This window comes from Henckelia pumila, chromosome 4 (genome assembly GCF_033568475.1).
Source record: "Henckelia pumila isolate YLH828 chromosome 4, ASM3356847v2, whole genome shotgun sequence".
NCBI lineage: Eukaryota > Viridiplantae > Streptophyta > Magnoliopsida > Lamiales > Gesneriaceae > Henckelia > Henckelia pumila.
Genome location: NC_133123.1, coordinates 214626384 through 214698472, shown reverse-complemented (window position 1 = coordinate 214698472; position 72089 = coordinate 214626384). Strand labels below are relative to the sequence as shown.

General features: G+C 37.6%; 2 protein-coding genes and 1 non-coding gene across 8 annotated transcripts; 1 reads left to right on the top strand and 2 right to left on the bottom strand.

Annotated features, from left to right (window-relative positions):
- Positions 1-43723: 43723 nt before the first annotated feature.
- Positions 43724-49061, bottom strand: LOC140863087 (uncharacterized). Of its 6 annotated transcripts, XM_073266238.1 has the most exons (6): positions 48929-49061; positions 47922-48150; positions 44404-44449; positions 44093-44313; positions 43933-44013; positions 43724-43861 (listed from the first exon to the last, which is right to left on the bottom strand). In XM_073266238.1, exons 2-6 carry the CDS (start codon positions 47979-47981, stop codon positions 43748-43750), a joined length of 522 nt encoding a protein of 173 aa, XP_073122339.1. In that variant the 5' UTR covers positions 47982-48150; positions 48929-49061; the 3' UTR covers positions 43724-43747. The 6 variants fall into 6 exon arrangements, 2 of the variants coding, with proteins under 2 accessions (XP_073122339.1, XP_073122338.1); XM_073266237.1 differs by having other exon boundaries at positions 44093-44449; XR_012143832.1 differs by lacking the exon at positions 43724-43861 and having other exon boundaries at positions 44093-44449; positions 46628-48150.
- On the bottom strand, positions 48635-48781 carry LOC140870252 (small nucleolar RNA snoR134). The gene has a single exon (XR_012147222.1). It is a non-coding gene; the product is annotated as a small nucleolar RNA snoR134 (small nucleolar RNA).
- Positions 49062-49419: 358 nt separating the features above from the next.
- On the top strand, positions 49420-51273 carry LOC140865019 (membrane steroid-binding protein 1-like). The gene is made up of 2 exons (XM_073269501.1): positions 49420-49808; positions 50611-51273. The coding sequence occupies exons 1-2, from the start codon at positions 49504-49506 to the stop codon at positions 50960-50962; spliced, it is 657 nt and encodes a 218-aa protein (XP_073125602.1). The 5' UTR covers positions 49420-49503; the 3' UTR covers positions 50963-51273.
- Positions 51274-72089: the final 20816 nt, after the last annotated feature.

Sequence of the window (72089 nt, the reverse complement as noted above, 5' to 3'; positions counted from 1 at the left end):
ATGATCTAGAACATGCAACCATTGTTTTTGCTATGAAGATATGACATCATTACTTGTACGGTGAGATGTTTGAGATCTTCACTGACCACAAGATCTTGAAGTATCTGTTCACTCAGGCTGAGTTGAACATGATACAACATCGATGGATAGATTTGTTGAAGGACTACGATTGTGAGATCAAGTAAAATCCAAGCTCTTCCAATCCAGTTGCGGATGCTCTTAGCCTCAAGGTGTATGTGAGTTCCCTTCGTACCAGCTCAGTTGCGCGAGTGGTAGAGGAGTGTTGTTCCTTGGGCTATACTTTCTTTCATAAGAAGGAACAACAGGGAGTGTGCATTTCATCTGTACTTTCCAAATCAGCCTTGTATACTCGTATACGTGAGTCGCGGGTCATTGATCCGAAGACGTAGAAGTTAGCCCGATTAGCTCAAGATGGAAGTACTTCTGGTTTTCATTCTCAGAATGACGGTCTGTTATGTCTTTTCGAACGTGTGGTGGTTCCTGATGATTCGACATTGAGAGAGAAGATTCTGAAACATGCTCACTAATAGATTCTCTGTTCATCCAGGAAGCATGAAAATGTACAAGGATCTACGTACTAGGTTTTGGTGGAAAGAAATGAAGCGTAATGTTTATCAACTCGTATCTCGATGTCTTGTATGTCAGCAGGTCAAGGAAGAATTCTGACGACCCGTTGGATTGCTCCTGAGTTTAGAGATTCCTGAGTAGAAGTGGGAGCATGTGTGGGGACCTCGGGTGCTAATCTCATAATCACAATAATTCAGTCTAACAATAAATATTCATCTGATTTATCAAAACGAAAATAATCCAAGACATTTGGCGACGCAAAAACATACTTTTGGCGACGCAATATCATGTCGCAGAAAGACTCAATTTTTTTAAAATAAAGGTGCATGCGCGGGCGCGCCTCTTGGGCGGCGCGGGCGCGCATGCCCCGCTGCCCTTGTTCACTAAGCGGCGCGGCCGCGCATTCCCTGCGGGTCTACTGTCCAAAAACTCCATTCTTGCTGTTCTAAACATATCTGGTCAGTTTACAACATTTAAACATCTTAAATCAAGTCTATAAAGATCTAAGTACAAGATTTAAGGTAAAACATGAAGTTTAGAACATAAGAATCTCATACATGTTTTTAAGGTGCAATACAATAAACTCAATTCTAAGTTTTCAAAACTCAAACTAAACCAATACCTTCTAACATGCATTTGACAGCAATCTATTCTTATCCCGAAGTCACCACATGCTAATCTTTCCCAATCTCGAGCTATCCAAGCCACATCTAACTCGCTCTTGCCCAAACCTGATGCAATGCACATATACAAACAAAGAAACAGCCGGATAACTCCGGTGATAATACATCTCAGTATGAACGACATGCATATACATCAATTAAGAATAATAAATCTATATGCTATAATAATATTAATTCATAACATGTAAGAACATGTAAATCATAAAAGCATACTCAATTCTTAATTCTTAAAGATTAACTGTTTATCTACAGCAATTTCATATCAAACATATAAACACATTCACATCTTGAATGACATCTAATAACATGCTAGCATTTATAAATGCATATTCTAAACCATAAAAATCTCTAGGTTAATGCATAAATGCAATGCATGTAGCAATGAATAGGCTATCAAATCTGATAACAATAAATCTTGGTTCTTGGGTTCCGGGGAAATAAAATCTTTAATTGACCACCAATTTATCCAATTGAGGTGGCGTTAAATATCTTATTTTCCATGACTTTGGTGCAATTATAGTGAGTCATCTAGCTCTGGAAGCAAATCTACAATCCATGCCACTAAACTATAGTTCTCCAAACGTCATTTCGCAATCTAGGCCAATCTGCCCTCTATGCTTTTCAAGGTAGGATTCAAGATGAATGCAACATAATCTTGATGCATTAACTTATCCAAATACTGATAAACATCTTGAACATTCAATAATCATTCATAGTAACAATAGCAAGTAAATCACATAAGAGCACTTAAACAGATAAGTATGTGATTTAAGGAAACTCGATAATCAAAACGATCTCGAGTTTTTCTTCCCATAATATCTAATGTCTAATCATACCTTTCATTGTGATTCAAATATCTTGAATCTGGAAAAATTCTTACAAATGCTGATCAACTATAAGCTGTCCACATTCTGCTCTTCTCACTCTTGATACAAACTCTTTGTTGCTCTAGTTTCTGATTCAATATTCTAACGGCTCGAACTCGACGACTCGACTTCGATCACTTCCATTCTTAACTGAAATGAATTGTACAATATGCATAACATCAATATCAAATCTGATATTCGTTGCTAAGTTCATTCTATATATGAAATCGGGTGAAAATGCAAACCGACGGCGTAACGGTTCGAAGTCGATAATTCCAAATGGTTAAACATCAATATGCTCATCATTTAAACAATATAACATCACCAATTTCAGCAGCATAACACGTAAATATCAGCCCCTAATTTTCAGATTTCTGATAAATCTTTAAAAAATCATAAACATGTTCAAATGACGATCCTTTATCGATCCATCTTAAATATGCTATCTTCATATATACTATAACATGTTTATACAATCAAATCTTAATTATAAAATCTTAAAATTAAAACATGGTAGAACTTCATAAAAATTACATCAAAACGTAGCACTCGAAGCTGTGATCGCAAATATACGATCTATTTAAAATTCTACCGGGCGGATGAAGTTTAATCGGGACTTGAAGTGCAAGAAATGGTTGCAACCTCATTTTCTCTCCACTCTCGACTTCTTTGCTGGGATTCTGATGAATTCATCCACTTTCCACTAATTATACACATCACACGTGTAATTTCCCACTTGCAAGGGAAATTGCACTTTGGCCCCTAAACTTTTGCATAATTGCAAATCAGACCCCGGACAAGTGATTTAATTTAATTTCAATTCTAAATAATTTAAAAATAGTAGAATTTAATTCTAAACTCTAAATATTCTCAAAATAAATATTCTCGGATTAAAATTAAATAATTTCGGCCCTTATCGCATTTTAGTCCTTGAACTGCTCAATATTTGCAAATTGGTCCTTGCTCGGATTTCATCCTCAAATTAAATCCTTGATATTTCTAATCTTGGAATTCACATCTTAAATTTCATAAATATCAATTCCAATATTTTTATATTTTAATTTAAGAATTCAGGATATTAAAATCCGAAAATCTTCAAAGTAAATATTTTCGACCCGAAATATAAATCTCTAATTCTGACATTTCTCAAATTCATATTTTCTCATATACGGAATTTAAATATTAAATCCCGTAAATAATAACTTAATATTTTCGGGCCTTACAACATGTGACGATGGATTTTGTCACCTACTTGCCTATATCTTCCAGGAATTGCGATGCAATATGTGTTGTTGTAGATCAATTGTCAAATTCTGCACATTTTCTGTCGTATAATCGGGACATTACTTTTGATCGGATGGCACGTCTGTATGTGCAAGAGGTTTTTCTTCTGCATGCGATTCCACCGAGCATCTTCAGTGACCGAGATCCGAGGTTTACATCTAGGATTTGAGATAGCTTCCAGCTAGCTCTTGGTACTACACTGAGTCTGAGTACATCTTATCATCATGAGACTAACGTACAGACCGAGCGTACTATTCGTACCCTTGAGGATATGCTTCAAGCTACAGTGATGGATTTTGGTCTGGCACGGCATGATCATTTGGCGTTGGTGGAGTTTGCGTATAATAACAGCTACCATCGCAGCATTGGCATGGCACCATTTGAGGCCTTATATGGATATCATTGTCGTACGCCTTTGTTTTGGGATAAAGTTGGCGAGCGTCAAGTTGAAGGTTCGCATTTGATTCAGCAGATGACCGATGTAGTGGAATTGATCCGACAGAGGATTAAGGCTGCTCAAGATAGACAGGCGAGCTACTCTAACACTCACCACAGACCGTTGCACTTTGAGGTAGGAGAGCATGTGTTCTTGGGAGTGTCACCTTTCCGAAAGCTAATGAGATTTGGTCTCAAGGGCAAGTTGTCTCCGAGATTCATAGGTCCGTTCGAGATTCTTGAGAAGATTGGGGACGCGGTTATCGTTTAGATTTGCCACCCTATATTTTCGTCATTCATGACGTGTTTCACGTATTCTTGTTGAGACCGTACATGGCGGACGAGTCACACATCTTTTATCCGACTGAGGTGCAATTGGACTAGGATCTGTCCTATGTGGAAAGACCTCTCAGGATTCTTGACAAAAATGACAAGATACTTCGCAACAAATGCATACAATTGGTAATGGTGCAGTGTAAGCATAGGGGAGCAGAGGAATCAACTTGGAAGCTGGAGAGCCGGATGCGAGCTGAGTATCCAGAGTTGTTTTGAATTTTGTACTTGTAAAGATTTGTACTTAGAAATGTTAAGTTGTAATAAAGAACATTTGTTTGATTTTCCGTGTTTTCCTCTTACTTAAATTTTGAGGACGAAATTTCTTAAGTGGGGGAGAATGTAGTGACCCGTATCCAAAATAAGGGGATTAAGGAATTAATCACAATTATGAGGCTTTTAGCAAATCAGAAGCTTTGACTGGAAGATCGGAAGTTCCGGTGGGATCAAAAGCTCTGATTGAGGTTCGAAGGCTCCGATCGGAATCCAAGATAATATGTCATGCGTGAGGTCATCTTGGATGATGTCATAGGATCGGAAGCTCCAAATAGCTTATCGGAGGCTCCGATAGGTTGTCGGTATCCCATAGATGAATGACACGTGGTTGGCTATGGACGATCGGAGGCAAGGGTTCAAAGGCTCCGATCATGCGATCAGAGGTTCCGATCGTCGTCTATAAATAGAGGGTCCGAGGCTCATTTGGAGTGCACCTCATCCAATCCTCTCCTCTTGATTCTTAGTCCTTTTAGGATATTTCTAGTCTTTCTAGACGTTCTATTGGCGATCCAAAAGTGGCTAGAAGCTACGAGGCTAGTAGCAGAGTTGTGCCTAAGTTTTGAGGCAATCATCAGCAGAGGGCTAACGACGGACGCATATATAGTTTTGACTTCCTAAAAATATTTAGGAGTATGTAATAACTTAGTTAAGGCTTTTAGATCTTAAGTAGTGATGCATGGGTATTTTCATTATAGACATAGTAGTGTGGACTTGTAGACGTGGGATCTAAACCGGCGTGCTAGGATTTGGCCTGCAGTGTTATAGGTATGTAAATACTGACCGAGATAGCCGGCATGATATATATGCTTATATGTTGCATGAGTATGTGCTATGTGTTTTACCATGTTTTACCACTTTAGCACATGCGTGTTTTTACACTGAACTGCATCTGATATGATGTGAGTCATGACAGTTTCCATCGGTGACGAGTTACTCCTTATGGATTCGTGTCTGGGGAGGCTCAGCCCTTGGTTTTGCTATCACTAGGAGCGACCACGACGGTGGAGTAGACGCTATAATTGATAGGGTTAATATACGAGTACCCTCGCGGAGTCTCTCTCTGGCAAGGTGCTGTATATTCGGTGGCGCCCTGAGCAGACTATTTTACCATGGATTTTAAAGTCATTTATATGTTGCATTTTTTTTATATATCATTGCTTTCGTATTGAGTGTAGTCGCTCACACCCCTATGTTTTGGTGTTCTTGGGGTACCTTGTGGCGGGGCAGGTTTGAGGCTAGACGGTCCCGGCGGTTCTCAACAGGGTTGATACTGGTACTTGAGAGGAGGTAGTTGTTAGGGACATTGTTACCCTAAAGACTTTCGATATGGTTGTATATGAGTATTATACACTTTTTACCGTCATCGGTTGTATTCTGCCGATTAGATTTGTTTTATTTAAATTATATCCTCTTTACGCTATAATTATTTACTGCATCCGCTAATTACTCTTATTAGGTAGTGGATCTGGATAGGGTCGCTACAGATGTGACCCATTCCGAAGTCACCTACTAATCATACTTAAGCATGCAATAAATTTTTAAAGCATAATAAATCAAGTAATAACCAACGAAAACTTAAACGATCCAACAATTCAACCGGAGAAATATAACCGATACATAAATCAAATAAAATAACTATTATACATCCCCATCGAAATACAATAATGAAATCCACAAACGGAAACCTGATACGGATACAACCCATGGAACTACTGCAACCCAACGATCGCTACCTCCCAGTCCATCCAACCTAAGCCCTGCCCCATTGAATGAGATGTCCAGAACCAAAAACTGAGGACATGAGCTAACAATGCGCGGTAAAAAAATTATGATTATACACATGATATGAATTCCAATTCAAATGAACGAGTATTGGAAAACTATAACGGTATAAACACTGCTCAGTCTGGTGGCACCTATGGTATGTATCATACTGGGTCGTCGCATTAGGAGGTGGCTCACACACAAGTGAAAACTATGGATATAGGTGACCTGATCCAATACTATCGAGCCCAACCATCCAATCAAGAAGTATGGGGATGAGCAACCCCACTACGGGTATATCAAGGTACAGGCTAAACATTATAATGTATGCATCATAATAATAGGGACATAATATATGCACATAACCACAGGTCATATAAACCATGCAAACGTAGAACATACATACTCAACCAAGATATCTCGGATAGTATGTCCGTACCTCAACACAAGCAACCTAGCAACACTAGCTCTCTAGTCCAAGCTTATGAGCAGATAATCACCATATCACTTATTGCTTACTAAAAGCCTTATCTAGACTAATAGATACTCACAAAAGCTAATCGGAGTCTAGGTTTATACCTGCATCCGTCGTTAGCCCTTTGATGACAATGACCTCAAACTCTAGGCACAACTCCGCTACGATCCCGGTAGCGCCTCTCTATCGGATTACCCTCAAGACGATGCCCAAAAACTCTTAAAACCAACAATAATAGGAGAGGGAAGTGAGTTGGTGCGGTTTGCAAATGAAGCTATCGGCCCCTATTTATAGACCAAGATCGGAACCACCGATCCTAGGTTTGGAGCTTTCGATCTCCCCATCGTAGCTTCTGATCTCTAGCCACCAAATATGTGTCCCTGATTGGACAACACAGTGTTGTCGACGGAGTTCGGACCTTTTGAACTGAGGTTCGGAGCCTCCGATCTCTCTCAAGTAAAATCACCAATCAAAAAGCCCATAATTTCTTATCCAATGGCGATCGGACCTTCCGATCATGAGTTAAGAACTTCCAAACTCACCCTCAGCCTTCGAAGTACATTACTTTTTCCAAAGGTTTCGGAACCACCGATCGTAGCTTGGTTCAAGTTCGGACCTTCCGAACTACCCGAACACTTAAAACCTTTCAGACCATTTTTGATCGTTCTGAATCTGATTTTTAACTTCTTAAATCCATTTTGAAATCTCGTAATCATGTTTTGACCTATTAAACATGTTTAGATATTTGATTAACTTAATCAGGAAATCGGGATACTACATTCTCCCCAACTTAAGAGATTTCGTCCATGAAATCCGGACTAGGATAAAAGAACAAAACATCACTCAAAACATTTTTATTACAACACTGTTGTTTACAATTACAACTAAACTGCTAAAAGGAAAATACAATCAAAACAACTCTGGATGCTTGGAACACATATGACTCTCTAACTCCTATGTCGCCTCTTCAGTTCCTTGACACTACCACTGAACCATGACTAGAAGAATGCGCTTATTTCGAAGAAATTTGTCTTTTATGTCAATAATCCTGAGCGACCTATACATGTATGACAAAATGGGATCTAACCGAACTTCCGTAGGATGCAGAATGTGCGACTCATCTTCAATATACCAACGAAGCAAGGATATGTGGAACACATTGTGAATTATAGAGACATACAGTGGTAATGCCAAGTGGTAAACCACATCTCCGACTTTCTCTAGTATCTTAAACGGACCAACAAACCTCGGTGCTAACTTGCCCTTCAGACCAAACCTCATTACCTTTCGAAAAGGATACTCGCAAGAAACATGCTCCCCTGCCTCAAAATGCAACGGTCTGCGCATGGTGTTGGCATAGTTGTCATGTCTATCTTGTGTAGCCCTGATTATAGTTGTACGGAAGAAAATGTGAAGATTTGGACAACCTGTCCACAACAACCCAAATGGCATCATACTACTTGGAAGACATCGACAAGTGGGTGAAAAAATTCATCGTCACATGCTCCCAATTCCATTCTTGGATCTCCAAAATCTGCATCAGACCACCCGGTCTATGATGCTCATCCTTCACCTATTGAAAAACAATACACCTGGACACATACTAATAAACAATATGCTTCAAACCTTTCCACCAAAACCTCATGCGTAGATCCTTGTACATCTTTGCATTTCCTGCGTGCACGATGAATATACTAAGATGAGCCTAAGGCAAAAAAATTTCACGCAAATAAGAATCGTGAGGCACAACCACCCTACCAGAGAAACACAACAATCCATCCATCTGGAAATGGAAACAAGAGGTGTTGTCTACTTGAGAAATCATGGCTAAATTCTACTTCTTCAGATCTAAACACTGAACTTGTCGGATACGGGAAAAAAACGCTGGCTCAACTAACACTGAAGAGATTCAGATCCCTTGTTGTTCTTTCTTGTGGAAAAAAGTGAGCCCAAATAACACCACTCTTGAACTGCACTGGTGCAAAGAGAACTAACATATACCTTACAGATGAGAGTATCTGTCGCTGGATTCATGGAACTTGGATGGTACTTGATCTCACAATCATAATCTTTGAAAAGATCCATCCACCGACACTGCCTCATGTTCAAATCTGCCTGAGTAAACAAATACTTCAAACTCTTATGGCCATAGCAGATCTCAAAGAGCTCACCGTACAAGTAATGACGCCAAATCTTGAATGCAAAAACAATCACTGCAAGCTCTAGATCATGAATAGGATAATTCCCTTAATGGGTTTTCAACTATCGGGAAGCATAGACAATCAAATGCCCTTTTTGTTTCAGCATACACCCCAAATCCTGAAGAGATGCATCTGTGTACACCACGTAGCCTCCGGAACCAGATGATAAAGCAAGTACAGGTGTGATAGTCATCAAACCTCTGCTCACACTCGGCCGACCAAACAAAAGGAGCATCATTCCTCATCAACTGCATCAGTGGTCTAGCAGTCTGTGAAAAATTCTCGATGAACCGTTGATAGTACCATGCTAAACCCAAGAGGCTACAAATCTCTGAAGCTGTCCTAGGATGCGACCAGTTCAATATAGCTTCCGTCTTTCTCGAATCCACTGAAACACCATCCTGAGAAATGACATGACCAAGGAACACTATTCGGTCAATCCATAACTCGCACTTACTAAATATGGCATACAACTGCTTTTTCGGAGAATCTGTAGTACAATCCTCAAGTGCTGCAATGCTCATCAACATTGCGCGAGTATATTAGAATTTCATCAACAAACACCACGATGAAATTATCAAAACAACTTCGAAAGACCTTGTTCAGATCCATGAACACTGCAGGTGCGCTCGTAAACCGGAAAGGCATCACTAAAAACTCATAGTGACCATACCTCATATGAAACACTGTCTTCAAAATGTCCTCATCTCGGACTCGCAACTGATGATATCCTGACCTCAACTCAATCTTGGAATACACTGAAGTACCTTGAAGCTGGTCGAACAAATCATCAATGTGCGGTAAAGGATAGTTGTTCTTAATCGTCAATTGGTTCAACTGCATGTAGTCGATACAAAGATGCATAAAACCATCTTTCTTCTTGAGGAACAACACTGGAACTCCCCAAGGGAAAACGCTCTGGCGAATGTATACCTTTTTCAAAAAATTGTCAGCTCTATTTTCTTGACATCTATCTTGACTTAGCAGTAGCCAAGAATGGTCTTCCCAAGACCAATGGAATATTTTATCTTCCTCCATATCTAGCACCACAAAATCCGTAGGAAAAATAAATTTATCTATTTTTACCAGAACATCCTCGATGATTCCACGTGGATATGTGAGAAATCTATCTGCTAGATGCAATGCGATTGTAGTGGGCTTCACCTTGCCAAGTCCTAAGCTTATGAAAACATACAAAGGCATTAAATTTATGCTAGATTCTAAATCACAAAGTTTTTTTTATTAAAATTAGAAAAACCAATAGTGCAAGGAATCGTAAAACTCCCTGGATCTTTTAATTTTTGTGGTATCTTCTTTTGAAGTAAAGCGCTGCACTCCTCAGTAAGATTCGCTGTTTCAAATTCTTCCAACTTCCTCTTTTTAGACATCACATCCTTCAAGAATTTAGCATAATTTGGCTTTTTCTTCAAAACATCGGCGAATGGAATATTAATTTGAAGTTTCTTGAAGATCTCGAGAAATCTTCGAGAAACTTGACAAATTGTTCATCCAACGCTTTTCTCTTGAATCTATGCGGGTAAGGAATCTTTGGCTTAAACATAGATTTCTGTTCAGATCCATCCTTCGACTCCATAGGTTGGTTTTCTCTCACCACCTTCAGCCTCCTCAACTTTAGCTTCAGGTTCTTTGATTCCATCTTCTTTTCCGCTTCTCAATGCTATGGCTTTACAGTGTTCTAATGGATTCACGCCAATATTACTCGGGGAACTGACCTCTTTTTTGTTCTTTTAGTTCATTCTCTAGTTGCCCAATCTGTGTTTCCAAAGATTTCATTGTGGCCCCCATATTGTTATTTGAATCTCCAAGCTATCAAGACGAGACTTAGTCATTTCCATTTTTTTTCCATAATCCACAACAAAAGTACCAACCACGTCTTCCAAAGATGGCTTCCCTTCTCCCTTATTTATTAAATCCCGGAGGGAGATTCAATACATTATTGTTATTTGCATAACAAACATTTTCATGGTTACGCAAATGAGGATGATAAAAGTTTTGAAAATGGTCACCTCAATATCTTCCATAGACTCAGGTGTTAATGTATTGGGCCTCGTCAGGATTGTATGACTCTTCAATAGTTATAGCCTTACCTATAGAATTTCTAGTACTCATAGCAGCTATCTGTGTAGTCAATGCAGATACTTGAGCAGATAAAGAAGTGAGAGGATCCACTACATACACTCCGACTAATTTCTGGATGCCAGCTCGTTCAGTCGGCCACTGAAAGCTGTTGATAATCATTTGTTCCAGCATCTCATATGCTTGAGTAGGATCATTTTCAAATATAGTACCTCCGGAATTAGAATCCACAAACATCCTCGTTGGAGAATTCAGTCCATTATAGAATAATTCAATATGCTCCCAATCTTCAAATTTATTATTCGGGCATCGCCTGAGAAAGTTCTTGTAACGCTCCCAAGCCTCATACAGCTGTTCAGAGTCGTGCTACCTGAATGTGCTGATCTTGATCTTCATTTGGGTGGACTTAGCAGGTGAAAAATATTTTGCAAGAAATTTCACTGTCATGTCCTCCCAAGTAGTAATGCTCCCAAGTGTTAATGATTGCAACCAACATCGTACCTGATCCCTGAGAGAAAACAAAAACAAACGCAGTCTAATAATATCCTTAGAAACACCATTAATTTTTATCGTGTCAGTGATCTTCAGGAATGTCCTCAAATGCAGATGAGTATCAGCAGTGTCGCTTCCATTAAATTGATTCTGCTGAACCATGTTGATAAGTGCGGGCTTAAGCTCGAAATTGTTGGCATTGATGGTTCTACGAGCTATGCTAGAATAGTGAGCATGGACCACTGGGCGCAAGTGGTCTTGATTGGCACCAAGGGAGCCTATTGTTCATTATTATTCTCAGCCATTTTTTTGAGTTCATCTATTCTTCTCCTCTTTAAAGCTCTTGTAGTTTTTCCAATATCAGGATCAAAATGCAAAGATTCTAGGCTTTGAGATCTTCTCATAAACTGCAAATCAGAAGAACCAAAACAAATCAGTAACTAAAAAAAATAAATAAATAGAAAAATATAAATTAAAATCTAGAATAATTAGTAACAGTACTAATATAAATTCAAATAAAATACTCCCCGGCAATGGCGCCTAAAATTTTTTGTGTATTTTCTTTCTCGCAAGTACACGATGTCAAGTTTTAATATTTAGTAAGTAGAGTATCGTTCCCACGAGGAGTATGTATTGAAAATTATACTAAATCTTGTAATTAAAATATGCTAGACTTTATTTAGAAAATTAAATAAGATATTTTTCAAACTTAAATAAATTAACCAAGAAAACTAATGAGAAAACAACACACTTTGAGAAAATATCAATGAGAGAAAATATTTAGAGGTTTTGATTTGACTTAGTTTTGACAACAACAACTTCTAATTAATTTATGTTCATGAATTCAACTCGTTTAATATCCAAGAGCACTTATTTATTTCTATTCCCTTTTCCCAAGAAAGAAATAAAATGTGTCAATTAAATTTGATTCCAATATCCCAATTAAAAATCTAGACATAATGATATGTGAAAACGATGTTCTTATTCAAGCTTTGTTAAAGTTATACGCCTCCCGAACTATATAAACATTAAAAATGTATTTTCTAATTGTCCTACTCAAAATCGCCTCTCCCGAGTACCAGATTTGAAATAAACATAACAATTCAATTAGTGATCAAGTAATTTAAAGAAAATCAAATCTAGAAAACACTATTATATTAATGGAATTCAATAAAATAAATTAAAAAGTTGTATAATTTGTTTTAACTAAGCTACATCAACATCTAGAAACAAAAGTTTAGTTCATAATGCAAGCAAAGCAAAAACTAAGCATGTTTAGGAGTTTAGACATAAATTTTCAAAATTTAAGAAGAAAATATAAGGAAGAACGAATCCAAAGTAGCGTCTCTGTCCTCAAATTCCATCGTCTTTGTCTTCGTCTTTGATCCTTTCTCTCGGATTTCTTCTTCTCTCGTGCACAATCCTCTCTCTCGATTCTCTATTGTGTGATGTTGTTGTTGTGCGTGTGTCATCCTCCTTTTAGGTCTCCATGTTCCCCTTTTATGTTTCCTCGAAGCCAGTTAAATGAAGCCCAGCAATCGAGTTTTTTAAATTTCTAAGACTCCTATTTTGTCTTTGATTCCCGCATCAGCGCTGAGGCGCTGCCTTCCTAGCGCTGAATTTCTGTTTCTTCGTGTGTCATGCACTGGGGCGCTATGGTGGTAGCGCTGGAGCGCTGCATATTCGTACCCAGGGCGTAGCTGCGCTTCCACACAGCGTAGGAGTGCTGCTCTATTTCTTCATCGGCACTGGAGATATAGCGGAGGGGGCTCGATAGTGCGTGCTCGCTGAGGCTCTGCCTCCATGGCACTGAGGTGCCATTTCTTAATTTTTTTAATTTTATTTTCATGTTCTTTTGACTCCTTTAGCGACATAAAAACTCATACTTGCTTCGTCTCTTACGAACAACAAAACAACAAAATACGTATAATACCATTAAATACATCAAAAAAGCCAAGTCAAATCATATGCAATTAAGTGCATAAATTACACTTATGAATTGACATGACTTCTAAATTTCTGGCTAAGTATTTTTCACATGCCAAGTCTGACCAACTAAAAATTGAGATCACAAAATTTCAGACAGGAAGATTTTGAGCAATTTTATGAAGCTTGCGAGCGCTACAAAGAATTACTACGGAAGTGCCCAAAACATAATTTTGCAAATTGGGAGCAGATAGAATTATTTTACAATGGTTTGAATGGGCCAACTCGGATTTCTGTGGATGCTATTGTTGGAGGATCAATATTTTCTAAATTTCATGTGGATTCATATGAGATACTTGAGCATATGAAGATTAATAGCTACCAGTGGCCAAGTGAGAGAGCTAACGACGGACGAAGATATAGCTTTTGCTTCCTAAAAATATTTAGGAGTATGCTTTAGCTTAGTTAAGGCTTTTAGAGCGCTATAATGATAGTAGTATCATTTCGCAGTGTAGCGCGGATTATAGGCATGGACCTAGTGCTGATAGCACTTGCCTAGTATTTGAGGTATGAAAGTACTGTTCGAGATATCCTTACTGAGTATGCATGTATTATGTGACTGCATGATTTATATGTAATTGATTTATGCTGCATACATTTGCATATTGAGCTATCTCGTTCGAGATGTCTATAGTAGGGTTTTACCCTATCCAGTTAGTGGTTGGACTTTCATCGATTTGGGTCCGGCATATCCACTGGTATTTTGGTATGGGAGCCACCTCCTGAAGCGACGGCACATCGTGCTACATACCAGGGCCCGGTCTGTCTCTGTTATCTGATCCTTGACCTCGAGTTTATAGGGAGTTCACTTTGCATGAATGTATACTCATACTCTCATGCTGAGCGTTTTATGCTCACGTCTCGTACTCTGTGTTTCTAGACACCCTATTCCATGGGGCAGGTTTGCGATTGGACGAGGCGGGTGGATCCAAGAGGGGCTAGGCAGTGGTTGATCCGCTGGAGCTTTGTTTAGGTTTTTATTCTGTTGTTTTGGGTTTATACAGCTATTCGATTTGGTTGTATATTATTTTGGATATTTACAGATTCCTTTTCTTGGGATTGTATTAATGTTATGATTTTCGCAGTTGAATTCTGATTTCTGTTTAATTAAGTTAATTGCATGCCTAAGTTCTGTTTAGTAGGTGATCTGGGTAAGGGTCACTACATTTATGGTATCAGAGCATGCATAGTATTTTTGGGATTTAGATTATGCATAAGGTAACCGTAAGGTACTTTTGTAGATGGCGAACTACGATGACCAGAATAGTCATGGTAGTGGAGGTGGACGCTGGGGAGAAGACGATCATGAGCGTCGTCGGGACCGTCATCATCGTCGTCGTGATGAGGACTGGTTTAGCGTGCGCCAATTCTTGCAGATGGGTTCTAAGCCCTTAGTTGGAGGTGAGTCTCCGGAGGATGCGGAGAACTGGTTAGACCGCATGGAGACGACTTTTCAGACTTTCCACTGCACCGAGGAGCTGAAGATGGAGACCCTTGGCTATCTTCTGGATGGGCGAGCTCATAGGTGGTGGAGGTTTACTTATGCACCCTTTGTTATGGCGAGAGGAGTGGCCACCTGGGCCGAGTTCCGCACAGCTTTTCAGAAGCTATATTTTCCTCCTGCACTCCATCAGTCAAAGGCGGGCGAGCTACTGAGTCTGCGACATGGAGCCATGTCTATTGACGAGTATCAGCAGAATTTCTTTGATCTGCTATCCTATTGCCCCGAGATTGTTGACATCTATGAGATGAAGTATAATTTGTTCCTTCAGGGCCTTAACCCTGAGATCCATGACCGTGTGGCGGTCGGTGATGACATGACCTACGAAGGTTTGGTGAGCCGTTGTCACCAGGCAGAGGACAGCATTCGGCGGAACAGGTCTTTCTCTCAGTCGAGGCCTGCTAGTTTTTGGGTCCCCGTGCCCAATCTTTCAAGAAGTCCGGATCTACTTCTTCCTCTGGTTATGGAGGTGTTGTTCGCTTTGGGAATAAGGACAAGTGCGACCATTGCGGGAAGAACCATCCGTCATACAAGTTCAGCTATTTTCCGATGTGGAGAGGTTGGCCATATCCGGAGGGATTGTCCACTATCTGGGGGAGGCGGTTCAGGTTCAGGATCAGGTTCTCAGGCCACCGTTCAGCAGAGGTCGCAGGGACAGCCTGCTGGGAGTTCTCATTTGAGGCCGCGGGCTTCTGGTCAGGTGTTTTCCTTGAGGCATGATCAGGCTATGGAGGAGAATGAGAAGGACATCGCAGGTACATTTCTATTTTATGATATACCTGCTATTGTACTTATTGACACTGGTGCATCTCATTCCTTCATTTCTACACGTTTTGTTAAGAGGCATAAGTTACCATGCATTGCACTAGACATAGTAGTTTCTGTTTCTACTCCGACGGGTCAATCTGCTTTGCCCAAGTGTTTAGTGATGGGTTGCCCTTTAGAGTTCAAAGGGAACATTCTGGTAGCGAATCTCATGGTTCTTGCGATGGATGACTTTGATTGTATTCTGGGGATAGACATGCTGACTACCTATCGAGCTTCAGTGGACTGCTATCAAAGATTAGTACGCTTTCATCCGGATGGGAGTGAGAGCTGGTTTTTCTATGGTGAGGGAGCACGACCCCCGATGCCTTTGGTATCAGCTTTGAGAGCCTGTCGAGCTCTAGAGTCTGGCGGGGAAGGCTACCTTATCTATGCAGTTGATTTGTCCACTGAGAGTATTGGGATAGAGAGTATTCCTGTTGTGGATGAATTTCCAGATGTATTTTCAGATGAGATTCCGTGTTTTACTCCTGCTAGGGAAGTCGAGTTTGGCATAGAGTTGATGCCGGGTACTTCGCCTATTTCTCAAGCACCGTATCGTCTGGCTCCGTCAGAGATGTGTGAGTTGAAGAATCAGTTACAGGATCTTTTGGACAAGGGATACATTCGTCCTAGTGTATCTCCTTGGGGAGCTCCTGTTCTTTTTGTAAAGAATAAGGATGGGTCTATGCGGTTGTGCATTGACTATCGGCAGCTGAATCGAGTTACTGTGAAGAACAAGTATCCATTGCCTCGCATTGATGACTTGTTTGATCAGCTGCAGGGTACTTCGGTTTACTCCAAGATTGACTTGAGATCTGGGTATCATCAGTTGAGAGTCCGAGATCAGGACGTAGCCAAGACTGCATTCCGTACTCGCTATGGGAATTATGAGTTTCTAGTAATGCCATTTGGATTGACTAATGCGCAGGCTATATTTATGGATCTGATGAACCGTGTTTTCAGGGAGTATTTGGACAAGTTTGTCGTGGTTTTCATTGACGACATTCTGGTGTATTTGCGCAATACGAAAGAGCATGTTTCTCACTTGCGGTTGGTACTGCAGACTCTTCGGGATGAGCAGTTGTACGCCAAACTGAGCAAGTGTGAGTTCTGGATGGATCGAGTGGTCTTCCTTGACCATATCATATCTAGGGAGGGAATTTTTGTTGATCCGAGCAAGATTGAGGCGGTGATTAATTGGTCGCGACCGACGACGGTTGCTGAGATCCGTAGTTTTTTGGGTCTAGCAGGATATTATCGTCGCTTCATTCTGAACTTCTCTCAGCTAGCTCGATCATTGACGCAGCTTACCCGCAAGGGTGTGGATTTCGAGTGGTCCTCCGAGTGTGAGGAGAACTTTTGTGAGCTTCGACGATGGTTGACTTCTGCGTCGGTGTTGGCCATCAGGATCTGGAGGGTATGTGGTTTACACAGATGCTTCTCTTCAGGGGTTAGGTTGTGTCCTGACTCAGAATGGGCATGTTATTGCATACGCTTCTAGACAGTTGAAGTTGCACGAAGACAATTATCCAGTCCATGATTTGGAGTTATCAGCCATTGTGTTTGCTCTGAAGATCTGACGTCATTATCTGTATGGCGAGAAATTTGAGATCTTCACCGACCATAAGAGTCTCAAGTATTTGTTCACTTAGGCGGAGTTGAACATGAGACAGAGACGTCGGATGGACTTGCTTAAGGACTATGATTGCGAGATTAAGTACCATCCGGGAGCTGCTAATCTCACCGCTGATGCTTTGAGTCGCAAGGTGCGACTATCCGCACTGCAGACTTGTTCGATGTCTAGTGCGATCAGTGACTGTTGTTCTTCAGGGTTTACCTTCAAGCATAAGAAAGGTATGCAGAGTATCCAGATGTTTGCGATATTATCTGAGCCAGCTTTGTATTCGAGGATTTGGGATGCTCAGATGTCTGATTCGAAGACCCAGTGTTTAGCTCGCCTAGCTAACGAGGGTAGCTCGTTTGAATTTCACTATCAGTCAGATGGTTTTCTGTGTTTGTCTGGTAGGCTTGTGATTACGCAGGATGAAGAGTTGCGAGAGGAGATCTTGTCTCAGGCACATCGCACTAAGTTGAGTATTCATCCAGGAAGCAACAAGATGTACAAAGATCTACGTACTCGATTTTGGTGGAAGGGAATGAAACGCAGTGTTTATCAGTTTGTTTCGAGATGTTTGGTGTGTCAGCAGGTCAAGGCAGAACACCGACGACCTGGAGGTTTGCTTCACAGTTTGCCTATTCCTGAGTGGAAGTGGGAGTTTATCACAATGGATTTTGTGACCCATTTGCCGATGTCCTCAAGGATCTATCTGGGTTGTGGTGGACCGAATCACCAAGTCAGGACATTTCATTGCCTATAGTCGAGAGTACACTGTAGTTCGTTTGGCTCGTTTGTATATTCAGGAGATCGTTCGACTTCATGGAGTGCCTGTGAGCATTATCAGCGATCGAGACCCCATGTTCACTTCTAGATTCTGGGAGAGTGTTCAGCGTGCGATGGGCACTACTCTCAGTTTGAGTACTGCCTATCATCCGGAGACAGATGGCCAGTCAGAACGAACTATCCTTACTTTGGAGGATATGCTTCGAACTTGCACTATGGACTTTGGTACAGCCTGGCAGGATCATTTGTCGTTGATCGAGTTCGCGTACAACAACAGCTATCATACTAGCATTGGGATGGCACCTTTTGAGGCGTTGTACGGGCGACATTGTCGTACTCCACTCTTCTGGGAAGAAATGGGGGAGAGACAGGCTCAGAGACCGGAGTTTATCCAGCAGGCAGTAGACGTTGTTGATCAGATCAAGAAATGAATTAAGACTGCACAGGATCATCAGGCCAGTTATGCTAATACCAAGCGTAGACCTTTGCAGTTTGATGTTGGGGAGAAAGTGTTTCTGAGAGTGTCACCTTTCCGCAAGATCCTCAGATTTGGCCTTAAGGGCAAGTTGTCTCCCAGGTTTATCGGTCCGTTTGAGATCTTGGAGAGCATTGACGATTTGGCTTATCATCTGGCTTTGCCACCGTATCTGTCCAGTATTCACGACGTGTTCCACGTATCTCTGTTGCGATGGTATGTGGCGGATGAGTCTCATATTCTGCAGCGGTCTGAGGTTCAGGTGGATAAGAATTTGACTTATGTGGAGAAACATATTCGTATCCTGGATCATAAGGATAAGGTCTTGTGAAATAAAGTCATTCCTCTGGTTTTAGTTTAATGGCAGCGTAGAGGCGCTGAGGTGTTGGAAACTGGCGAGTTCCCAGACCAATTACGATTGATACCCGGTGCAGCGGAAGTTTAAAAATTTTCTCATGGAACGATTCCATGGTGTGGGTATCAACCATACAACGATTGAATTATTGTGTGTGTAAAATTTAAATAACAGTTATTAAATTTTACCTTCAATCTCGCAACGAGATTACTGGACACCAACAGATTTTATCTGCTCTTGTTGTCTCTCCCTGGAACCGATGAACTCCTTCAATCAGGTCCACGAACAGAGGTTTAATCCCTCTGATAGATTGCACTAGAAAATCTATCAGAAGTTTTCTGCGAAGAGAATAAACGAATCTGATTCGTTATTCCTTACTGCGATTCAAAATCACAGACCGGAATTTCTCTGTGACAGAGCAAGGGGGCGGCCGAAATATTATTTGAGAGGAACTAGGGTTTTCGATTTTTGCTCTCAAAAATTATGACCTGTTGTGTGTAATTTCTGTACTGCAATAACTTATTTATAATGCAGGCCACTAACACCTTAGGGCCCATTAGTCATAAGTTAGGGCCCGACAAGCAAAGCCCGCACGTTCAGAAATTAATATAAAATTCATCGTGACTCCGATTGATGAACCGATTTCACCAATGTGCACAGAAACCATTTCTGCACATTTTAAAGTCAAGATAAATTTTCCTGAATCCGAATTCAGTGGTTTCCAAAAATGTCCATCCCTATGTCATTTTAGGAAATCCTACTCCCTTACTCTTATTTAAGAAGTCCAACTCCTTAGTTCATTAAATTTAACTCTTTAAATTTAACTATCTCAACGGGGATTAAAACTCCATTACACTGTGTGACCCTCAATGGTTCAGGAATACAGCTAGCCGTGGGCTCACAACTCCTTGTGACTCGGAACAACACTTTCCGACTTGCCCAACGAATCATGGTAAAGCGCCTAGCAACATCGCCCCATGATTCCCTAGGTATCACTGATAGTGCCTACAAGAACCAGTAGATTTTGGTTAGCGTACAGTACGGTCCCTTCATCCATATATCCCGATCGAATCAACAACCATTGGTATATCGAGAGTCGCTCAAGATTCGATAACTATGCAATACATCTTGAAGATCAAATTAGTGACATCGCATGTGCTACTAAGAAACCATTTCTTAAATCACATCAAGTACTCTGGCCAGAGATTTGTCACACTAATATCTCCTCAGATCGCATAGGATATCCACACTCGCAAGTATGTGGTGAATCCTTGACAACAATGCATTGACTCCTATATGTGTCGTAACTGTACCCAATCTCGACACCTGATGACCCCCATAGAGTCGGTAAACGAGTCAAAGCACAGCACTAGCATATAGAGTCTCCATGATGTTTCAAGTCGTAAGGACTAATGGTGTACAACCAAAACCGCGGACTTTATCCACTCGATAAGTGATAACCACTTGGAAAGTCCGGATAGGGTAGTTCGATTATTCATCCTATGAATATCCATTTGCATGCTTCGAACATCTCCATGTTCCCTACCAATGAAACGTGGTACTCCGCATCGCAAATGCTAGTCTCAAACTCGAGCGATCCTTATCCTTATTATCGGACGGCTCAATCGACTAGGAACGGTTTTAGAATATACAGTGACTATAAGATGTATTTCATGATAGACATCTCCATGTTCTACCACATCTTACATACACTATAGTACATTCAAGGTCTTTATCAAAACAACAATAGTATATCACAATATAACAATATGGAGTAATATAAAGTCATTGCCATAAAAGTGTAAATAATATTAAACAAAAGATTGTTTATACAAAGAGTCATCAAAGCCCATAGCCACACAGTTGGCTCACTGGGCACCCACTCTTACAATCTCCCACTTGCCCTATAGCCAACTAGTCATACTACGTAGACCCATTGCTTCGCGATGTTTGTCAAACAATGGTCCTGGCAAAGGCTTAGTAAGCGGATCAGCGATATTGTCTGCAGAGGCCACTCGTTCGACAATGATGTCTCCTCTTTCCACAATCTCCCGGATTATGTGGTATTTCCTCAGTACGTGTTTGGATCTTTGATGAGACCTTGGTTCCTTTGCTTGAGCAACGGCACCCGTGTTGTCGCAGTACACCGGGACTGGACCAACAAATTCAGGAATGACGCCCAACTCTTGGACGAAATTCCTCATCCAAACGGCCTCTTTAGCAGCAGCTGATGCTGCAATGTATTCAGCCTCAGTGGTGGAATCCGCTGTGGTGTCCTGCTTGGAACTCTTCCAAGAGACAGCACCGCCATTGAGCATGAACACAAATCCAGAGGTTGACTTCGAGTCATCCACGTCACTTTGGAAGCTAGAGTCGGTATAGCCTTCCAATTTCAGTTCTCGTCCTCCATAAACCATGAACATATTCTTAGTCCTTCGCAAGTACTTAAGAATGTCCTTCACGGCTTTCCAATGCATTTGACCAGGATTAGACTGATATCTGCTCGTGACACTCAGAGCAAATGCTACATCCGGTCTGGTAGATATCATCCCATACATGATACTACCTATAGCTGACGCATATGGTACATGTGTCATATTCTCTATCTCTGCATCAGTCTTGGGACACATAGACTTGGATAGAGAAACTCCATGACACATGGGTAGATGTCCTCTCTTGGACCCATCCATTGAAAACCGTTTCAATATGGTATCGATGTAGGTTGATTGAGTGAGTCCTATCATTCTCTTAGATCTATCTCTATAGATCTGAATCCCTAGAATGTAGGATGCCTCACCCAAATCCTTCATCGAAAATCTACCTGATAACCATATCTTCGTTGACTGCAACATCCCTACATCATTCCCAATGAGTAGGATGTCATCAACATAAAGTACTAAGAATGTCACCGCATCCTTAACTACTTTCTTGTACACGCAAGGTTCCTCCGGGTTCTTGATGAAACCAAAATCTTTAATTGTTTCATCAAATTTCTGGTTCCAACTTCTTGATGCTTGTTTTAGACCATAAATTGATCTCTGAAGCTTGCATACCTTATGCTCGCTTCCCATGGATGTGAACCCCTCAGGCTGCTTCATATAGATTTCTTCCTTAATGTCTCCATTAAGAAAAGCAGTCTTCACATCCATTTGCCATATCTCATAGTCATACCATGCAGCTATGGCAATAAGGATTCTTATGGACTTGAACATAGCAACTGGTGAAAAGGTTTCATCATAGTCAACTCCTTGCCTTTGAGTATAACCTTTCGCCACCAATCGTGCCTTGTAGGTCAATACCTTACCATCAGGCCCAAGCTTTCTTTTGTAGATCCATTTACACCCTATTGGAACAATTCCATCGGAGGATCTACTAAAGACCAAACTTGGTTTGTATGCATCGAATCCAATTCTGACTGCATAGCTTCAAGCCATAAATTCGAATCCGCATCAGAAATTGCTTCCTTGAAGTTTCTTGGATCACATCCAATGTCGGGTTCATCTTGATCCCCTTCAAGAAGAAGACCATATCGAATAGGAGGTCTAGAAGTCCTCTCGGATCTTCTAGGTTCAGGCGTGTCCAGCAATGGTTCCTGAGGTGTAGGATCGTTATTTTGTATTTCGGGTTCTTCTCGAACCTCTTCGAGTTCCATCATCTCGCCTTTCTTATCCAATAAGAACTCCTTCTCCAAGAAGGTGGCATTCCTAGAAACAAACACCTTTGTTTCAGCAGGATAATAGAAATAATATCCGATTGAATTTTTCGGATACCCCACAAAATAACATAAGCTGGATCGACTATCCAACTTGTCTCCCACTGTCTGCTTCACGTAAGCAGGACATCCCCAAATCCTCAAGTACGAATACTTAGGAGCTTTGCCATTCCATAACTCGTATGGTGTTTTGTCCACTGCTTTAGTGTGGACGTTGTTCAACAACAATACCGCCGTTTCAAGCGCATAGCCCCAAAACGAAGGTGGAAGCTCAGTGAAGCTCATCATAGATCGAACCATGTCCAACAAAGTTCGATTACGACGCTCCGATACACCATTAAGCTGTGGTGTCATAGGAGGAGTCCACTGAGAGAGAATCCCATTCTCTTTCAGATAGTCCAAAAACTCGGTACTCAAGTATTCTCCACCTCGATCCGATCGAAGTGCTTTAATACTTTTACCTAGCTTGTTTTCTACTTTAGCCTTGAATTCTTTGAACTTTTCAAATGCTTCAGACTTATATTTCATTAAATATAAATACCCATACCTTGAATAATCATCAGTAAAGGTAATGAAGTAGGTGTGGCCATGTTGAGTCCCTACTCTAAATGGACCACAAACATCTGTATGGATCAAATCCAACAGATTCTGACTACGCTCAGGTTTCCCCTTAAAAGGAGATTTAGTCATTTTTCCTTTTAGGCAGGATTCACAAGTAGGTAGAGAGTTAATATCAGACATATCAAACATGCCCTCTCCCACTAGCTTGTTCATCCTCCTTGAGGAAATATGACCTAGCCTAGCATGCCAAAGGTTCGCCGGGTTTTGACTATCGATTTTCCTTTTGTTTGTTGTCGCCGGTTTATCAATATAATTTATTGGAACGTCTTTTAGTTTTAAGTTGTATAGATCGTTTTCAAGTTGTCCATTTCCAATCAAACATTCATTCTTGTAAATATTGCAAATCCCATTCACAAAATTTCAAGAATAACTATCTCTATCAAGCATAGAAACAGAAATAATGTTTTTAATCAAATCTGGAACAAATAAAACATCTCTCAAAAAACTTAAAATTGTTCTGCAAAAATGTCTCCTATAGCTTTGGATTTATCTCTGGAACCATTCCCGAGCCTTGACTGGGTCTCACCCATCCTTAGCCTATTACTTCTTGTCATCATTTGCAACTCATTGCAAATATGAGATCTACATCTGGTATCCAATACCCAAGAAAAACATTTTAATGTAAAACATACCCTTTGCAGTTCGCAACTGCTTGAGGTATTCCTTGCAGTTACGTTTCCAATGACCGGGTTTCTTGCAGTGATGGCAAACTTGTTTAGACTTGTCCAATTTTGCATGTAACATTTGGCCTTGAGATCATGGTCCAACCATTTCTCTAGTTCGGCCAACCTTTCGGCAGTTACATCAGCCGGGGCTGTTTTCGGAGAAGCCTTTTCTAACACTTTAGAAAATCTTTTCCGAACTTAGGACAATCTTAACTTATGGAATCATTCTGTATTGTTTGCGTCAATAAGTTTGTTTTGTTGGAGAACAGAAACATGTGGATTACTGAGATAAAACAGACAATTATCGATGATTGTTTAAGCAATTTACTAAGACATAAAATAGGCGAATTTTATTTTATGAATCTCACTCCCACTATTTTAACGATTTCACTACCCTCTAGTGAAAACGGGAAACTTTTTCCTTAGTGAGAACATGGAGTCCAATTGACAAACTTATGGTCCCGAATAATATCAGCCAACCATAATTCTCAAAAGGTAGAGCCCAATTGCTTCCAAAGCAACCCCCATGTATTTACCTCATGTCCAATAAGGGCCCAATAATATGACGCCGTTTATAGTGACATGTCAAGATGACCCATCAATATTAAGTTGTGATGGACGGTCGCCATGTGGATCCCCCAATAATATGAGCCGATCCCATGGGAGTTCCACCCAACTTACAACATTTGTCGATCCAATGTACAGCTTTCCGACGAACGGGCCCCCCCAATAATATGAGCCGGACCGTATCCGCGGGTAGCATCTCATACATTGACCGTTGATGGAAGGTAGGAATATTTAAACAAATTTAAATTTCCTTTATTTATCTTGATATCAATTTTAAATCATATTTAAAATGAGGGATTTTATTTATAAAAATATTTGTCTCATCATATTTAATTTATTGCATGCATTGCCGGATTCACGCAATTTATGTCTAAACATGCATACAATCATAATATCACATATTATATAGGATGATCGATTCCATTTCTAATTGACCCGTGGTTGCCAATCACGGGTCTTAGTCCAATCCTAGGTAATATGCAGTATGCAAATGCAATCCTATTACATATGCTTCCAATTTACATTTCTTCAGTCTTTATTGTCTGCTGGGCCCACCGTCTTCAAATCTTGATCTCCCACTAAATCTAATGTATTTACAATAAATAACAATGACAAGTAGGGATACATTTTTAGGGGTGGGAACGGGCTATAAACCAAGCCCACTTTTATTACATATGACATTCATATCGGGCCATAAACCAGGCCCATTAATAAAACCAACAACAATAAAAACAAAATGTAAATTCCTAACATACACCTACAAAATTGGTCATGGCAATCGATCATCCTTATCCAATAACATTTAATTCAAAATTAATTTATTGGATAACATGCTGTGGCAATTCAAATTTAAACAAGATAAAATCATATTTTATATAAAATCTCATTTCACATATAAAATCATATTTTATCTCTATATCAAATAAAATCATATTTTATCTATAAAATCCAATTTTACAAATAAAATCATATTTTACTCAATATATCATAAGATCATATCTTATCATCAATTGTACCAAAATAATTGATTTCAAAATTCAATTTACGGATAAAATATTAAAATTTTCCAAAAATTCAAATTTATCCAAAATCAATTTTAAAATTTACGGACTCGAACAATTCGATCCGAAATCTCGTGAACCAATCAAAAACAATTTTTGACCGGACCAAAAATAAAATTTTAAATATTAAAATTAATTTTAAAAATAAATTTTTCTTGCGGGCCGCCCGGGACACTCCCGGTTGGCCCGCACCCGGGGCGCGGGCCGGGGCAGCCCGGCTGCCCCCTTAGGGCAGCAACAATTGCTGCCCTGGCGGCGCCTGGCGCCGCCGCTGGGCGGCGCCGAGCGCCGCCCCTGGGCGGCGCTGTGCGCCGCCCCTGGGCAGCGCCGAGCGCTGCCCTGCGCAGCGCCCGGCGCTGCCCTGGGCGGCGCCGTGCACCGCCCTGGGTGGCGACGGTCGCCGCCCTGGGTGGCGACGGTCGCCGCCCTGGGCGGCGACGTGCGCCCCCTTTGGGCGGCGCCGTGCGCCTCCCCCGGGGGCAGCGACCATCGCCGCCCCCTCCGGGCAGCGATCCAATCGCTGCCCGGGTTTTGCCCCGGAAAAAAAAAAATTTTTTATTTAAAAATATTTATTTTGTTTCAAAAACTGAGACTCAAAAATTTTGTACAATTGATTAATTCAATCGTTTGATCTGAGCAACCTGGCTCTGATACCACTGTTGGAAACTGGCGAGTTCCCAGACCAATTACGATTGATACCCGGTGCAGCGGAAGTTTAAAAATTTTCTCATGGAACGATTCCATGGTGTGGGTATCAACCATACAACGATTGAATTATTGTGTGTAAAATTTAAATAACAGTTATTAAATTTTACCTTCAATCTCGCAACGAGATTACTGGACACCAACAGATTTTATCTGCTCTTGTTGTCTCTCCCTGGAACCGATGAACTCCTTCAATCAGGTCCACGAACAGAGGTTTAATCCCTCTGATAGATTGCACTAGAAAATCTATCAGAAGTTTTCTGCGAAGAGAATAAACGAATCTGATTCGTTATTCCTTACTGCGATTCAAAATCACAGACCGGAATTTCTCTGTGACAGAGCAAGGGGGCGGCCGAAATATTATTTGAGAGGAACTAGGGTTTTCGATTTTTGCTCTCAAAAATTATGACCTGTTGTGTGTAATTTCTGTACTGCAATAACTTATTTATAATGCAGGCCACTAACACCTTAGGGCCCATTAGTCATAAGTTAGGGCCCGACAAGCAAAGCCCGCACGTTCAGAAATTAATATAAAATTCATCGTGACTCCGATTGATGAACCGATTTCACCAATGTGCACAGAAACCATTTCTGCACATTTTAAAGTCAAGATAAATTTTCCTGAATCCGAATTCAGTGGTTTCCAAAAATGTCCATCCCTATGTCATTTTAGGAAATCCTACTCCCTTACTCTTATTTAAGAAGTCCAACTCCTTAGTTCATTAAATTTAACTCTTTAAATTTAACTATCTCAACGGGGATTAAAACTCCATTACACTGTGTGACCCTCAATGGTTCAGGAATACAGCTAGCCGTGGGCTCACAACTCCTTGTGACTCGGAACAACACTTTCCGACTTGCCCAACGAATCATGGTAAAGCGCCTAGCAACATCGCCCCATGATTCCCTAGGTATCACTGATAGTGCCTACAAGAACCAGTAGATTTTGGTTAGCGTACAGTACGGTCCCTTCATCCATATATCCCGATCGAATCAACAACCATTGGTATATCGAGAGTCGCTCAAGATTCGATAACTATGCAATACATCTTGAAGATCAAATTAGTGACATCGCATGTGCTACTAAGAAACCATTTCTTAAATCACATCAAGTACTCTGGCCAGAGATTTGTCACACTAATATCTCCTCAGATCGCATAGGATATCCACACTCGCAAGTATGTGGTGAATCCTTGACAACAATGCATTGACTCCTATATGTGTCGTAACTGTACCCAATCTCGACACCTGATGACCCCCATAGAGTCGGTAAACGAGTCAAAGCACAGCACTAGCATATAGAGTCTCCATGATGTTTCAAGTCGTAAGGACTAATGGTGTACAACCAAAACCGCGGACTTTATCCACTCGATAAGTGATAACCACTTGGAAAGTCCGGATAGGGTAGTTCGATTATTCATCCTATGAATATCCATTTGCATGCTTCGAACATCTCCATGTTCCCTACCAATGAAACGTGGTACTCCGCATCGCAAATGCTAGTCTCAAACTCGAGCGATCCTTATCCTTATTATCGGACGGCTCAATCGACTAGGAACGGTTTTAGAATATACAGTGACTATAAGATGTATTTCATGATAGACATCTCCATGTTCTACCACATCTTACATACACTATAGTACATTCAAGGTCTTTATCAAAACAACAATAGTATATCACAATATAACAATATGGAGTAATATAAAGTCATTGCCATAAAAGTGTAAATAATATTAAACAAAAGATTGTTTATACAAAGAGTCATCAAAGCCCATAGCCACACAGTTGGCTCACTGGGCACCCACTCTTACATGAGGAAGCTACTTGGGAGCTCGAAAGCATGATGCGTAAAGAACATCCTGAGTTGTTTTGATTTCATTTTGAGTTGTAATCAGTTATAAACTCTGTAATCGTTTAGTTGAATAAAGAATGTTTCTTCATGCTATTTTACATTCAGTACTTAAGATTTGATTTCGAGGACGAAATATCTTAAGTGGGGGAGAATGTAGTGGCCCGTAACCAAATGAATTGATTAAGGAACTAATCGTATTTATTTAAGTTGAGTTCGGAGGCTCCGTTGTTGAGTTCGAACAGTCCGAAGTCCGAGTTCGGACGCTCTGAAGAGTGGTTCGGACGCTCCGATCGTGCTGCCGACAGTCGTCATGGATGACGTCATTGTGCCGACGTAAGCAATGACGTATTATCGGGTTCGGACGACCTGAAGTCAGGATCGGACGATCCGATCGTGTTCGGACGCTCCGAAGCATAGTTCGGATGGCCCGAACTCCGTTTATAAATAGGAAGGCCGAGATTCAGTTTTGAGCACACCGATAACCTCTTCTCTCTCATTTCTTCAGTCTTCCAGCTTAGATATAGGGCATTCTAGGCGTCCCATCGGGAATCCGGAAGTGGCATAGCGATCCAGGCGTCGTAGCGGAGCTGTGGCCTAGTTTTGAGGCAATCGACAGCAAAGGGCTAACGACGGATGAAGGTATAGCTTTTGCTTCCTAAAAATATTTAGGAGTATGATTTAGCTTAGTTAAGGCTTTTAGAGCGCTATAATGGTAGTAGTATCATTGGCAGTGTAGCGCGGATTATAGGCGTGGACCTAGGGCTGATAGCACTTGCCTAGTATTTGAGATACGAAAGTACTGTTCGAGATATCCTGACTGAGTATGCATGTATTATGTGACTGCATGATTTATATGTCATTGATTTATGCTGCATACATTTGAATATTGAGCTATCTCATTCGAGATGTCTATAGTAGGGTTTTACCCTATCCGGTTAGTGGTTGGACTTCCATCGATTTGGGTCCGGCATATCCACTGGTATTTTGGTATGGGAGCCACCTCCTAAAGCGACGTCACAGCGTGCTACATACCAGGGCCCGGTCTGTCTCTGTTATCTGATCCTTGACCTCGAGTTTATAGGGATTTCACTTTGCATGCATGTATACTCATACTCTCGTGCTGAGCGTTTTATGCTCACATCTCGTACTCTGTGTTTTTGGACACTCTATTCCATGGGGCAGGTTTGTGATTGGACGAGGCGGGTGGATCCAAGAGGGGCTAGGAAGTGTTTGATCAGCTGGAGCTTCGTTTAGGTTTTTATTCTGTTGTTTTGAGTTTATACAGCTATTCGATTTGGTTGTATATTATTTTGCATATTTACAGATTCCTTTTCTTGGGATTGTATTAATGTTATGGTGTCCGCAGTTGAATTCTGATTTCTGTTTATTAAGTTAATTGCATGCCTAAGTTCTGTTTAGTAGGTGATCCGGGTAAGGGTCACTACATGCGGGTGTGCCCCTTGCGTGGGTCTCAAATTTTTTTATGCCGTTTTTTTTAAAAAAAATTTAAGAGAACATATATTAAAAATTCTATCAAATATTTTATTATCTCAATAAAAAGCTATTACATGTATTCAGTAAAAAAAATATATTAAATATCAACTTTTAACAACTTATATTTAAAATTCTATAAAATATTTCATTATCTCAATAAAAATCTATTAAATTTATTCAATAAAAATAATATTATATTTCAACTTTCAATACATTATATTAAAATTTTATTACATTTCATTTTATTCAATCACATTCACTCGCATTTTCTCCCATCGTAGTTCCGGATGTTTCCTCGATTTCTTTTTGGTCTTCTTCATTAGTTTTAATATGTTGTGTTCGGTTAGCGGCTTTTGACCAATCATTGAGCAAACATTGAGCTTTCAAATTTTCCGGTCTTAAGTTAGAACGTTTCTCGTCCAATGTATTTCCTCCAATAATAAAATTTTGCTCCACCGCAACTGTTCAAACCGGGCAAGCTAGAATTTTTTTTTTGTCATTATAGATGAAATTGAATATATTTGTGTTTTTTGCGACCACCGTCGCAATATGTCGAAAGTTTTCTCATCTGCATCACTAAAAAAAAACAGTGGTAAAATAATTTTCAAGTTCCTGACTGAAACTTGAGGATCTTTGTAGATGTTTCGTTCATTATCTTAATAAAAGTTGTGCTTTAGTGAGTTTAGAAGTAATACTACCAGTTGTAATAGATTGTGTTTCATGTGATACAATTTTTCCACCATTTATAGGATCGGTTAAGATGTGTAGAGGGGGATGAATACACATGTTTAAAATATTTTGAGCTACAATAGCTCGGTTCTTGAAATATTAAACATCAATGAATTAAATCGAGTTTGGTTTTCAAACCAAGCGAAAGACACTCAAAATAACCTTTCGTAGAAACCAATTAAATATTTTTTAAAATCATTTGAAAAAGATACAAGTTGAAACAATAAAACCAGTTAGGTTGAAAAATTTTATCAAACACTTTGTATGCAATATTTTGGCATATGAAAAATAAATAAAATATAGTGACCCAACCCGAAATCACTAATTAAACAAAGCTTAAAGCATGCAATTCAACTTAAAAGCGGTAAATAAGAAATCCAGCGGAAACTTAATTAAAACAACTAAAATCCACCGACAGAATACAACCGGTCCAAACAAATACTAAAACAGCCATTAGTGTTATACAACCCCATCGAAGGTAAAACTAGAATCCCAATTACAACGGAAGCTTGGAACAGTACAAATCCACCCTGCTGTAGCTCAACGACCGCTACTATCGGGTCCGTCCAACCTGAGTCATGCCCCGTTTAATGGGATGTCCAGAACAAAAACCGAGGACGTGAGTATAAAAAGCTCAGTACGAAAGCATGAGTATACAAATGTTGGGAATGCTAATGCAAATGAAGTGTACCAAAAACTATTCGGAAATCACTGCTCAGGCAAAGGCGTCATGGTATGTAGTACGCTGAGTCGTCGCATCAGGAGGCACTCCCATACCATAAACCTCTGGACTAACCGGATCCAAAACCATGGTATCCATCCACTAAATAACATGGGGCTGAGCTGTAGTACCTAAAATCCAATCTACTAAATCAGATGCATTAAATTAAATAAATATTATGATTATTATTTTTAAGTTTAATTGATTTAAATTTTTTATTTTAATTATGTGTTAATAAAATGCTAATTATTTATTTAAATCATTTTATTGTACTAACTATTTAATTAATGCTTTTAATTGTTTAAGTTTACTTATTTAAATTATTTTATTATACAACTTATTTGTTTTAATGATTTAAAGGTTTAAAATTTCTTATTTAAATGATTTTAATTAATCGTCTAGCTTATTTATTTTAAATATATTAGTTTATCGGTTAGTTATTTAAATTATTTTAAATATCTAGATTATTTATTTAAATGTTATTTGATTGCCCAATGTGTTTTAAAGACTTTTAATTACGCTTGTGTATTTATTTAAATGACTTTTAAATGTTCAGCTATTTTATTTAAATTATTTTAATCTCTCTGTTTATTATTTAAATATTTATTTTAAATGTGTGACATCAAAATGTTTAAGTATTTATTTTTAAAAAATGCTTGAGTTTCTGTTATTTTAGGACCGGCGGGCGGAAGCGGAGTTGTGAGTTATATTTTATTCTTGAGAAAATTTATTAAATGATTATTTTAAGGATTTCTGAAAAATTTATTTTAAATCATTAAAAATTGAGGAAAGTAGATAAAACTTCATTTTAAGGATTTTTCGAGTAGTTTTATTTATTTTAAAAGAATTTTAAAGTTTATTTAATTTCCTCCCAAAATTAGTATTTTAAAATCCAAATGGAATTTATTTAATTCCTTTCAACTTGAAAACTTTAAAGAAAATGATTTTTAATAAATGTAGTGTGTGTGGTGTAGTAGTTGTTATAAGCCTAGTAGCAACTCTTTTATTTTTGAAATAACAACTTTAGTATTTTAATATTAATAACTACAATTACACACACCTATACATACACCTATACACACATACCTACACATTTTAATATACCCAAAAAATAGAAAATAGGAACCTTTACCCATTTTTTCCCAACCCTAGCGCCGCTCACCCCTTTCCCCCTCTCAACTCACGACCGTCCCTCCACCGCCTTCTCCGACCACAGCCGTCGCCGCCAAGGCCACCAAACCGACTGTAAATCGCATTCAAGGCGTTAGGAAACTCTTCCATTCTCGTTCCAGCCTCATTTCTGCATTTTTTTCTTGGTTGTAAGTTGGATATAAGGCAAGTATAAAACAATCCTTTGACCACCAAATTAAGATATTATGTTGTGTGTCATGTTTTCTTTGGATACTTGGTGTTTTTGCAAATTTTAATTAGGCATTTCGAAATTTCAGCTAGTGTTTGGCCATGTTTTTGTGATATTTCGAAATTTATGTGTTGAAATGAGTTGATAATGAGTTATATCTTAAGCCAAGTATCGATTTACTATTGTGGAGTTGATTTTCAAAAGTTTGAGGCCAATTTGTGGCATGTTTATTGCTAAATTCAAAATTTCTTGTGGTGATGGTTTAGGGGCTGCCCTAGTTATGTGTTTACCCTTGTTTTTGATGTGTTTCAATGGTGAATTTATGGTGGATGTGTTGGCCTTGAAGGCTGATTTAAGAGGTGTATTGTGCGTAGGGAGTTGGACTTGAATTGATGGTGTATCGATTTAAGTTAGGTTGGAAAGGAAAGCCATTGGCCTAGGCTGGTCCAGGGGCTGTGGATGAGTCAAGTGATGTTCCATGGTGTCGTGTAGTGTGGCCTTAGGTTGGTGGTGAAATAAAGGTAATATAGGAGTGATTGGTGTTAAGTTGAGTTCGTGCAGATTTTTTAGCGTTGCGGTAGAGCTGTGGGTTTTTTAGATAGGCTGAATGGTTCGGGCTACTAGGATTGAGGCTGCTCTGGTCCTAGGTCTATTCTAGGATATGAGGGTCATGTCGGTTCAATTTGGGAGCCATTCAGTTAAGTTTTGGATAATTTATGGGTGAATTAAGTTGAGGTGGTTGTTCATATTTTTGTTGAGCATAGTTGCTGCCCGGAAATCCGTTTTGTTCGGGCTGCTCAGGTTGGCATGGGCGGTTAAGGACTGATCCTTGGGGTTATTTTGGGGTGTGTAGAATAGGTCGGTTCAAGCAAAAGTCAATTCGATTAAAGAAAGTTCGAGTTATGGGTTTTTTCGGTTTGAACGCTCGTGGTGAGTCTTGTTTGAGGATAAAGGGGAGTTTGGTTGGTTAGTCTAGCCTAAAGGCAGCCACTTAACCATTTCTTTTCTTTGATCGAAATCATGTTTTTTCATCCAAAATTGGAGTATTTAAAGTGTTTTATTTTCTTGGTGTCGAGATTTAAAAGGTGTTATTTTCCTTTAAAGAAAGGTGATGCATGAGTTGGTTAAAAGAAAAATTTGAAGTTAAGGCAAGAAAATATTTTGAATGAGGAGAGTTGATTGTGACAATAGACGTGCAATGTTGGGTCGGGAGATGCCTCGGCTCACTTGCCAAATCAGAGGTTTCGGGAGGAGCCAGGAGATATTTTATTTCCCCTACCCACAAAGTGGCATTGTGGTGTCGGGAGAAAAATCTGTGTCCTTGCCAAGAAGGGCAATGTGGGGCCGGGAGAAATCTCGGTGTCCTTGCTATAGAATGGTAATGTGGAGTTGGGAGAAATCCTGGCTTCCTTGCCGGCATAGTACTGCAGCCATGATCGATCAAACAAAAGAGGGGCATTGTGGTGCCGGGAAAAATCTCAGTGTCATTTCCATAGAGGGGCAATGTAGGACCGGGAGAAATCTCGGTGTCCTTGTCATAGAGGGGCAATGTGGGATTGGGAGAAATCTCGATGTCCTTGTCATAGAGGGGCAATGTGGGGTCGGGAGAAATCTCGGCGTCCTTGCCGGCATAGTACTGTAGTCATTGATCGATCAAACAAAAGATGGTCACAATCGAGGATTTAAATTCACATAGAAAAGTTCAAAATTAAAGTTAAAGTTTATGAAAGTTTATGTTTAAAGGTATGAGTAAAGTTAAAGTTTCAAGTGTGAGTTTGAGTTAAAGTACGTGAGTTGAGTTAAAGTGCATGAGTTGAGTAAAAGTGGAGTGAGTCTCATGCATGCGTTTTCTTTAAGTTCCAAGTTTTACCTCCTTTTAATTTCAAGCATTTCTCCGAGAAAAGTTTCAAGGTATTTTGAGTACAAATATTTTAAAGTATTGTGCATGTATTATGTATCCTTCGTTACTCCATGCTTTATACTTGTTGAGCATTTAGGCTCCCTACTTTGCTTGGTGCAGGTTAGACCTTCGTTGAGATCGAGAGGCATGACTCTTGAGTGAAATGCGATGCGGGCTTAGCACATGCCTCCGACCTATGCTAGTCTTCCGCAGATGTTATTTAAATGCATAGTTTTGATGTCTTTTATTTTGTATATTGGTTAGATGTAAACTTAAAAACTTCTAGATCAGTTTTGTTGGCATGATAAACATTTGTTTGTTAAACTTTTGGCATTCGCAAACCTTGAAATGTTCCCTTTTAAATTATCGCTTGTTTCCTTGTTTAGTTTTTTGTCTCGTTTAGTTCAAATCTTTTGTGTTTGTTTGAGACAGGTGGTTTGTTAATGTTTTAAAAAGGTCATGTCGAATTTTTTTAAAAATTCGCATTATTTTAATATTTTTTAAATTATAGAGGTTAGAGGGTCATTTTAGTTGGTATCAGAGCATGTTCTTGGTTTGGGTTTGTGCCTACTGCCGTGTTGGAGTACCGTTTTTCTTGTGCCCAAGACGCAGCGAAAGTTTAAAATTTTTCGGTTTGACATTCAAAACATGATTGGACGCTCGTATGGTTTAATTGACATTTATAGGGTTTTTACGAAATTATACCTTTAGTGAATATTTCACTTGACATCAACTATTTTGGGATTAACGGAGATAGCTCTTGTTGTAATTCCCTACGAACAATCAACTTGAAAATATCTTTCTTCAATCTCCGAATCAGATCCACGACTGGATTACTTGTTCCTCTTCTAAGTCGCACTAGAGAAGAAGAAGAAAAAATTTGTGTAGAGATTGAACGAACAAGGAGTGACGACTCAAATCTCTATTGATTAGGGTGGCCGAAATCCTTAGAGCAATTAGAAAGCAATTTCGAAAATTGCATGAAGGTGGTCTGCCAATTGGTTTCGAGAATAAGACTTGCTTTTCTTAAGTTTTTAATTAATTCCCTTAACCATATTTTTATGCAATAATATCTATATGTTAAGAAAATTATGGTTAACAAATTGCATACAATCAATTAATTGTTTTTTCAAAATCTGCATGCCATATATCAATTGATTTTCGAAAGTCATATAGAATGTGGTGCAAGTCTTTCCTTGTGTGCAAGTTTTTTTTTTTTTTTTTTTTTTTTACCATGTATTATTACAACTAATGGGCTTTATTCTAGTCCAACTAGAATATTATTAATTTATTAAAGTCCATTACTTTAATAATTTATCATGATGGACTTGTACTCCTACTAGCCCATTATTCATGCACTTATTGTATTAATTTTATCATAATCCCGATCAATGATTCAATATCACCGATGCGACGATTTTAACTTAATCGTTATTATGATGCACACTTTAATTTTTTGAAACCATTGAAGTATAAATAAGGTAGCTGCTAATTTTGGAACACTTCCACTCAAATTAGGCAGGTGCACTCCCTTAACTGTTTTAGCAGTAATGCTCTCAAAATTCCTATAAGCTCTTATAAACTCATTTATAAGATTATCTTTTGATCCAATCAAACTTGTTTATCATAAACTCAACTCTTTGAATTTATTATTATCTCAACGGGAACCGGAAAACCAGTGCTTGTGTGACCCTCAATGGTTCAGGGATACAACTAGTCGTGGGTTCACAGCTCTTTGTGATTCAGGACATTGTCCTTTATGCGGGCTTACCCTTAGTCGCCCCATTCTATGCATCAACACCTTGATCATATGAATGTCAAAATTCATTTTTGATTGGACCCATCGTATCATGGTAAGAGCGTCTAGTAGCATCGACCCATGATTCCCTAGGTATCACTGATAGTGCCTGCAAGAATCAATCGATTATGGTTATAGTACAGTACGGTCCCTTCATCTCATATATCTCGATCAAATCTGCAACCATTGGTTCATCGAGAGTTTCATGTAAAGTTCGATAACGATGTGATGCATCTTTGAGAATACATAGTGGCATAGCATGTGGAACTAAGGAACCACTTTACCCTACTGCACATCTCATACTCTGGCCAGAGATTCCATGCAGTATTACCTCATAAGATCACATAGGATATCCACACCCGTAGGTGAGCGGTGAATTCTATACTACAATACATTGGCTCCTACAGGTGTCGCAACTGTACCCAATCTTGCCACCTGATGATCCTCATGGAGTCGGTAAACGAGTCAAATCATAGTCCTAGCATGTAGAGCATCAGTGTTGTCTCGAGTCGTAAGGACTAATGGTGTACAACCATAACCACAGACTCATCCACTCGATGAATGATAACCACTTGGGAAGTCCGAGGGAGGATAGTTCAGTGAACTCATCGTATGAGCACCAATATGTATGATTGAACATCTCTATGTCCATAACAATGAAACTTGATACACACCATCACATATTCTAGTCTCGAGCTCGAGTGATCCTTATCCTTATTTTGGACGGTCCAATCGACTAGGAACTTAATTTAGAATATACAGTAATTAAAATATGTGTTTTATGATTGTCATCACATATACAACCTCATATTTATTTACTATAGTATATTCAAGGTCTTTATGCAGATAAAGTAAATGCTAGAATTGAATAAAAAATAATTATATTAAAATAAAAAATTTTTATTAAACTTGAGTCGATAAAATCCCTAGCCAACATTTGGCTTGCAGAGCATTTACTCTAACATGCCGGTTGCAAGAAGCTCGAGAAGTCTCGCATCAAAGTTTGTAAGTTTTAATGGATTTTAAATGTTAGTCGCATTTGAATTACTACTTTAAATGTTTTGATGTCATCCATTTTTAAAATATTTTCAAAGTTATATGTTTAAATTATTTAAATGTGTAGTTCGGTGTTTGTTCTTGTTTAAATTTTTTTAAGAAGTGTACTATTTAAATGTCTTTAAAGAGCATGTTGATTACAAGTTAAGTGAAATTGGTATACAAATATTCCTTCCAGTTGTAGTCATGACGTAGAAATTATTTGCGTTGCTTAGTGGTGTTATCGATCTTGATGAGGAAGTAGGTGTTTGTCAAAGAATATTAACTTAGGCATTATGAGATATTAATTGTGGTGTTACTAATGTAAGTTATAATTATTTCCTTATAATGGATTTTGATCGGATACAACTAAGTGACTAGTTTATTTAGAGATTGATAGACGTAATTGAATGAATGCTTTAAATGTTTTAATGTCATCAATTTAAAAATATTTTCAAAGAGTTATCTATCTAATTTATTTTATGCATGAAGTTTAGTGTATGGTGTATGTTTAATATTTTTTTAAGTATTTTTTAGGGTATATCAATTATTTTAAAAGCATGTTGATTTAGAGATTTAGTGAGTTTTGCAATTTGATAGAAGATAAGAGTCTACCCGAGGATATTAACTGTACCTTATGAGTTATTAATTGTGGTGTTACTAAAGAAAATCATTTTCTTATGGATGAATTTTAGTCTAACTTTAGTAAGTGGATAGTTTTGATTAAGGATAAATATATATAAGTTTTGCAAGTTAATTAGTGAGTCCGAAATTTGCGAGGACCTAGACTAAATTTAAGGTATCATTGCAATTTTTGTGTGAACATTGAATTGAAGAATGTTGCGCACTAGAATTAAAGTGAAAGGTTTAGAATAAAGTTATAGTTCTAATTGATAGCTTCAAACCTATTTAAAAATGCATGTTTCTACCTTTTTGTACTACATCAGGAGGTCGTAGCTTTGGTATTGATGATTTGCGTGTATGGAAAATCAAGTTTTAAATTATGTTTAAACATTTTCTTAATATTTTTTGTTTCTGTTTTCTTTAAACCGTCTGTCTCCGATGGGAATTGTTTATTTTTCTTGATCTTGTTTTAATGGTTGCTGATGTTGTGTTGAGAATATTACAAGTTATGTATGGGTTGTTGGGAGTGAGTTCTTTTGTCAAGAAGTTGAGTCGACCGAGGATTCGGATCGTTAGTTGTAACTGGTGACTGTGTTCTGGTGTTGTTGGGATTGTTTGTATAGTATTAGAAGAAAAGAATTAAGTGTGGTAAATTGGGATATAAGCTAGAATGTTAGAGAAACATTGTTTTGAGTAGAGAAGAGTCTAGAAGTCAATATAAACAAGCAATTAGATTAAGCAAGTTGTGACACCATTTTTGTTTCTTTCCCTAGTTGTCGTGTTGTTTTTGGATTTGGTTCTATTTTGGATTAGTAGTGTAACCCGAGACTTAACTTAGTGTTTGAGATGTATATTAGTGTGATAGGTATGATTTGAGAGGTGGGATTCTTGCTAGGGGCAATAGACATAATTATTAAATTGTTCTTCTTGATTGCTGAGACTAAGAAATTTTTTATGTCCAAATCTCGGGTTGTCGTGGCTTTTTCTAGTGGCCGTCAAACGTTCAAGTTTTGTTTTTTTAAGTTGCCACTACACGGTTGATGGATGTTGTTAGCCTAGTTGCAATAAGTTGTTGTAAGTTGAGGTCTCGGCTGTTTAAGTTACTGTCTTTTCGAGTTTAAAGTCTGAAATTTGATTCTTGGGTATGAGTGAGAGTTTGGGACGCGTAGAGGAGTTTTGATAAGAGGATCGGCCATAAGAAATTTTGAAAGATGTTTTAAATGATTTTAGAAGCTTGAACAAGTCTAGTGAATCGATTAAGAATTTTCAGAATTTTTTTAGAGCAACAACTTCCATTGAAATTTATCATTTCTAAAATGATGTCTGAAATTAATTGTTTGCATGCAAACATATTTTTAAGGCATGCGCTGACTTGTGAGAAAAATTTTAAGAAAATATTTTGGTAACGAAAATATAATTTTCGAAACCATGTATTTTTAGCGGGCGTGCATAAATTATTTATTTAAAACTTTTAAGCATATCTTTCAATGATTTTTCACGAAGCTTTGACTACGACTAATGATGTAGAAAAATTTTGAATTGCGTTTCATGAAAAAGTTTTGAGAAAATCCTTTTACTGAAGCTATCATGATAAGAAGAGTTAGTGGATCAGTAGACGATTATTAGCATACGATCACTTTTGTGGGGAAAGTTTTGGGTACTAATGGAGGAATATAAGAATAGTAAAGTGTAAGTTGTGCGATGACTTAAAGATCTAAGAATTTGTAGGTTGTAGAACTTATCAGTGACAGTAGGATGACGTTTTTTGAGTCTCAAGCCGAGGATTGAGTCTCAAAGAACCTCTTTTGTCTTTTTTACGAACACCCTCATTGCAACAAACATATTTGTACGATGTTATAAATCAGTTCTTGAACTTGTTAAAATAATGCTTCCTAACTCCAAATTCAGTTTTTCCACCATACTCAACCCAAAAAACTTCCAAGCTTCATCTAAGCTATCAAATGTCATACCAATCTTATGCTTAAATTCATATTTGAACTAGAATTCATCAAGAATATCGGTCAGTCAATAAGATTGTTGTCTTGTTTCACTATTGATTTGAAAGACAATGCAATAATGTCGTATTAAATGCAACAAATTAATAACAAGAATAAAATAACTAATATAGGAAACTCAACTTTCTTGAACATAAAATATGTCAATCATGTAGACAAATGTATATTATAACTACTTGAGAGGATAAAATAAAATAAATCAACGTAGTAGTGATGATGATAAATGATCCCAAAGTGGAGAAATTGAAAATTATATATTGAAGCTTCTGTGGCCGCTTACAAAATCTGGAACTCTAGAAAAAGAAAGTGACGTTCTGCCAAGATAGCATGAAAAGCAAGTCTGTACTTCAAAGTTCAAAACGTAGGAAAAGGAAAAAAAAACAAATAATTTGACGGCCCGCAAAACGAAAAAAAAGAAGAAACAATAAACGTAATTGCCAAGACAAAAAAAAAAAAGTGCTTTCCGTAAAAAAAAGATGAAAAAAAAATTTAAAAAAACTAAGGTAGTGTTTGTGAGAGTTTCTTGGAAGTACTTCTCAGTTGATTTGTAGAAATTTTCTCAGACACCACCTGATTAGTTTGAGATCCAATCCCCGTGTGTGTATATATATACACAATTTTTACTTCTACAAAATTAATATCTTTACTATTATATAAAAGTTGAGTATCTTATAATAACTGTTTTTTGGTGTGTCATGACACACCAAAAATCATCTTCCAATTTTACCTTTTTTTGTCCACCTTTTTCTCAACATCCTTTTCCTACTATCCTGTTAAACTTTTTTTTCAACCAATATGTATTATGTTTGTTTCTATGATTAATTTCACACCTATATATCTCAAATATCAATTTGATTATATTATCATATTAAATTTATATTATCTTACCAATAATTAATTTTCAACTATCAAATAAAACATTATTTCATGACAAAAATTTATAAAATATTCATATATTTTATCACACACGCAACTACATGTGCTTCTATCGCTGGTGTTCAGTGAAACACAAAAGATAAAAATAATTTTAGAAAATAAAAGCAAAGATATAAGTAGAGATAATTAAATTCAGATTGGTTGTGTTTTAACAAAAGTCTTGTATGAAAAGTTTACAAATTTCTACAAAAGTTCTGCGAAAAGTAGAGCTGTCAGACAGGCCGACCCGCCCCGTCCCGACCCGCGGCCCGTTTGGGTTAGCCCGTTTAGGCCCGCCTTCAAACGGACCATAAAAACTCCAACCCGCCACGCCCTGCCCCGCAGCGGGTTGCGAGCTAGGTGGGTCAACCCGCCAAAATTTAAAAAAATTATAAAAAAATTCAAAAAACAAAATTAGTATTTGAGATTGGAAAAAATATATCAAAAATGTTATACAATAACAAATAATAAATGTCATAATCAAACAAATCATATAAAATTTTGATGTTAACTATTATATTTTGGATAAAAAATCACATTTCAAAATAATATGAATAATATAAATAGATATTTAACCATAAAAAATAATAATGTAAGAAATTAAAAATCTATCAAATACTATTTTTAAAATTTTAAAATTACATTATTTAAAAATAAGTGTTTTTATTTCTATAATTAAAAAAAATTAAAAAAATTATATTTTGAAAAAACAGACGGGCCGCCCCGCCCCGCCCCAACCCGCGGTTTGTTTTGGTCCGCCTTCGAACGGGCCAGCAAAACCCTAACCCAACCCGCTATTTTTTCATGGTGGGGCGGGCTGGCCCGACGAGCCCGACCCATTTTGACGGCTCTAGCGAAAAGTTTACAAAAAATTAATGAAAGTCTGTTTGTATTCCATGAGATTTCATAAAATTTAATAAAAATCCATCAACTCGCCTCCCTTAGTCTATCAAATTTTCTAAATCGCTAACACCACCAAGCCATTAATGCTTAAAAATAATTAAAATCAAACCATTCTGGTTTGGTTTGGTTTGGTTTGGTTTGGTTGATTTGAAATTATCAATTTCAAAAGTTGATTTTCTTTTCTAGTGAGATATGTTGATTAATTTTTTAACGTAATTCAATTTTCTAACCTATTATAAATAAATAAATAGAAATATACATATCGTTATTAAAATATTGAGAATGTTTTTTCGTGAGATGATTCCACGGATATATAAATCTTTGAGATAGATTGACTCGATCCACATATGTATTGAGAAAGTTTCATAAGAGTTTTTTGTTTAAAACATTTAATACAAAAATTCTTATAAGATTGTCTCACATGTCAATTTTGTGAGACGAGTCTCCGATTCAAGTAACAAAAAAATGTTACTTTTCATTACAAATATGCATCGGATAAACCGTCTCGCGAATATATAATTATATAAACATGTGGAATCGTTTCAGAGCAAACCTAATCAAAATTTTAATAATATAATATATGCTAATGACATCACAAATTTAATCTGAAAATATATGTTTTAAAATAAATTTCGTTATCGGCCCGTTATGATTGAATATATTAAAAGAGTTATTTACATGAACTACCCCTGTGAAATGTTAAAAAGATATGGTTCTCCCCTATGAAAATTTAATAAGCACCAAATCCCTTAACTTTTCAAAATATTTGCACGTTTTTACCCTCAATATGGAAAATGTTGAACAAGCGCGTTGACTGAGTGTGTTTTTGCCAAATTTCAGCCATTGGTACGAAAATACCCTCCTTTATTCTTTTTTATTTTAAGGACCCTTCTTTATTCTTTTAAATCTGCCAAAATTATAACCCCCAAAACAAAAAAAAAAACATTTTTTTTTCCTTATCAAATTTGTTCGAATATTAATTTTTTTGTAAAGAATGAAGAATCTTAGAATTGTTCATTGGTCGGTTCGGTCCAATTTTCGATTTTTTATTTGGTTTTCGATTTTAGAAATATATAATCCGATTTCCAAACCGTTTTTCTTCGATTCGGTTTGATTTTTTACTAAACCGTTTTTTTTCGATTCGATTTTTTACTAAATCGATTCGGTTATTTCGATTTTGATATAATTATTTTAATTAATATTATAAATATATTTTATAATATAATATGTTATCTTCCAAAAATATTTTTTGAAATATATAATCCTGTACTTTTTTCTTCTTATGTTGCATATTTTCAACTTACGATTGAATTCCTAAAGAATTCTACGTGGTCTAGTAATTCAACAGCAAACAATCATAATACTGAACTTTGGCTGCATATCCCAAGATCTCAAACTCAACCAAAAGCAACACTCAAACAAGACACTCAAGTCTCAAAATATCATACTTTCAAATTCAAAACACACACATGCATATATAAATGCATTTGAAGGGAGAAAAAAGATTACAGAAGCAACAAAAAAGCTCTAAAATCCCCACAGAAAATTTTCCTTTGCCTAAACAAAAAATAATAAACGCAACAAAAAAGTAAACAAACTGTGGGTGATCTAAGCAAGCAAAATCTGTCAAAATTTTCAGAACTAACAAATCCATTTCTTAAAACCGAGAAAATAATAATCAACCACTTCAATTTCCCTTTGAAAATACACCAAACTGACAGCAAATTAAAACAAAAAAATGATATAAAAACAAGCACATAAAACCAGAAAACAAAACCAAAACGATATAACCAAAAATCTAAGAAATATAGAAACAAAAAACAAGAAATAAATCCAAGTAGATATATTTTAGAGACAACACAGAGTATAATATCCAAAAGTACCACTGTATCACACCAAACCAAACCAAACCAAAATGATAGAAACATACATATTTTCTTTCCTATTTAGCACACTAGAGAGTATACACCAAAATGATATGAACCATAAAGTTCACAAAATGATAACGAAACCAACTATTTCTTCTACGAGAATGTAGTGCACTGTGTGGTTTAAACTGTCATCACCATTGAAACATGGTCTTGTGCAACACTTTCTCTCGGTGTATCACCTGCTTGTCCCGTTGTACTATTTTGTGTTTGCCTTGATTCATTACTCTTTTTTTTCTGCAAGTGGAATGTAGTTTCAGGAAACATTTTAAATTAAAGTTGGCATGTGTATACCAAATCAGTAGTACCTTTCTTGAAGCAAAGGTAGAACTGCTTGCTTGAGTGCATTGGTGTCCCATTTCATCACCATTTCCAACACCTTCTGGCCTCTATATAATGACACAAAAAAATCAGTGACATCAAATTTTTATTTCACATATAATTTAGATAAAGCAATGAACTAACAACCTTATTGAGCTTTGATTTAGGGTGCATAGTATTGTTGCAAGTTGCTTTATTGTGACCCACTTCCAAGCACCTAGAACAAGTATGTGTAAGGCCTTTTCTAGTAGAAACACTCTTGCCTTCAACCGGGTCCTTTCTTCTGTTTTTCTTGGGCCGGCCTCTCTTCTTTTTTATGGGAGGTGGTCCAAGAGGTGCACAACTAGACTTACAGTAGTCCACCACACCTGGAACAACATGGATAACATGTGAATACCCTTTTAGGTATTCATCTTTGAAGAAGTAGCTTGCCACATAATCCTGAATTTTCAGTCTACCTTGAGCAATTGCACAAGCTGCGTGGCAGCAAGGGTATCCACGCATCTGGAAAAAACCACAAGTGAATGAGTTATCCTTTAATTTGACGACAAACTGTTCCAAAACACCAATTCCATTTACATATTGGATCTGATACTCTTCCTCACCAGAATATATCGAAAAACAACTCCTAGATGAAAGAGTGGGTGCCCGGTGAGCCAACTTGTGGCTAAGCGCTTTTATGACTCTATGTATAAACAATCTTTTGTTTAATATAATTTACACTTTTATAATATGTTGTGACATACTATAAGATGTTTAGATGAAGACCTTGAATATACTATAGTGTATGTAAGATGTGGTGGCACATGGGGATGGCTATCATGAAACACATCTTATCATGAAACACATCTTATAGTCACTGTATATTCTAAACAGTTCCTAATCGATTGAGCCGTCCATTAATAAGGATAAGGATCGCTCGAGATTGAGACTAGCATTTGCGATGCCGAGTACCACGTTTCATTGGTATGGAACATAAAGATGTTCAAAGCATGCAAATGGATATTCATACGATGAATGATCGAACTACCCTATCCGGACTTTCCAAGTGGTTATCACTTATCGAGTGGATAAAGTCCGCGATTTTGGTTGTACACCATTAGTCCTTACTACTTGAAACATCATTGAGACTCTATATGCTAGTACTGTGCTTTGACTCGTTTACCGACTCTATTGGGGTCATCAGGTATCGGGATTGGGTACAGTTACGACACATATAGGAGTCGATGCTTTTTTGTCAAGGATTCACCACATACTTGCTAGTATGGATATCCTATGCAATCTGAGGAGATATTAGTGTGACGAATCTCTGGCCAGAGTACATGATGTGTTTTAAGAAATGGTTTCTTAGTAGCACATGCGATGTCACTATTTGATCTTCAAGATGCATTGCATAGTTATCGAATCTCGAACGACTCTCGATTTACCAATGGTTGTTGATTCGATCGGGATATATGGATGAAGGGACCGTACTGTACGCTAACCAAAATCTATTGGTTCTTGCAGGCACTATCAGTGATACCTAGGGAATCATGGGGCGATGTTGCTAGGCGCTCTTACCATGATTCGATGGGCAAGTCGGAAATTGTTGTTCCGAGTCACAAGGAGTTGTGAGCCCACGGCTAGCTGTATCCCTGAACCATTGAGGGTCACACAAGTAATGAATTTTTAATCCCCGTTGAGATAATTAAATTTAAAGAGTTAAATTTAGTGAATAAAGAAGTGGGACTTCTTATTTAAGAGTAGAGGGAGTAAGATTTCCTAAAATGACATAGGGATGGGCAATTTTGGAAATCACTGAATTCGGATTCAGAAAATTTATCTTGACTTTAAAAGATGCAGAAATGGTTTTCTGTGCACATTGGTGAAATTGGTTTATCAATCTGAGTCACGATGAATTTTATATTAATTTCTGAACATGCGGGCTTTGCTTGTCAGGCTTGAACTTATGACTAATGGGCCCTAAGCTGTTAGCAGCTCACATTATAAATAAGTTATTGCAGTACAGAAATTACATAACAGAGGTCACAAAATATTTTCGAAAACCCTGGTTTTTCTATAAGTGGCCGCCCCCCCCTCTCCCTCTCTGCTCGAGAAATTCCAGCCTGTGAATTTTGAATTTGCAGTCTGGTTTAACGGATCAAATTCGTTAATTCTCTTCGTAGAAACTTCTGATAGATTTTCTAGTGCAATCTATCAGAGGGATTAAACTTCTGTTCGTGGACCTGATTGAAGAATTGTTCGTCCATCAGTTCCTGGGATATACAACAAGAGCAGAGTAATCTGTTGGTGTTCATAATCTCGTTTCGAGATTTCAAGGTAAAAATTTATAATTGTTATTTAATTTTACACGCACAATTTAATCGTAAAGTTTTGATACCCATGATATGGAATTGTTCCATATAAAATTTTTAAAAACTTCCGCTGCACCGGGTATCAATTCTGATTGATTTGATCACCGTTTTCCAACACTAGAAGTGTCTTGAGCTTTTTGAATCCTTTTCAATATATTTGGACATATATTCCCTGTGTATTCTTCAATGCTTTTTTTCCTAACTTGTATCATTTTCATCATCTTGTTTCTTATTCCCTCAAGCATAGTGATTATGGGTTGCTCTCTTTCTGCTAGAATCAAGTTGTTAAAAGATTCACAAATATTATTCACGAAACACTCTGACTTACACTGAGTTAGAAAGTGGCTCTTAGCCCAGTGTTTGGGTGGTATTTTTCCAAGCCACTCTGCAGCCGTTTCATGATTGGGATTAAATCAAGATCTGAAATCTCTTTCATTACAATATCAAATACATTCTTGTTTCCTGTACCAGCTGCCTTCCAATACAATCGAATCAAGTCTGGATTTTTGAACTTTTTCTTGAAATTTTGAAGCATGTTCCTCGCACAAAATCTATGCTCACAGTTTGGTACTAAGTCCTTCAATGCCTCTAAAAGACCTCTTTTTGTCTGTCAGATAAAAAATTCCACCTATCTTCCCCTATTCCACCAATGTCCTCCAATAACTCTTAAAGAAACCATGTCCATGTTTCATAATTTTCAGTATCTACCACAGCAATTGCAATAGGGACCATTCCATCATTGCCATCCCTACCAATAGCTCCAAGCAACTGTCCTCCAAAAGCTGTCTTAAGGAAACAACCATCTAGTCCTATTATAGGTCTACAAGCACTTAAGAAATTAATTTTCAACCCAAATAGACTATAGTATAGCTTACCAAATGTAGGTAGATCACTGTCCTCTCGATTCCTAATTATAATCTTGCTTCCCGGGTTAAATTTTAAAATAGTCTCACAATAATCTCCAAGAATAGCATATTGAACACTGTCAACCCCTCTAACTTTCTGCATAGCGTGTTTCTTAGCCCTATACACAGTCCATTTAGTGACATCCACACCACACTCTCTACTAACATACTGTGAAATTTGATCTGCCTTCATACCTGGATTTTCCCTCACTGCTCTTTCAATTATACCAGCCAAATATTTGTAATTTGCTCTCCAATTTGTACGAACCCTTGGGCATGTATGCTTTCCTTTCAATGTCTTTATTTGAATAGTAGGACCACCCATCACTACGGAGGCATGAAATCTCCAACCACAATTCTCCTTACACTTCGCAGTTATTCTACTCTTCTCATTTTTTAAAAAGGTCAATTCAAACCCCTCTCGAATGCTTACATCAGTTAGAACATCCCTACATTGCTTGTAATCTCTAAATCTCATTCCTACAACTAGTTTAAATTTACTCAAGTCTTGGCCCTCTCTAAAAATTGGATTTCTAGGACCTTCCTCATCCGAATATTCATAAATCAGAGCATCATCATCATCATCTATAATAATGTCATCACACCAATCACCTGTTGTCTCTAACTCATTAATTATGCTTATTCGCGTTCCCTTACTAGTTTCTTCACCCAAACAATTATCATCATCCACTAACAAATCACTTGGAATATCAGAACCTGCAGATTCTTCATCTTCTGATTCTTCTGATTGTTTGTAATCTTGATCAGAGGAGTCATCAAATTCACTACGATCACTTAATCCACCTTGATCTATATCATCCCAAGAGAAATCATTTATATTAGTTTCTGATTGAACTCGTAAAAAAACTGTATCAAGCTGTTGTTCAGTAGTTTCTTTTGCTGGCTCATTATGAACAAGTGAAGGTTCATCATTCCCATCTCCCATCTGAAAAGAAAAAATAAATTGATTAGACTAATAAATTTTAATCGATGACTCATATGCAACTCAACTCAAGAAGACTCTAAATTTTGGAAAATATAGCACGTAAATTGAGAAAATAAATTAAAGTGGCCAGAAAGTTTCAACGATATCTATGCTTCTGCTCTAACCCATTCAAATTTCCAAATTCAATATAAAACAACACCATAACACCTCAAACATTCAATGCCATGTAGTATGCGATGTGTATACAGGGAATTCAGAATCAAGGTTGGAACAAAACAGAGAGAAATATATTAAAGAGAATATAGCGGATATTTTAAAGGTAAAACAATGGAGAAAAACATAAAACCCCCACGTGAAGACCACTTAAAATTTGAGCCTCCATGACTAGACCTTTTTTCCATAAATCATCAGAAAAAAAGCTAAAGTTGTGGAGAGGCAAATTGAATGCTTCAAAAAAAAAATAACGATTTCTATAAGGGGAAAGAAATTTAGCCGCCGATTTTACACGGATTGCCCGTGAAAGAAAGGTACAGAAGCAAATCTGCAACACTTGGAGTCGCCGATTTGGCACGAGTATTGGGGCATTTTCTTCAACTTCGATTTTTTCGAGGAGCTCGGAGACTACGTGCGGATCATGAGAATTACAGAGTGAAATTATTGACGCAAGAGACGCACAAATAAATTATTTCGGCGGCGAAAGATGCGTATTTGCAACCCATTTACTACCTTGTGCTCGAAATGGAGAACAGACGAAAATCATAATAAAACAGAGATTTACCTTTCACGTTTCGATTACTCCTTCGCTTTGTTGGTGTAAGATTTTTGGATTTGAAAATTAGGGCATAGGCATTGAAGTAAATAGAAAGACAACGAACAGAGTGAATTACGATGAGGAGAATGCCTTAATGGAGATACCCAACCCACAATTATTATATGTTTATATAAATTAAAATAATAAATTTAATAATAATCAAGGATAATTTGGTAAACTGCCATCGATTTTGACCATGAATATGTGTCTGGGGCACGTATGCAAATATTTTGAAAAATTAAGGTCTTAGGTGCTTATTAAATTTTCATAGTGGAAAACCATATCTTTTTAATATTTCATAGGGATGGTTCGTGCAAATAACTCTATATTAAAATACGGTAATGGAAATTTAAATTAATTAAAATAATAAAGAAAATAAATTACAACAAAATAAGTTCCTTTCCATAATTTTATATATAGAAATTTGAACACAAGCTGAAAAGTCCAAAAAAGCATATTCAACACACAAAAATACAGAAAAAGCTTGAAACAATACAATTGTCTTCCTTCTTCTTCTTCTCTTCTTCTAAAACAAAACAATAATGGCCTTGCAATTGTGGGAGACCTTCAAGGAATCGATCGCCGCATATACAGGTCTCTCTCCCGCCACGTTCTTCACAGTTGTTGCTTTTGGTCTAACTCTTTACTACATAGTTTCGAATTTCTTTGGATCTTCTGATCAGCAAGCTTCAAGGGGCTTTGAGGAGGAGACGCAGCAGCCTCTGCCTCCTCCAGTGCAGCTGGGCGAGATCAGTGAAGGGGACCTCAAACACTATGATGGCTCTGACCCCAACAAACCTTTGCTTATGGCAATTAAGGGTCAGATTTATGATGTCACGCAGAGCAGGTACAAATTGCAGTTATTCAATTTTTGGTTTCGGTATCTGGGTTGCTGTTTTCTTGAATTTCTCTGCTCTGATTTTAATTTTTATTATTTTGGCTCGACTGTTTTCTAGGTCAAAATTTGATTTTCTTTGATAGTTAAAAACGTTGATTTCCCCCCTTTTTTTGTTAAGTTTGTGATGTATGTTTAGTGAATCAAAAACTGGATTCTTGTGACAATTGTAGATGATTAACCTTTTAGGCTCCTATTTTCTATTCACTTGGGCTTTCTTGCTTATGGAATAAACAAATCTTAACGTCAGTTTATCTTTTTCATATGTTGTCAACCTAGTTTGTGGAATATTTTATTCACTCAAATGCAATATATATCAATTGTGTGACCAACCAGTTATATTTGTGGGTTTGGAGTTATGGCAAAAAAGAAAACTAACCGTGTTGCACTTTCTTAGTCCTGGATTTAGAATTACTTTTCTCAAGTTCAGTATTGTCTTTTATACTTGGGATATTAATGAAATTTAGTTTTCATCATGTGTTCATCATGTCTTTTACTTTTCTCATTATTTTTTTATTAGGCTAGTCGTGTTGATGCATCCGAAGAATCTACTTCACATCATACTGTGGTTTACGTTAATAAAACTCTGAAACTTGGAAATCTAAATTGCACATAAAATGCCGGCAAACATGATATGATCTCTTTACCCTTCACACTCTTGCTCCTGATATTATTTGAACCCAAAATGTATATATTTCTGGAATAGAGTTCTGGCACTACCATTGCGTTTTACTGATACTTATGCGCATTGCAGGATGTTCTATGGCCCTGGTGGCCCGTATGCCTTGTTTGCTGGAAAGGATGCAAGTAGAGCTCTTGCAAAGATGTCTTTCGATGAGAAAGATCTGAATGGTGATCTTATGGGTCTTGGTGTATTTGAGCTGGATGCCTTGCAAGATTGGGAATACAAATTCATGAGCAAATATGTGAAAGTTGGAACCGTGAAAGCAACCATTCCCGTAACCGATGGTACAGCTGAAGGGCAGGCAACTGAGGCTGCTGTTGGTGATGTTGCAAAGCCAGCAGAAGATGGGCCATCATCGCCTAGTGCTGTAAAGGAATCGGAAGAAACCAAGACTGTTAATGACATGGACAAGAAAGAGTGATCTTTGCACTTATCAATGGACTGCAAATGAGGGTGAGCCTTGTTTTACACTATATTCAGTGTAAGGTGGTCCTTAATATAATAAAACTATCATTAAATGAGCTTTGTTATGTTAGGTCTCGATAACAGTTTTCATGTAATATTATGTTGTATTCTATGGATTGACTTCTTCAAACACTATGAATATTAAAAGGATAAATGCCTACAAGTGGCTGGAAGATTCCCGTTGCTCCTCCTCTGTAGGTGACACAAACCGGCACACAATGTTTGGTGTTCCAACTTGCAAGTAATAAACATATCCTTCCTTGATAACCGTATGATGTAACAAATTATAAAATCGAATCAGTTTTCGATATATCTCATTATATTGTTGAGACAGAGCTTCTTATGGAATCCTGAGATCGTCTACAAGACTCAATTGATCAGTTGATAAAATGAAAAAAAAAATATATATAATGAGAAGGAGAGAATATTTAATTATCTTACATCATGTGTTTCTGACAGACATAAACATCTATCAGATGGAGTTGTAACTCCTAATGTTAATGTATCAGATGGAGTGTGAATCTACTTGACAGAAGGTGCTGTTTAGGAACCAAAAGATTATGGCTAACGAAAAACTAATGGTACAAATATTTACCTTTTAATTATAATCATGTCTACTTGGATCGAAAGCAGTTTGTATAGGAACTGAAACCTATTGTCCATGTTAATCGTGTCTTCACTTTTTTGTGTGGTATTTTCTGCTCCATGGTTGCAACAATCCACAAGGCTTCTCGGTCTAGTATTTGGTATTTGGTGGTTTGGCGGCAAGCAGACACAAACTCTTTCACCTCGTTATGCATCCTCAACCAATGAAATCCGCCGACCGACCGCACAAATGTACTGGTGAGCCCCAGCCTGACACCCATTGGAGAGCTGTGAAACTCCTGCAATAATAAAGGCTTCAAGGAAGACTTACTGGAGAGAAAAAATAACACCTTTTATTGAGTAAAATACCATCCCTAACAGAGAGGAGGGGGGGTTGTCCTCGAGATAGCCATGAAGAAGGATGTCCCTTTATCTGTTATCATCATGTTCTGTAAGTCTTGATAGAGAATCAGTTATAGAATTCTTGCCCCCGGGCTTATACTCAATGAAAACCTGAAACCCAATCAACTTACACCAGTGATGATGCTACTCCAGAGTTTAAATAGTCTGGGAATTTTTTGCCCAAAGAGTAGTTGAGATATGGAAAAGAGTTGGTGGCCACATGGCAGAAGGTTATGGCCCAAGGGTAGCTGAGATGTTTCGATACATCCGTCCACATAATTTCTGGTAAGAAACAAGTAGTTCTCCAAGCACATGATTTCCTTGCAAACGGATTTGTTGGCCATGCCAATAAAATTCCATGGAAACTACGTGCACAATCATTGAACAAAAATAGGTCAGCCATATAGATCAGTAAAGAATTTATGACCCTATAAGATGAGAGAAACTTGGGAGAAAATCATTTCACACCAAAGATATTAACCATTGTCCATGTAAATCCGGAAGCGTTTGGTAGCGGTGGTTTGCGTTATACTTCTCATAGCAACTGAAACAGAGGCCCTTATCCCGCGTTCTCAAAAGTTCAGGAGGTGTTAAGCGGTTGATAGGAAGTCTAGGGACTGGCTTGCCCGGAAGAGAGCTCGACGGGGCCACAAAAGGTGTAGGGACAATTGTTGGTTTGGTGGGAGCCAGAGCAATAGTGGTAGTGCAGAATACATGTCACTGATAAGAACCATGAAAGCCAACATTTTTGTCCCCAAAATGCTGAGCCCTCAACATGGCAAGCGAGAGGGAGTAGGAGGGTGGTGTAAATGATCTCGACGAAATCAGGCTTCAGACCCTGATAAAGAAATTGAGTTACATAAGCTCAAAACGACCCACTGTATGATTCCTGAAGGCTTCAAAATCAACTCGAAACTAAGCCACTATCACAGTTTGCACTAATTTGGCGATTCTCCCTAGTGGATCATTGACTGTTGAAATCGGTTGTAACTAGCAAGTACAATAGGTCAAATTATAATCAGCCAGATTTAGAGTTCGAGTTGTTCCTGCTGAGACCGATATTTAATGACTAGGTTTCTTATTATTAAACTTAGAGTTTTACTATGCTGCCCACCTATCATGCCCACCAACGTTGTGACACTATTCTATTGGATGTGATAAAGATGTGATAAATTGTAGATCCAATAGAATAGTGCCACATTGACCGGCTAAATCGGTGTGATATAAATCTACTGGCAAGCGTACCAGGTCAAGTAATAGTAAAGTGGACTGAGAGTCCAAGTATCGATCCCACAGGGACTGTTGTCAATTCTCAAGAATTAATTATTTTACTTAATCTAGACAAAATAATAAAAAGCAATTTGATTTAAATAAAATAAGAAAATAAAATAAAAACTACTTAAGAAATAAGAATAAAAATAACTAAAGATAAAAATAATTAAAACAAAGACAATCAAGACACACGTAGGTACCGAACAAATCATGCAACATATAGTCGATTTAGGACTCAGATTTAATCTTAATTCACGGGAATCTCCTAATTTGTTCAAAGGACTATTTCTAGAACAATCAAACCTATTCAAATATTGATGAACTAATCTTTCGTAATTCTAATCAAATTTGAATGCATTAAATATTTGTGAAAATTCAGTTTGCACCCAAACCGCACACTGAAACCGAATTCTATTTCTAGTCGATTTTACAATATGTTGATTATCAAAGTGATCGAAATCAAAACCTCCTCTGTCGACTTGGAATCGAATAACATGCAAGCAAAGAGTTGATCAGGCTATTCACAAGACAAATATAAATCTGATAATCAATAAAATAAAATCAACTCTGAAAAATCCCAGACAAACATCCAAGTTTTCTACATGAATTTGTTCGGCCCAATCACGTCGTCTTGGTTGAAAACAAACTACTCAATAATTGAAATTATAATTCAATAAATAAAAATAAAGACAGAAGAAGAAAAAGTGTAGAAATCTTCTCCCAAGCTTTGAAGCCGCCTCCCTTGTGTTGTCTGTGTTCGGAACCCCTCTTTCTGATGCAAAAATCGGTATTTAAGTGTCCAAGGATCTCTAAAAGATAGCTTCCTTTTCGACCAAGAGTTTTCAAATATATGAAATCTGCATGCCACGCTCGCTCGAGCGAGAACAGGTCTCGCTCGAGCGAGCAACTCTCTGTCCAAATATATTTTTTTTCAGTCCAGGTCTCGCTCGCTCGAGCGATTTAATTTTTCTGCTCCGCGCGACGATTTTAAAAAATTCATACTTGAGATCTAGCCGTCGGATCGAGCTGAAATTTGGACAGCAGCTTCAAAACATTTTGAACTTTATTTTGAACGGTGAAAATCCATAATTCACTCTTCAACAATTCATTTTCCTACAAAATTAACCCGAGGAGTGAAATACACACACATAAACTAAAACACATAAACACACACATAAAACAATATGAATTCACACAAAATATAAATAAAAATAACATGAAATAATGCACACAAAATGCACTTATCAACACCCCCATACTTAAACCTTGCTCGCCCTCGAGCAAGACATGAGAAAACAATATGCACACAACGATATAAGTAAAAATAAATCATGAACAACATAGCCTACGACAAGTTTCAGCCTCCGACAAGTTTCAACTTCAACGACTAAAAAAACCTCAAACTTCTGAATTGTTCACAATACACTGTCAGTTTAACATAAACGTGTGTGTGTTCCATGTCATTCTAGTTTCGTGCAACTTCAAAAGAATCTGTTCTAAGAAGGCTTAGCGACCTATGATAATTCAATGCAAGTATCACAATCCAGCACTCCTTCATCCCAACAATCCCAAACAAAAACATGCTCTTTCTTGAGATTAATTACGTACCTCCGGATTTTGCACCTGATATTTTTTTATAAGCCCCAATAATTACCCGCAAACTTAGTTATAACTAAGATAAGATTCGGATTTCAATCCCCTCGTCTATAGCCCGGATGGAGCATCAATCCCAATTAACCCGCAAACTTAGTTATGGAAGAATGATTAGGGTTTCAATCATTGTCTAAGACCGGATGGAATTAACTTTTTTTTTTTTCACAAAAAATTTTCAAATTTTTTTTATTGGTACGCCCAAGATCATACATGCAATGTCTAACAATCATCGGAAATCCAAAGACACTATCATGATCAACAAACACCTATTGTCGTGCAATGATCAAGCAAACACGAACTTCATCAATTACATCGCTACACTAAAACAGTCTAACATGCGTGCTTAAGATGATTCACGATTCAACCAACAGTTTCTCATGTTCAATCAAAATCAACATTTTTTCAAAAAAAATTTATATTTTTACAACTCTATCATCATCGGCCAACATTCATCATTCTACTTATTCACACAACACAAACACAAAACATAATGATATGCATGAATACGAACTATATGCAATAAACAAAACCAAATAAATGCAAAAGACAATGATGAATGAAACAAAACTAAATAACACCCCTCATACTTATCCAAAGCATTGCCCCCAATGCTCTAGAACAATGAACAAAATGCAAAACAAACACACAATGAAAACAAAAATAACACTCCCCTGGTTGCGTATTCGTCCTCTTCCTTCTTGACAGTATCAGCTGGGACAGCAGCAGCAGTCTCGATGTATCGGCAGGCATGACAAAATGGCATGGGAAAGAAACAAAAATCAAATAAAAACAAAAACAAAAAACAAAAAACAAAAATAAAATAAAAATCAAAAAGAAATAACACTGGGTTGCCTCCCAGTTAGCGCTAAGTTTATAGTCTACAGCCCGACTATGCAGAAGCAACCATCAAAGAGCGGTTGCCGCCCATAGTAAGAATCATACGACTCTACATATGGGTCTTGATTTCCTTCGCCCTCGAGCTTGGCGTGATATTGACATGGAAAGCTCGTCGGTCCAGCAATACTCGGTATGAATTTTTTATTTTGGAAGGAGACTCCGAATCTAGGCTGAAGCTCATAGAGGATGGAATATGCTGGAGGTGACGTCAATGGCAAGAAAGAATCTTCTAACGGTGTACATGGAACGACCATTGACGAGGTAAAATATGTAGCCTTGTATGTTTCTTCCTCCTCCAAGTCCACTATTGGCTCTTCTTCATAAGAAAATTTCTCAAAAATTATTTCTTCATGCGCTGACTCAGTTACTTCACTCTCTTGGCAGATCTCCAAATTTGGTTCTCTAAGAAGTGCAATCTGTTCATCCAAAAGACTCCAAAACTTGATACGACTTTCTAAGAATTGATTTGTCTTTTTCTGTTGCCGTAAAAGATTCTTCAACTGAGCCACATGATCCTCAAAATACCCTACACACTCTTCTTGACGCTCCGGTGGTTGGTTCGAAAAATTTTTAGAGTCGATATCTGGAGGATATTGGTGACTCCAACTCTGCAGTGAAGGATCACAATGCCAATGGTAGTCGAAATCTGCCATATCATTTAACAAGTGCATCGCACTGTTTTCATCTCTGCTGAACAAGTGACTGCCAGTGGCCAAAGCTCCATAATCTACCCAACGTCTTGTTAGCTCATCCAAACCACCATAAAAAATTTGAACTAGAGTGTAGTTCGAAAAATCATGACCTTTAAACCTGTTAGCCAAATAATTGAATCTCCCCCAAGCAGCATAGAAGGGCTCCGAGTATTGTTGGCTAAAACTTATGAACATCTGTCGATGATCCATCTCCAAGTACCTCACAAGTAAGAAAAAAATAACTAATAATTAAAAATAAAAAAAATAATGCAAGAACAAAAAATGTCTAGTCTCAAGCAAATAATCTATCCTAATATTAACTAAACAGTCCCCGACAACGGCGCCAAAAACTTGACCGGCTAAATCGGTGTGATATAAATTTACTGGAAACCGTACCAGGTCAAGTAATAGTAAAGTGAACTGAGAGTCCAAGTATCGATCCCACATGGACTGTTGTCAATTCTCAAGAATTAATTATTTTACTTAATCTAGATAAAATAATAAAAAGCAATTTGATTTAAATAAAATAAGAAAATAAAATAAAAACTGCTTAAGAAATAAGAATAAAAATAACTGAAGATAAAAATAATTTAAACAAAGACAACCAAGACACACGTAGGTACTGATCAAATCATGTAACATGTAGTCGAATCAGGACTCAAATTTAATCTTAATTCACGGGAATTCTCCTAATTTATTCAAAGGACTATTTCTAGAACAATCAAACCTATTCAAATATTGATGAACTAATCTTTCGTAATTCTAATCAAATTTGAATGCATTAAATATTTGTGAAAATTCAGTTTGCACCCAAACCACACACTGAAACCGAATTCTATTTCTAGTCGGTTTTATAATATGTTGATTATCAAAGTGATCGAAATCAAAACCTCCTCTGTCGACTTGGAATCGAGTAACATGCAAGCAAACAGTTGATCAGACTATTCACAAGACAAATATAAATTTGACAATCAATAAAATAAAATCAACTCTGAAAAATCCCAAACAAACATCCAAGTTTTCTACATGAATTTGTTCGGCCCAATCACGTCATCTGAAAGAGTGGGTGCCCGGTGAGCCAATTTGTGGCTAAGGGCTTTGATGACTCTTTGTATAAACAATCTTATGTTTAATATAATTTACACTTTTATTAATGGCAATGACTTTATCTTTCTTCATATTGTTATATTGTGATATACTATTGTTGTTTTGATAAAGACCTTGAATATACTATAGTGTATATAAGATGTGGTAGAACATGGGAATGTCTATCATGAAACACATCTTATAGTCACTGTATATTCTAAACTGTTCCTAGTCGATTGAGCCGTCCGATAATAAGGATAAGGATCGCTCGAGCTTGAGACTAGCATTTGCGATGCAGAGTACCACGTTTCATTGGTAGGGAACATAGAGATGTTCGAAGCATGCAAATGGATATTCATATGATGAATGATCGAACTATCCTATCCGGACTTTCCAAGTGGTTATCACTTATCGAGTGGATAAAGTCCGCGGTTTTGGTTGTACACCATTAGTCCTTACTACTTGAAACATCATTGAGACTCTATATGCTAGTACTGTGCTTTGGCTCGTTTACCGACTCTATTGGGGTCATCAGGTGTCGGGATTGGGTACAGGTACAACACATATAGGAGTCGATGCTTTGTTGTCAAGGATTCACCACATACTTGCGAGTGTGGTATCCTATGCGATCTGAGGAGATATTAGTGTGACGAATCTCTGGCCAGAGTACATGATGTGGTTTAAGAAATGGTTTCTTAGTAGCACATGCGATGTCACTATTTGATCTTCAAGATGTATTGCATAGTTATCAAATCTCGAACGACTCTCGATTTACCAATGGTTGTTGATTCGATCGGGATATATAGATGAAGGGACCGTACTGTACGCTAACCAAAATCTATTGGTTCTTGCAGACACTATCAGTGATACCTAGGGAATCATGGGGCGATGTTGCTAGGCGCTCTTACCATGATTCGATGGGCAAGTCGGAAATTGTTGTTCCGAGTCACAAGGAGTTGTGAGCCCACGGCTAGCTGTATCCCTGAACCATTGAGGGTCACACAGAGTAATGAATTTTTAATCCCCGTTGAGATAGTTAAATTTAAAGAGTTAAATTTAATGAACAAAGAAGTTGGACTTCTTATTTAAGAGTAGAGGAGTAAGATTTCCTAAAATGACATAGGGATGAGAATTTTTGGAAATCACTGAATTCGGATTCAGAAAAATTTATCTTGACTTTAAAAGGTGCAAAAATGGTTTCTGTGCACATTGGTGAAATCGGTTTATCAATCGGAGTCATGATGAATTTTATATTAATTTCTGAACATGCGGGCTTTACTTGTCGGGCTTGAACTTATGACTAATGGGCCCTAAGCTGTTAGCGGCCTACATTATAAATAAGTTATTGCAGTACAGAAATTACACACAACAGGTCACAAAATTATTTTCGAAAAACCCTATTTTTCTTAAGTGTGGCCGCCGCCCCCCTCCCCTCTGCTCGGAAAAATCCAGTCTGTGAATTTTGAATTACAGTCTGGTTTAACGGATCAAATTCGTTAAGTCTCTTCGTAGAAACTTCTGATAGATTTTCTAGTGCAATCTATCAGAGGGATTAAATCTCTGTTCGTGGACCTGATTGAAGAACAGTTCGTCCATCAGTTCCTGGGAGATACAACAAGAGCAGAGCAATCTGTTGGTGTCCATAATCTCGATTCGAGATTGGAGGTAAAAATTTATAATTGTTATTTAATTTTTACACACACAATTTAATCGTTAAGTTTTGATACCCATTATGGAATCGTTTCATATAAAATTTTTAAACTTCCGCTGCACCGGATATCAATTCTGATTGATCTGATCGCCGTTCTCCAACAGTGGTATCAAAGCCAGGTTGCTCAGATCAAGCGATTAAATTAATCGATTGTACAAAAATTTTTAAGCCTCGGTTTTTGAAAAAAAATAAATATTTTAAAAATAAATTTTTTTTTTCGGGCAAAACCCGGGCAGCGATTGGATCGCTGCCCGGGGGGGGCAGCGATGGTCGCTGCCCAGGGCAGCGGTCGTCGCTGCCCTAAGGGCAGCCGGGCTGCCCGGCCCGAGCCCCTTTGGGGTGCGGGCAGCCCGGGAGTGTCCCGGGCGGCCCGCGAAAAATTAATTTTTTTTATTTTAAAATTAAATTTTAATATGTTAAAATTCTATTTTTGGTCCGATCAAAAATTGTTTTTGATTGGTCCACGAGGCATCGGATCGAATTGTTCGAGTCCAAAAATTTTAAAATTGATTTTTGGATAAATTTGAATTTTTGGAAAATTTATAAATTTTATCCGTTAAATCAGATTTTATGAAATTAATTATTTTTGGTACAATTGATGATAAGATATGATCTTATGGATATATTGAGTAAAATATGATTTTATGTATAAAATTGGATTTTATAGATAAAATATGATTTTATTTGATGAAAAGATAAAATATGATTTTGTATGTAAAATAAGATTTTATATATGGAATATGGTTTTATCCTTTTAAATTTAAATTGCCATTGCATGTTATCCAATAAATTAATTTTGAATTAAATGTTATTGGATAAGGATGATCGATTGCCATGACCAATTTTGTAGGTGTATGTTAGGAATTTACATTTGTTTTTATTGTTGTTGGATTTATTAATGGGCCTGGTTTATGGCCCAATATGAATTGTCATATGTAATAAAAGTGGGCTTGGTTTATGGCCCGTTCCCACCCCTTAAAAATGTATCCCATACTTGTCATTGTTATTTATTGTAAATACATTAGATTTAATGGGAGATGAAGATTTGAAGATGGAAGTGGGCCCAACAGACAATAAAGACAGAAGAAATATAAATTGGAAGCTCAATGTAATAGGATTGCATTGCATACTGCATATTATCTAGGATTTGACTAAGACTCGTGATTGGCAACCACGGGTCGATTAGAAATGGAATCGATCATCCTATATAATATATGATATTATTGTTGTATGCATGTTTTAGACAAAATTGTGTGAATCCGGCAAGCATACAAAATTTTAAAATGATGAGACAAATTTTCAAAATTAAAATCCCTCATTTTAAATATGATTTAAAATTGATATCAAGATAAACAAAGGAAATTTAAAATTGTTTAAATGTTCCTACCTTCCATCAACGATCAATGTATGAGATGCTACCCGCGGATACGGTCCGACTCATATTATTGGGGGGGCCCGTTCGTCGGAAAGCTGTACATTGGATCGACACATGTTGTAAGTTGGGTGGAACTCCCATGGGATCGGCTCATATTATTGGGGGATCCACATGGCGACCGTCCATCACAACTTAATATTGATGGGTCATCTTGACATGTCACAATAAACGGCGTCATATTATTGGGCCCTTATTGGACATGAGGTAAAAACGTGGAGGTTGCTTTGGAAGCAATTGGGCTCTACCTTTTGAAAATTATGGTTGGCTGATATTATTCGGGACCATAGTTTGTCAATTGGACTCCATGTTCTCACTAAGGAAAACAGTTTCCCGTTTTCACTAGAGGGTAGTGAAATCGTTAAAATAGTGGGAGTGAGATTCATAAAATAAATTTTGCCTATTTTATGTCTTAGTAAATTAATTAAACAATCACTGATATTTGTCTGTTTCTTTTCAGTATTTCATAAAGATGAATTCGCGTAATCCACTTTTCTCGATCCTCGAACAAAATAAATTGACTGGCGCAAACTATACGGAATGGTTTCGTAAGTTGAAGATTGTCTTGACTTCGGAGAAGATGCTCTACGTGTTAGAAAAATCTCCTCCGAAGGAAGCACCAGCTGACATAAGTCCAGAAGAGTTGGCCAAACTTGATACATGGTGGGACCATGATATCAAGGCCAAATGCTATATGCAAGCCTCGATGTCTGATGAACTCCAGAGGCGATTTGAGGATACCGTGAATGCTGCTGACATTCACGTGCAACTCAAGGAACTTTTTGGGGCTCAATCGAGAGCTGAAAGTTTTGCTACTGTAAAGGAGCTAATGACGTGTCGCATGCGTGAAGGGACTTCGGTCCGTGATCATGGGGTACGAGTGATTTTGCTCATACAGAAGTTGGTAACGCTTGATTTGGTGTTGGAGCATGAACTCAACATGGACTTACTAATTCTATCTCTTCCTTCTTCGTTTGACGGATTTGTGGTTGATTTCAATATGAACAAGATAGAGGCCTCCCTTGAAGAGATGGTCAATATGCTTGTGACATATGAATCCACTTTAAAGAAGGATAAACCGGCTTTCTTGGTGGGCTCCTCTTCTTCTGCTAAGAAGGGGCCAAGTACAAAGGGTAAGAAACGTTCTGCCCCACCCAAGAAAACCGAACCCGAGAAGAAGTACAAGACAAAGGTTTCAAACATGGAAAAATCCAAGGATGTTTGCCATTACTGCAAGAAGCCCGGTCATTGGAAACGTAACTGCAAAGAATATCTAGAGCAGTTGCGAACTGCGAAGGGTATGTTCTATATTGAAATAAATGTTTCACTTAATACTACTTTTTGGGTATTGGATACCGGATGTGGATCTCACATTTGCAATGATTTGCAGGTGATGACAAGAAGTCGCAGGCTTAGAATGGGTGAGACCCAGCTGAGGCTCGGAAATGGTTCCAGAGTTGAAGCTAAAGCTGTGGGAGATGTTTATTTAAATTTGCAGAACGGTTCTAAGTTACTTTTGAGAGATGTTTTATTTGTTCCAGATTTGATTAAAGACATTATTTCTGTTTCTATGCTTGATAGAGATGGTTATTCTTGCAATTTTGTGAATGAGATTTGCAATATTTACAAGAATGAATGTTTGATTGGAAATGGACAACTTGAAAACGATCTATATAACTTAAAACTAAAAGACGTTCCAATAAATTATGTTGATAAACCGGCAACAACAAACAAAAGGAAAATCGATAGTCAAAACCTGGCAAACCTTTGGCATGCTAGGCTAGGTCATATTTCCTCAAGGAGGATGAACAAGCTAGTGGGAGAGGACATGTTTGATATGTCTGATATTAACTCTCTGCCTACTTATGAATCCTGCCTGAAAGGAAAAATGACTAAATCTCCTTTTAAGGGGAAACCTGAGCGTAGTCAAAATCTGTTGGATTTGATCCATACAGACGTTTGTGGTCCATTTAGAATTGGTACTCAATATGGCCACACCTACTTCATTACCTTTACTGATGATTATTCTAGGTATGGGTATTTATATTTAATGAAATATAAGTCTGAAGCATTTGAAAAGTTCAAAGAATTCAAGGCTGAAGTAGAAAACAAGTTGGGTAAAAGTATTAAAGCACTTCGATCGGATCGAGGTGGAGAATACTTGAGTACCGAGTTTTTAGACTATCTGAAAGAGAATGGGATTCTCTCTCAGTGGACTCCTCCTATGACACCTCAGCTGAATGGTGTATCGGAGCGTCGTAATCGAACTTTGTTGGACATGGTTCGATCCATGATGAGCTTCACTGAGCTTCCACCTTCGTTTTGGGGCTATGCGCTTGAAACGGCGGTATTGTTGTTGAACAACGTCCACACTAAAGCAGTGGACAAAACATCATACGAGTTATGGAATGGCAAAGCTCCTAAGTATTCGTACTTGAGGATTTGGGGATGTCCTGCTTACGTGAAGCAGACAGTAGGAGATAAGTTGGATAGTCGATCCACCTTATGTTATTTTGTAGGGTATCCGAAGAATTCAATCGGATATTATTTCTATCATCCTGCTGAAACAAAGGTGTTTGTTTCAAGGAATGCCACCTTCTTGGAGAAGGAGTTCTTATTGGATAAGAAAGGCGAGATGATGGAACTCGAAGAAATTCGAGAAGAACCCGAAATACAAAATAACGATCCTACACCTCAGGAACCATTGATAGACACGCCTATACCTAGAAGATCCGAGAGGACTTCTAGACCTCCTATTCGATATGGTCTTCTTCTTGAAGGGGATCAAGATGAACCCGATGTTGGATGTGATCCAAGAAACTTCAAGGAAGCAATTTCTGATGCGGATTCAAATTTATGGCTTGAAGCTATGCAGTCGGAAATAGATTCGATGCATACAAACCAAGTTTGGTCTTTAGTAGATCCTCCCGATGGAACTGTTCCAATAGGGTGTAAATGGATCTACAAGAGAAAGCTTGGGCCTGATGGTAAGGTATTGATCTACAAGGCGCGATTGGTGGCGAAAGGTTATACTCAAAGACAAGGAGTTGACTATGATGAAACCTTTTCACCAGTTGCAATGTTCAAGTCCATAAGAATCCTTATTGCCATAGCTGCTTGGTATGACTATGAGATATGGCAAATGGATGTGAAGACTGCTTTTCTTAATGGAGACATTAAGGAAGAGATCTATATGACGCAGCCTGAGGGATACACATCCATGGGAAGCGAGCATAAGGTATGCAAGCTTCAGAGATCAATCTATGGTCTAAAACAAGCATCAAAAAGTTGGAACCAGAAATTTGATGAAACAATAAAGGATTTTGGTTTCATCAAGAACCCGGAGGAACCATGCGTGTACAAGAAAGTAGTTAAGGATGCTGTGACATTCTTAGTACTTTATGTTGATGACATCCTACTCATTGGGAATGATGTAGGGATGTTGCAGTCAACAAAGATATGGTTATCAGGTAGATTCTCGATGAAGGATTTGGGTGAGTCATCCTATATTCTAGGGATACAGATCTATAGAGATAGATCTAAGAGAATGATAGGACTAACTCAATCAACCTACATCGACACCATATTGAAACGGTTTTCAATGGATGGGTCCAAGAGAGGACATCTACCCATGTGTCATGGAGTTTCTCTATCCAAGTCTATGTGTCCCAAGACTGATGAAGAGATAGAGAAAATGACACATGTACCATATGCGTCAGCCATAGGTAGTATCATGTATGGGATGATATCTACCAGACCGGATGTAGCATTTGCTCTGAGTGTCACGAGCAGATATCAAGCTAATCCCGGTCAAATGCATTGGAAAGCCGTGAAGGACATTCTTAAGTGCTTACGAAGGACTAAGAATATGTTCATGGTATATGGAGGAAGAGAATTAAAATTGGAAGGCTATACCGACTCTAGCTTCCAAAGTGACGTGGATGACTCGAAGTCAACCTCTGGATTTGTGTTCATGCTCAATGGCGGTGCTGTCTCTTGGAAGAGTTCTAAGCAGGACACCACAGCGGATTCCACCACTGAGGCAGAATACATTGCAGCATCAGCTGCTGCTAAAGAGGCCATTTGGATGAGGAATTTCGTCCAAGAGTTGGGCGTTATTCCTGAAGTTGTTGGTCCAGTCCCGGTGTACTGTGACAACACGGGTGCCGTTGCTCAGGCAAAGGAACCAAGGTCTCATCAAAGATCCAAACACGTACTGAGGAAATACCACATCATCCGGGAGATTGTAGAAAGAGGAGACATCACTGTCGAAAGAGTGGCCTCTGCAGACAATATCGCTGATCCACTTACTAAGCCCTTGTCAGGACCATTATTTGACAAACATCGCGAAGCAATGGGTCTACGTAGTATGACTAGTTGGCTTTAGGGCAAGTGGGAGATTGAAAGAGTGGGTGCCCGGTGAGCCAACTTGTGGCTAAGGGCTTTGATGACTCTTTGTATAAACAATCTTATGTTTAATATAATTTATACTTTTATTAATGGCAATGACTTTATCTTTCTTTATATTGTTATATTGTGATATACTATTGTTGTTTTGATAAAGACCTTGAATATACTATAGTGTATATAAGATGTGGTAGAACATGGGGATGTCTATCATGAAACATATCTTATAGTCACTGTATATTCTAAACAGTTCCTAGTCGATTGAGCCGTCCGATAATAAGGATAAAGATCGCTCGAGCTTGAGACTAGCATTTGCGATGCAGAGTACCACGTTTCATTGGTAGGGAACATAGAGATGTTCGAAGCATGCAAATGGATATTCATATGATGAATGATCGAACTACCCTATCCGGACTTTCCAAGTGGTTATCACTTATCGAGTGGATAAAGTCCGCGGTTTTGGTTGTACACCATTAGTCCTTACTACTTGAAACATCATTGAGACTCTATATGCTAGTACTGTGCTTTGACTCGTTTACCGACTCTATTGGGGTCATCAGGTGTCGGGATTGGGTACAGTTACAACACATATAGGAGTCGATGCTTTGTTGTCAAGGATTCACCACATACTTGCGAGTGTGGATATCTTATGCGATCTGAGGATATATTAGTGTGACGAATCTCTGGCCAGAGTACATGATGTGGTTTAAGAAATGGTTTCTTAGTAGCACATGCGATGTCACTATTTGATCTTCAAGATGTATTGCATAGTTATCGAATCTCGAACGACTCTCGATTTACCAATGGTTGTTGATTCGATCGGGATATATGGATGAAGGGACCGTACTGTACGCTAACCAAAATCTATTGGTTCTTGCAGGCACTATCAGTGATACCTAGGGAATCATGGGGCGATGTTGCTAGGCGCTCTTACCATGATTCGATGGGCAAGTCGGAAATTGTTGTTCCGAGTCACAAGGAGTTGTGAGCCCACGGCTAGCTGTATCCCTAAACCATTGAGGGTCACACAGAGTAATGGATTTTTAATCCCCGTTGAGATAGTTAAATTTAAAGAGTTAAATTTAATGAACAAAGAAGTTGGACTTCTTATTTAAGAGTAGAGGAGTAAGATTTCCTAAAATGACATAGGGATGGGAATTTTTGGAAATCACTGAATTCGGATTCAGAAAAATTTATCTTGACTTTAAAAGGTGCAGAAATGGTTTCTGTGCACATTGGTGAAATCGGTTTATCAATCGGAGTCATGATGAATTTTATATTAATTTCTGAACATGCGGGCTTTGCTTGTCGGGCTTGAACTTATGACTAATGGGCCCTAAGCTGTTAGCGGCCTACATTATAAATAAGTTATTGCAGTACAGAAATTACACACAATAGGTCACAAAATTATTTTCGAAAAACCCTATTTTTCTTAAGTGTGGCCGCCGCCCCCCTCCCCTCTGCTCGGAAAAATCCAGTCTGTGAATTTTGAATTACAGTCTGGTTTAATGGATCAAATTCGTTAAGTCTCTTCGTAGAAACTTCTGATAGATTTTCTAGTGCAATCTATCAGAGGGATTAAATCTCTGTTCGTGGGCCTGATTGAAGAACAGTTCGTCCATCAGTTCCTGAGAGATACAACAAGAGCAGAGCAATCTGTTGGTGTCCATAATCTCGATTCGAGATTGGAGGTAAAAATTTATAATTGTTATTTAATTTTTACACACACAATTTAATCGTTAAGTTTTGATACCCATTATGGAATCGTTCCATATAAAATTTTTAAACTTCCGCTGCACCGGGTATCAATTCTGATTGATCTGATCGCCGTTCTCCAACATCATCTTGGTTGAAAACAAACTACTCAATAATTGAAATTATAATTCAATTAATAAAAATAAAGAAGAACAGAAGAAGAAAAAGTGTAGAAATCTTCTCCCAAGCTTTGAAGCCGCCTCCCTTGTGTTGTCTGTGTTCGGAACCCCTATTTCTGATGCAAAAATCGGTATTTAAGTGTCCAAGGATCTCTAAAAGATAGCCTCCTTTTCGAGCAAAAGTTTCCAAATATATGGAATCTGCACGCCACGCTCGCTCGAGCGAGAACAGGTCTCGCTCGAGCAAGCAACTCTCTGTCCAAATATATATTTTTTCAGTCCAGGTCTCGCTCGCTCGAGCGAGCATAGACTCTCGCTCGAGAGAGTTAATTTTTCTGCTCCGCGCGATGATTTTGAAAAATTCATAATTGAGATCTAGCCATCGGATCGAGCTGAAATTTGGACAGCAACTTCAAAACATCTTGAATTTTATTTTAAACGTTGGAGATCGGATTTGGATCTCTCTAAAATTAAATTTGATTTTTCGACCAAAGCTACTCCGTAATTCACTCTTCAACAATTCATTTTCCTACAAAATTAACCCAAGGAGTGAAATACACACACATAAACTAAAACACATAAACACACACATAAAACAATATGAATTCACACAAAATATAAATAAAAATAACATGAAATAATGCACACAAAATGCACTTATCACACATCATTGGTGAACATAATTGGTGGACATGATAGGCTCGCAGCATAGTAAAACTCATTAAACTTAATCTAGATAAATCAATTAAAGTTGATGATTGAAATTTCAAGTTTAACTAAAATGCTAACAAATGTAACAAAACAATTTTGATGGCGGCAATTGATTGAAGAATAAATAAAATTCAAACAAAATTATCAAAACTCACAATGGTACCAGACGCAACTATGTGACACATGTTTAAAGTCAATCTCTTATTCAATGTCTTACGTAATCATTGTGAAATGCACTAAATTATTATTGACCTATTTCTAGATTTGATAAATCTACTTTTATTTAACAGTCCATGTAGTGACCACAATTCCATTTTACGTGCCTAATGGGTAAAACATGAATACAAGATCATTAATTAAGCAATTAAGTTATTAAACCGTTCGGAACCAAGGGATGACAGTTCGAATCATCCGAAGTGTTCAAATCTACCGAAGATTCAAGCACCGAACTAGATCCAATGATCCGAACAAATATTGGAACTTCCATTGGTTGCATGACCAGTCTATCTGTAGGGAATATTTATTTCCTAAAAATCTTCAAGTGTTTAAAAAAATTTATTTAACTTTTTTGTCTTTCTTGAACTTGAAGTTTTTTGGACAATAATTTAATGTTAATTCATTAGTTAGTAGATTTGAGATATTATTGTATTTTATCATAATATTTATTTATCTCATATCTTAATGATCTTTTTCTTATCTTTGTAGATTTGATCAAAAGGAATAGGATCAAGACATTTTGATAAGTGGAAATAAAAATAAAATCTTTCTTTTGATAAGAATCCTACGCCTACAAGAAAACTAGGACAAAGAGGATTCTTTGGCTTAAATTATGAAGGAGGCGTGTGTCACGCCCCGAGACCGAGACGTACTACCGGCGTTGTTTCAAATTTACACAAATTATAAAACAACCAGCCTCGTAGTACAGTATAAACCAAACCAGCCTATTATTATAAATAAACTCCAAAACATCGTCTTTACAACTCGATAAATCCAAAATAACAAAACAACTGCGGAAGCGTCTAAAAACTTAATAACAAAATATTAATGCGAAAATCCCAATAATAAAAATAACGAAATTTAGTCTTATTGATCATCTATCACCATTCCCAAAACATATCTTGTTCACGTTCCTCTAAATCATCATCTCCATCATCTGGAAGGGAAAAGTAAGGGGTGAGTGTTTTGGGAAATACTCAGCAAGTGGGGGCCGATCGATCATATCAAATATATACATATATATATATATTTATTTCAAAAACTCATAGCATAATTCAAAGCGTAAACATTTCATATCATGTATTAACATAGCATAGCATGAACATCATCATAACATAATTGACATGACATAACATAGCATAACATAACTTTGGCCAGACACTGAAATTCCTCTCATTATTCGTGACTAACTGATCAGTCCCCTATATGTAATCCCTCTAAGGGGTGATGTCATAGAACGGTTATTATACCCACCGTATCAGGGCCAAAACATAATATGGTTCGAAAATTCCCTTTCCACTCCTAATTCAATTCATAACAGTGTCAAAACATATTTTCAGCAAAACATTATCATGAACAATATTAAATAACAAAATTCCAACGATTAGCATGAGCGATCGAATTTTTAAATCATACATAATAATTTTAAAACATAAGCCCACTTACCGCAGATGTGTACAGAAATCAATAACCTTGCAAAGCCTGGACCGAAACTTAAGAAGCAAAACTCTCGAAATTCAGATTCTACTTTTCGAAAATTGGCAGATTGTTGGATTGACCTTCAAACACTATCACTTCACGATTCCCAATACAAATCTACGTGTAATGAAGAAAGGTAAGACTCAAAATAAAATCCTTTACTTTCAAACTATATAGGTAAAGGTGGACAAAATATTGACTCAAGGTGACAACTTTTACTCTCGAAAACAAGGAAAGAAGATAGGTAGATTTCTAAGCAAATTTTCAGCCTTGCTTCGAAAACATGGAGAGAAAAATAGCAGATTTCTGAACGTAAAAATTATGAAACTTGAGTCTGTATTTATAGGCACTCAAAAGAGTTAATGATAGACTAAGATACTGATAATCAAAGTTTGAATGAAAATTATATCTCCCAAGATTTTATTCCATATATATCTTGATTACTTATCTTAATTTTATAAACTAAATATCTCACAAAATTAATAAATAAAAATCTGAATATACATTCTATTTTCAATATTATCTCGATATGCAAACCTGAAAAAATAAAATATTCTTGATATTAATTTATCTTAGTACAATCACCTTCAAGATTTTAATATCTTTTACTCCTTAAAAATTCGGGTTTCACATCCCTCCCATCTTATTGAAAGTTTTGTCCTCGAAACTTGATTTAACTTAGTTTTATAACAAAATATGACTAAACTATTTCACCAATAATGTTCAAACCTAAATTTTAAAAATCATAACTTGTCAAACATAAATCTAAAAATCATAACTTAATCTACAAGCCCAAATATCAAAATTATATCTCAAAATCATGTCTTAAATAATTTTATCTATGATGTACTCAATCCCAAAATCAATTTAACTTAAACCAATAATTTATCAAAAAAATCAATCTAACTTAAAGTCACGAATTTATTCCCAAAATTTATCAAAATTAAAGGCCAATAAATCAATCTCAAATATTATATAGCATATGCAATATAAATATTAATCCCAAATAGTTTCTAATTCTTCCCATCAAGATCATATATTCTAAATTCTAATTGAAAGAGTGGGTGCCCGGTTATCCAACTTGTGGCTAAAGGGCTTTTATGACTCTATGTATAAACAATCTTTGTTTAATATAATTTATATTCATTAATGACATTTTCTTTAACTTTCTTCATATTGTTATATTGTGATATACTATTGCTGTTTTGATAAAGACCTTGAATATACTATAGTGTAAGTAAGATGAGATAGTGAATAAAGAGAGATCACTATTATGAAACACATCTTATAGTCACTGTATATTCTAAACAGTTCCTAGTCAATTGAGCCGTCCGCTAATAAGGATAAGGATCGCTCGAGATTGAGACTAGCATTTGTGATGCCAAGTACCACGTTTCATTGGTAATAGACATGGAGATGTTCAAAGCATGCAAATGGATATTCATATGATGAATGATCGAACTACCCTATTCGGACTTTCCAAGTGGTTATCACTTATCGAGTGGATAAAGTCCGCGGTTTTGGGTGTACACCATTAGTCCTTACTACTTGAAACATCATTGAGACTCTATATGCTATTACTGTACTTTGACTCATTTACCGACTCTATTGGGGTCATCAGGTGTCGGGATTGGGTACAGTTATGACACATATAGGAGTCGATGCTTTGTTGTCAAGGATTCACCACATACTTGCGAATGTGGATATCCTATGCGATCTGAGGAGATATTAGTGTGACAAATCTCTGGCCAGAGTACTCGATGTGATTTAGGTTACTTGGTTTCCTAGTAGCACATGCGATGTCATTATTTGATCTTCAAGATGCATTGCATAGTTATCGAATCTCGAACAACTCTCGATGTACCAATGGTTGTTGATTCGATCGGGATATATGGATGAAGGGACTGTACTGTACACTAACCAAAATCTACTGGTTCTTGCAGGCACTATCAGTGATACCTAGGGAATCATGGGGCAATATTGCTAGACGCTCTTACCATGATTCGATGGGTAAGTCGGAAATTGTTGTTCCGAGTCACAAGGAGTTGTGAGCCCACGACTAGCAGTATCCCTGAACCATTGAGGGTTACACAAGTAATGGATTACTAAAACTCCGTAGAGATAGTTAAATTTAAAGAGTTAAATTTAATGAAAGAGAAGTTGGACTTCTTAACTAAAGGGAGTGAGATTTTCTAAAATGACATAGGGATGAACATTTTTGGAAATCACTGAATTCGGATTCAGAAAAATTATCTTGACTTTAAAAGATGCAGAAATGGTTTCTGTGTACATAGGTAAAATCAGTTTATCAATAAGAGTCACGATGAATTTTATATTAATTTCTAGAACAACGGGCTTGCCTTGTTGGGCTTAAGTTATAGATTGTGGGCTTTAAGGAGTTAGAGTCCTAATGCAATTATAACTTAATCTAGTTTAAAAATTATCTATAAATATATGTACTGTGTTCGAAAATAAGACAAGCTTTTCAGTCTAGCAATTTTTGAAAATCAGTCTATATTATTCAAGAGGTTTTTCGAAAATTCCTCTGTCCCTTTTGAGAAAATTCAAACTGTGATTTTTGTGAAAAATTACAATTCGAATTAACAGATCAAATCTATTTATTCTCTACGTAAAACTTCTGATTGATTTCTAGTGTAGTCAATCAG

Coding starts and splice junctions, on each gene's coding strand:
- LOC140865019 (XM_073269501.1), top strand. CDS start 49,504: ATGGCCTTGCAATTGTGGGAGACCTTCAAGGAATCGATCGCCGCATAT. Junction 49,809..50,610: donor TATGATGTCACGCAGAGCAG/GTACAAATTGCA, acceptor TGCGCATTGCAG/GATGTTCTATGGCCCTGGTG.
- LOC140863087 (XM_073266237.1), bottom strand. CDS start 47,981: ATGACTCCTCTGATCAAGATTACAAACAATCAGAAGAATCAGAAGATG. Junction 44,014..44,092: donor CTAAATCAAAGCTCAATAAG/GTTGTTAGTTCA, acceptor GTCATTATATAG/AGGCCAGAAGGTGTTGGAAA. Junction 43,862..43,932: donor CTACCTTTGCTTCAAGAAAG/GTACTACTGATT, acceptor TTCCACTTGCAG/AAAAAAAAGAGTAATGAATC.